The sequence below is a fragment of the Miniopterus natalensis genome, chromosome 17 (genome assembly GCF_054644295.1).
Source record: "Miniopterus natalensis isolate mMinNat1 chromosome 17, mMinNat1.hap1, whole genome shotgun sequence".
NCBI lineage: Eukaryota > Metazoa > Chordata > Mammalia > Chiroptera > Miniopteridae > Miniopterus > Miniopterus natalensis.
Window position 1 is genome coordinate 3,903,166 of NC_142097.1, and position 71,497 is coordinate 3,974,662.

General features: G+C 47.6%; 1 protein-coding gene across 1 annotated transcript; it reads left to right on the top strand.

Annotated features, from left to right (window-relative positions):
• The first annotated feature begins 17,789 nt into the window (after positions 1 to 17,789).
• Positions 17,790 to 45,289, top strand: CDRT4 (CMT1A duplicated region transcript 4). Its single transcript, XM_087826466.1, has 3 exons — positions 17,790 to 18,093; positions 18,378 to 18,440; positions 44,398 to 45,289. Exons 1-3 carry the CDS (start codon positions 17,790 to 17,792, stop codon positions 44,919 to 44,921), a joined length of 891 nt encoding a protein of 296 aa, XP_087682592.1. The 3' UTR covers positions 44,922 to 45,289.
• Positions 45,290 to 71,497: the final 26,208 nt, after the last annotated feature.

Consider the following 71,497-nt stretch of genomic DNA (forward strand, 5'->3'; position numbering starts at 1 on the left):
AATTTTTTGACTTTGGCAGTTGCTTGAGAGACCTGTTGTAAGCAAATGGTTCTAGTTGTTCTATTGGCTACTGTCCTGCCACAAGAGTCCCACCGAGGGACCAGATGGTACTGGAGCAGGTGGCCAAGCCACTCCAGCACCGACAAGGGACAAACTGACCTGATGGGTCACCAATGCTGTCCACAGGTTTTGACTGAAAAGGGGAGATGTTAATGCCGAGAAAGAAGATACCTACCAAGAAGGGCTCCCTGTGGCTAGCTGGGCTCAGATTTAAAAGTAGACCCTAGCAGCCATTTCTACACAAGGGCAGGCCTCTTGTGCAAAACTACTTAAGAGAGAAGCCTGCACAAAGCTTCCTTACTCCGGCACTGAATTGCCTACTGACACTGTGTTCCTGCCATCTGAGCCAGCCCTAATAAAGGAGTTCCAGAAATCCTATTCCAACCAATAGGACTGAGACTTTCCTTGTCCAGGCAGAACTGTGGAGCTAGATCCTCATTAGGATTTTCACTGACTCATCAAAGCAACTCTATTCTGACCAATCAGGACAGTTTTTTTGGATCAATCAAACTTTGAGAATTTGGAGTCTTCATTTGCATGATGATGGCCCAATAAGTGACCAGGGTTGGGCACTTATCTGTTTATAATTTAGCTCCCTTCTGCATCAGAGAGTACATTTTCCTTTTCTACCAAAGACTGAAGACTGTTTTCCCAGCAGGAGCTGAAATATCAAAGATGTCTCACTGGAGTAGACCAGAGCAGAGCAGAGCAGAGCAGAGCTGTCTAGCTGGAGAGGGGCCTCACCCAAGGGCCACCTCACCCCTGGGCTGCCTTGCAGTCATGCTGTTCTCACAGCTGTGCTGCATCACAGTTGAGCCGTTTGGGCTGAATAAAGTTTTCTTCTTCACCACACCCCAAGCTGGTATTACATTGCACCCAACATGGTGCTCCGAAGTGATGGCCCTATTGTTTGATGTTGCCCTGAAATCAACATACCTGGTGCCTGCAGGACCCCCTTGCACTTGAGTTGTCTTCCTGGCAGTGCCTGAGGGTATCCGAATACAACTTTCACTAAACCTAAAAATTTCAAGGTTTATCCACATAGTAGCTATTTTTCTTGAGAAAAACTTGTGGGTCAGGTGAGGCAATAAAAATGACTCGCTGCTATTGCCTTTATGGAAGTAGGGAAGCAAACTCTATATGTTGTAGTTGCCCAATAAAGTACTGTTAAACTAATTTTGCTTTATTTAAACTAAGGTCCAGCACTGAAACTCCCAGTTGGACTGGGACATAAGTTCTGTCTTCCAAAATAAAGTTCTTGTTAAGAAGGTAGATTCTGTAGCCACATTGCCTGGGTTCAAATCCTAGCTCTTCCCACTTCCTCCTTTACTAGATATATGAACTTAATCAGGTATTCAACATCTCTTAGACTCAGTTACCTCATCTGAAAAATGGAAATTAAAAATTGTACACAACTTCTAGGGTGGCTATTACGACCAACTGAGGTCTTGGCATATTGCCTGGTTCCTAGTAAGCCCTTAATAAAGGCTGGCAATGATTTTTATTCTTTTTTCAAGAGCTATAGTTCTATAGGCACAAGAAAAATTATAGTACAATACAAGTGCATTGAAAGATGTATAATCAAAGGGCCATGGGAGACAATGAAGAAGACAATCGATTCTCAGTGGGGTGGGTAGCAGGGGAAGGCAGGCTTTTTTTCTTTTCTTTCAGGATTGCTCCCTGGAGCCAGGATCCAGACCTGGTCTACGCATATGTATTTTGGGGTTGCTGTTGTGTTTTAAAGGTTTTCAAATTAAACAGCTTTAGGCAGGCATTCACACTTCCCACTCCTTAATGATGGTCCTTGACCTAGACCTTAAAGTTTGCTATGAATTAGTCAGACAGGAAGCAGAAGGGGGCAGGCTGAGGGTGCTGGGGATTACTTATATACTTACTTAAACTATATGAATTTACCACATGATTAGTGTCACTCTTACATTTCCTTTTAAAAATTAGTTTTTCTGTAATGAATAAGTGATAAGGGTATATGTTAAAACAAACCAGACAAGAGGAAAAGGAAATCTGCCCTCTCTGGCCTGTGCTCTTCCTTTCCTTCCTCAGTTGCAGTTGGAATTTCAGAATGCTGTAGCATTCCAGAGACCAATCTTCTAAGCATTTCAAATTTAAATGCATACGTATCTCCTTTTATCCCTTTTGTTTTTTCACAAGGACAGCCTTTGAAAATATTTTTAATAAAACATGAAAACAAATACCATAAAAAATTAAAGCAAGGCTCAGAACCAAGGGGATTTGTTTTTGTTTTCATTTTAATTATAGAATTTTATAAATGTACACGTGAATAGAGAGACAAGTACAATGAACCCTCATATACCCATCACCCAGCTTCAACAGTTATCTACTTTTGCCCATATTTTTCATTTATAACCTACTTTAGTTTTTTTTTTGTTTTTTTTGGTTTCTCTTAGGTTATAGTATTTTAAAGGTCTTGTTATTTTTGCTTAAATATTTATGGTGATCACTGATTACTGTATATATTATGGTATATATAGATTTGCCTCATTTATTTAAATAGAGAGATAGAATTTCCATTATGAACAACATTTGCATCATAGGAGTACCAGAAAGAGAAGAGAGAGAACAAAGGATTGAAAAATTATTTGAAAAATAATGATTGAAAACTTCCCTAACCTTGCAAAGGAAATAGACATACAAATCCAGGAAGTACAATGAGTCCCAAAGAAGATAAACCCAAGAAGGCCCACATCAAGACACATAACTAAAGTGCCAAAAGTTAAAGACAAAAAGAATCTTAAAAGGAGCAAGAGAAAGGCAATTAGTTACCTACAAGGGAGCTCCCATAAGGCTGTCAGTTTATTTCTCGACAGAAACTTTGCAGGCCAAAGGGATTGGCATGAAATATTCAAAGTGATGAAAAGCAAGAACCTACAGCCAAGATTATGCTATCCAGCAAGGCTATCATTTAGAATCGAAGGAAAGATGAATTTCCCAGATAATAAAAAGCTAAAGGAGCTCATCACCCAAACCAGGATTATAAGAAATATTAAAGAAACTTATTTAAAAGCTTATTTATAAATATAAATAATAAAATGGCAAAAACTACATACTTATCAATAATAACTTTAAGTGTAAATGGGTTAAATGCTTCAATCAAAAGACATAGGTGGATGAATGGATAAGAAAACAAGACCCATATATATGCTGCTTATAAGAGATCCACTTCAGTTAGAAAGACACACACAGATGGAAAGAATGGGATGGAAAAGATATTTCATGCAAATGGAAAAAAATAAAATCAGGGGTAGCAATACTTATATCAGAAAAAAACTTTAAAACAAAGGCTATAACAAGAGACAAAGAAAGACACTTTATAATGGTAAAAGAAATTGATCTAAAAAGAGGGTATAACCCTTGTAAACATTTATGTACCCAACATAGACACACCTAAATATATAAAGTAAATATTGATGGACATAAAGGGAGAAAAGTAATACAGTCATAGTAGGGGACTTTAACACTCTATTAACATCTATAGATAGACCATCCAGAAAGAATATAAACAAGAAAACAATGACCTTAAATGACACATCAGACCAGATGTATTTAATTGATATTTTTAGAACATTTTACCCCAAAGCAGCAGAACATGCATTCTTTTCAAGTGCACACGGAACATTTTCCAGGATAAACCACAACTTAGGTCACAAAACAAGTCTCAATAAATTTAAGAAGATTGAAATCATATCAAACTTCTTCTTCCATCACATTGGGATGAAACTAGAAATCAATTATAAGAAGAAAACTGAAAAAACACAAACATGTGGAAGCTAAATAACATGTCACTAAACAATAAGATCAAGGAGGAAATCAAGAGATACCCTGAGACAAATAAAAAATGAAAATGCAATGACCCCAAAACTTATGGTACATGGCCAATGCAAGTCTAAAAGGGAAATTCATGGCAATACACGCTTACCTCAGGAAACAAGAAAAATCTAATCTTACACCTCAATGACCTAGAAAATGAAGAACAAACAAAAACCAAGTGAGTAGAAGGAAGGAAATAATAAAGATCAGAGCAGAAATAAATGACATAGAGTGTAAAATATACCTCACAAAAGATCAATAAAACCAAGAGCTGGTTCTTTAAAAAGATAAACAAAATTGATAAACCTTTAACCAGACTCACTAATAAGAAAAGAGAGCCCCAAATATATAAAATTGGAAATGAAAGAAGAGAAATGACAACTGACATCACAGAATTCCAAAGGAGTATAAGAACATTTATAAACAGTTGCACGCCAACAAATTGAACAACCTAGAAGAAATGTATAAATTCCTAGAAACATACAATCTTCCAAGACTGAATCAAAAAGAAAGAGAAAATCTGGTCAGACCAATAATTACTAAAAAATCAAATCAGTAATAAGAAAACTCCCAACAAGCTAAAGCCCTGGATGGTTTCACAGGTGAATTTTACCAAATATTCAAAGGAGAATTAACACCTATGCTTCTAAAACTATTCCAAAAAATTTAAGAGAAAGGAAGAATCCCAAGCTCATTTTATAAGGTCAGTATTATCTTGATTCCAAAACCAGGTGAAGACATTATAGAAAAAAATAAATATTATAGGCCAATATTCCTGATGAACATAGATGCTAAAATCCTCAACAGAATATTAGCAAACCAGATCCAGCAATACATTAAAAAGATCATACACCATGATCAAGTGGAATTTATTCCAGGGATGCAAGGTTGGTACAATATTTGCAAATCAATAAAGGTGATACATCACATAAACAAAATGATGGATATAAATCATATAATCATATCAATAGATGAAGAAAAAACATTTGAGAAAGTCCAGCATCTACTTATGATAAAAACTCTCAGCAAAATGGAAATAGAGAAAACACCTCAAGATAATAAAGGCCATGTATGACAAACACAGCTAACATCATACTCAAAGGTGAAAAGCTACAAGTGTGTCCCTTAAGATCAGGAACAAGACAGGGATGTCCATTTTCACTACTCTTATTCAACATAGTGCTACTGGAAGTCCTAGCCTCAGCGATTAGAGAATAAAAAGAGAAAAAGTTACCCAAATTGGAAAGGGAGAAGTAAAACTGTCATTATTTGCAATGGCATGATGCAGAGAACGCTAAAGAGTCCACCAAAAAACTATTAGAACTGATAAATGATTTCAGTAAAGTAACACAATACAAAATTAATATTCAGAAATCAGTTGCATTTTTATGCACCATTGACAAATTATCATAAAGAGAAATTAAGAAAACAATCCTATTTACAATTGCATAAAAAATACCTAGAAATAAATTAATCGAGGAGGCAAAATACCTGTATTAGAAAATTATGACATTGAAGAAAGAAATTAAAGAAACTACCAATAAATGGAAGAATATATCATGCTCATGGATTGGAAAAATTAACATAGATAAAATGCTCATAACTATCCAAAGTAACCTATAGATTCCGTGCAATTCCTATCACAATACCAAAGGAATTTTTCACAAAACTAGAACAAAAAAAAAATCCTAAAATGTATATGGAACCACAAAATACCTCAAATAGCCAAAGCAATCTTGAGAAAGAAGAACAAAGTTGGAGGTGTCATGCTACCTGATATCAAATGACAAGACTATAGTGGTCAAAGCGGTGTGGTACTGGCATAAAAACAGACACATAGATCAATGGAACAGAATAGAGAGCCCAGAAATAAACCCACGCTCATATGGTCAGTCTCTGAGAAAGGAGGCAAGAACATACAATGGGGTAAAGACAGTCTCTTCAATAAATGGTGTTGGGAAAACTGGACAGACACATGCAAAAAAAATAAACTAGATCATTTTCTTATACCATATACAAGAATAAACTAAAAATGAATTAAAGACTTAAATGAGGCTTGAAACCATAAAACTTTTAGAACACATAGGCAGTAAACTCTTTGACATTGTTCTTAGTAATATATTTTTTGGATATGTCTCCGCAGGCAAAGGGAACAAAAGGAAAAGTAAACAAATGGGACCACATCAAACTAAAATGTTTTTGCACAGCAAAGGAAACCATCAACAAGGTTAAAAGACAATTTTCTGAAAAGTAGAAGATATTCACCAATGGCACCTCTGATAAAGGGTTAATATTCAAAATTTATTTAAAAATTAATAGAATTTAACACACAAAAAACCCAAAAAACAAAAAACAATTTGATTAAAAAATGGACAGAGGACCTAAATGGACGTTTCTCCAAAGAGGACATACAGATGGACAATAGACAAATGAAAAGTTACTCAACATCACTAATCATCAGAGAAATGCAAATTAAAACCACAATGAGATATCACCTCACAGCTGTCAGAATGGCTCCATCAACAAATCAACAAACAACAAATGTCGGTGAGGCTGTGGAGAAAAGGAGCCCTTGCACTGTTGGTGGGATTGGAATTGGTGCAGCCACTGAGGAAAACAGTATGGAGTCTCCTCAAAAAACTAAAGTAGAACTACCACATGATCCAGCAATCCCACTTTTGGGTATTTACTTAAAAAAATCCAAAACACTAATTTGAAAAGATGTATGCATCTCTGTGTTCACTGCGGCTTATTTAGAATAGCCAAGATACACAATTGGATAGGAAAGATGTGGTACTTACATACCATGGAGTATTAGTCATAAAACAGAATGAAATCTTACCATTGCGACAACATGGATGAAACTCGAGGGTATTATGCTGTCAATTAATCTCTGAGAAAGGCAAGTAATCTCTCAGAAGGACAAGTACCGTATGATCGCACTTATATGTGGAATCTGAAAAACAATGAGCAACCAAAACAGAAACAAACTCATCATAGACACAGGGAACAAACTGATAGTTGCCAGATGGGAGGGTGGTTGGTGGGCTGGGTGAAAATGGTGAAGGAATTAAGAGGTGTGAATTGGTAATTACAAAATAGTCATCGAGATATAAGATACAGCACAGGGAATATAATCGATAATATTGTAATAATTGTGTATGGTATCAGGTGGATACTAGACTTATCAGGTGGGTCACTTTGTAAGTAATATAAATGTCTAACCACTATGCTGTTCACCTGAAACCAACATAATATTGAATGTCAACTCTAAATGAAAAATTTTTGAAAAATTAAAAAATAATTTTCATTATGTGGATACTCCATATTTTAATTAGTCTCCTTTTGACCAGCATTTAGTTTGTTTCAAGACTTTTGGCATTATAAGCAATGCCACTAGATGCATCCAGTTTGAAGCCATTATATTACTATTTGACGTACCCTTCTCCTGCCTGGGGAGTAGAATACAAATTTCAGAATTAGTATTTCCCACCAATAGCTACAAGTTCTGCACTTATTTCAGTGGAGAAGAACATTGCTTTGCATCCCCACCCCCAACCCAGCTCCACATGTGTTTATCCGCTAGGATTAGGTTCAACTGTGAGTGGCAGGAAATCCCAAACAGTGGCTTAAACCAGTAGAAGCTCATTTTTCCCTCCTGTAAACACCTGGATATAGGAGGTGCAGAGGTGAGAGTGCCCTTCACTGTAGCAAAGGACCTGAGCTCTTTGTCTTGCTACTCAGCTGTGTGGGGCTTCTATTCCCAGTCATCACAGGATACAAGACAGCTGAGGCAGCAGCCATCATGCCTATGTTCCAGGCAGCAAGAAGAGGAAAGGAAAGGACACAGGCACACTCTCTCTTTTCAGGGACCTTTCCTGAAAATTGCACTTACCACTTACATTTCCAACTCATGGGTCAGAACTCCATCTCATGGCCATCTAGTGGCCAGGAGGGTTGGGAAATACCATCTTTACTTGGGATGCATGTGGACTTGGCTACAAGTCAGATGCAAGAACTTCACTGCTAGTGTGAACAAGGTGCTGTGGGAGCTAACAATGTGCCTGCAACAGAGGTCAGGGAAGGAAGGCTTCCTAGAGGAGATGATACTGGCGCTCTCCCGAGACGGGCAAGGTTTGCTTTTTATGAGATTTACAAAAGATAACCTGGGAATTAAAGGTAAATTCAGTTAAAATTGATATTGTTTCCAAACCTTTCTGATTTTCTCAGAAAATCTGTATAAAGTCCTTAGCAAGAGTTACTGGCCTGACTCAGGAATTATTTGCTGCATCGATGAATGAATGAGTCAAGAAGTGCTGTGGGAATGACCGCCAGGGCCACAATAGCTCCTACCACACACGCTCTTCTACAAGTTTTCCTTGTCATTCCTCTCCCAGAATGTGAACTCTGTTTCACCACCTTCTTGAATCTGGGAAATGCTGTGACTCTGACCAATAGAATGTGGCTGAAGTGACACTGTGCTGTTCTAGGAGTAGCCCTTAGCTGGCCTTATGGTCCACTTCTTGCCTTTCAGAGGCTAGAATCCATGTGAAAATGTGACTACTCTGAGATCACTCTGCCGGTGAGAAGTCCAGACCACATGGAGAGGCTTTGAGGATGAGATACCATGGGAGAGAGAGAGGAAAAAAAGGGGGGGAGGAGACAAAGAGACAAAGAGACCAAGATGCCAGGCATGTAATGGAGAAGTCATCTTGGAAATGGATTCTCCAGCCCAGCTGCCCTGGCTGATTCCCTATGGATCAGAGATGAACTGCCCAGCTGAGCCCTCCCTGAATTCCAGGCCCACGCTTAAGGGACATAACCTTGGTTTTAGTGCAGTAATGAATCTCTGGAAATCTACCTTGAAAAGCTATGTTATGAAGTGTGCAGGCTGTTCCTGGGAGGGGCTCTGCATGAAGGTCCTGTGGAGAGCATCTGAGGAGGGGCAAGGATGTGGCCAGAGAGAGCTGTGGGGTGTCTCTGTGAAGCCTGCTATACCCAACCATTCCTCACCAAAGGAAGAAAAGTTCTTTATCTCATGTTCTAGGTGAACACAGAGAGCTTATCAGAAAAACAGCAAGGAAGCTATCAGAGACTTCTAGGGTTATGTCAAAAAGACTCAGGTTCTGACTGGCTAGAGAAGGAGCAACTTGAGCATTCATAAGAATACAAGCTGCAGAGGATCGAATCACTCCAAAACTACTTAAATCACAAGTTCATTACAAAACCAGTAACTTTGGTCACTTTTGGAGCATGCAAAGTATCCAGTTTATCATTTTGAAAACTAACAATGAAGGGGGAAAATTCAGAATTTGTCTTGCCTTCTCCATAAACTGCACCTCAGTGTAACCAAAGACCTGACAAGAAGTGTCTCCTTATAGAAGCATTCTGGATTAAAAACAATGAAGAAATGATGTAATTAGAATATGGCCAATTTGAAGTGTCTAAGGCAGCGGTGGGGAACGTCTGACCCTCAAGCCATATACAGTCCACAGAATCACTGGGTCTGGCCCTGCCAAGGAGGGGCTCGAAATTCAATAAATCTAGGAGCTGTTTTCATAGCTAATTTTTAAGTTTATAATTTTGTATGGCCTGTGAATGATGTTATAAATATCCAAGTGGCCCTTGGCAGAAAAAGGTTTCCATCCCTGTTAATACCTTTTCCAGTCGACATTCATCAACAGCTGCTGACATTATTAATGAGAAACAATTGGGCATCGCATCCTTACTGATACAAGCCATCTTGGAAAAGCAAAACTGGCCTGGTTAAGGCTCTTGATCTTCTGGCCAATTTATAGGGAACATAGACATAGCTAAAGGACACCATGGAGATGAGACCATCACAATCTGGACTGCAGAAAACTCAGTTTCTTCTACAAATAAGGAAACAAAATGAGAGAGGGAAGGGGAAGTTGTAACCTGTGGGCCTCCTCTGTGTTGCCATGACCCTCGTGGCCCTCCTGCTGCTCAGGGAATCCTCTCAGCTTCGGCTCCTGCTGCCAAGTGCCAGTTCTTTCTTTACCTCCTATTTGTGTTCCCGAGAGAACTGGAGGGGCCTCGGCCCTGTTTTTGCTCCAGGTCATGCCACAGGTCAAAGACCAGGTAGTGTGATAACATGTCCATCTCTGACCTACTCAGCTGAAGGTGCAGGGCCATGCGGGGCCCTGCTAGGATGGGATGGTGTGTGATGTTGTTTAACACCCTGGAAGGCAACCTGGGGACTCAGAGGGAGAGTTGACAAACTTCTGACCTAAAGCATTGATTTTACCCTGACTTTCTTTTGTTTTCATAGAAAATCTGAGTGTGCAGGCCAAAGAGATATGTCTGAATCCATTTAGCCAGTGCCTTGGGGAGGGGCTAGGGAAAGAATAGAGCATGCTGGGGGGTCTGAGCTGGGGGCCTGGGCAGGCTCGCCATGGACCTCCAGTGGGCTCTCCCACTGGGTGGATGCAGAGCCACCTGGGCTTCCTCTTTTCAGTGGCTCATGTTCTGGAGTTTGCACATCTGATTATTCCACCTGTGACTGTGTTCGTGGGCAAGCCACTCAACTTCTCTGTGCCTCCAGTTTCTTCATTTGTAAAATGGGGACTAAAACAGTAGAACCTACGCAACCAGTCTATGGAGAAGACTGAACACTGGGTGAGTGAAACGCGTGACAAATTGAGGACAGTATCTGGCATTGGGTGAATGCACGCGTGACCCAGAGCCAGCTCTGGAACCTGAGGGCGCTGTAACTCACCTGCCCTGGATGAAGGGACAGGCATGCTCAGTCCCTGCCTGTTTGGAGGTCCCAAGGAGTGCCAGTGATGGGGCTGTGAGGTACACTGAGAGACCCTGAGAGACCCTGAGTGTCTCGAGGCTGGTCAGCGCTACAGAGGCACAGAGGCCCACATTGCACCCTTGGGCAACCCATCCCTCTTACAGCCCATGAAAGCTACTGGGTGAGCCCAGATCACATGCTGACTCATGGGAATTGCTGCCCCCAGAGAAGGGAAAATGCACCTCCCTAGAGCCAGCAAGGCCAGCAAGCCCTGTGGGAGGAGAGTAACTTGGGCCGTAGATTTCCTTTTCAGGGCTTGGAGTCTCTCCATGAACAACACAGACACAGACATGCTTAGCGGTGTGGCCTCTCAGAGCACCATCTGTGTGCTGGCAGGTGACAGGGCTGATGTCACCCCAAATGTCCCTCTGGCTCTCTAAACAGTGGGTCCAGGGGTCTGGCTCCCAGCTGGGGCCCTGTGCACCGCAGCGCTAGACCTACAAGCAGCTCCCAGTCACTTCCAGCCACACAGGGCTTTATGGCTGCAGCTTCGAAGGTGGTTGTGAAACCCTGGGGTAGGTCAGCTGCCATCCCCACACTTCAGATCTCCTTGCCCCTGGCCTATGCGCACAAAGACGTCCACAATTTTCTCTACACTTGCCTGGAGAGAACACAGACCCTTGCCAGACCTCGCCTCCTGCCCTGGCCATGCATGCGCTCCCGCATCTCCAAAGCGTCCGGCCAAGTGTGCTCCGTCCTTGCTTGGAGTGTCTTTCATGGTGCCCGAGGAGACCAGAGGCTCGGCCCCACTGGCAGGCAGAGGGGTTAGAGAGAGAGATTCGAAGGGAGTGTGGCACTGAACTGGGAATGGACAGGACTGGAGGGAAGAAGCACAGTGGCGAGGAGGGTCTGAGGGCTCTGGCTCACCAGGCACTCAGGGAAGGTGGATTCGTGTTGGGGAACATTTGGGGTGCATTTTCTTACCACTATGTGATAACAGTACCAGAAAGAGACAGATCTTCTGCCTTCCGGTCCTGGGCCTTTCCCGGTGATCACCTCTCTCCAGGTTCCAGAGAACCCTGAAGCAGAGGAGACGACCGGGAGCTGCTGGAACGTCGGGAGGATAAGTGCTGGCTTTGGCGGCAGAGAGGCCAGGGCGCTTCAGATTCCTAGTGGGCAGGCTACGAGCAGGGACTAGCTGGTGAGCGGCACCAAGACAATGGTCACGGAGAGATATTTCAGAGGAGTTACCAGCCGGGTGCGATGACTCTAGTGGAGAAATCCTGCCTGGCTCCCAGATGCCGTCCCGAGTCGACACCGGCCATGATTAGGCCACACTCCCGGCCTGCTCTGCCCAGGCCTCCTCGAGTCCTGGAGGAGTTTTCAGAGCTGGGGCTGCAGGTGAGGTTGGCGCACATGAGCCCCATTGCAAACTAGGCCAGGCCAGGGAAGGGAGGGGCTGCTTCCAAACAGCTTTATGGTGACAGCGATTCTCTCATCTGCTCATGCAAAGAGCATCTTGCTTCAGGAGGGTGCTGAGAGCAGCCTGTAGGAAGACAAATTCCTGAGCTGCACCCCCGGTCTACAGAGTCAGAAATTCTGCGGTGGGTCCCTGCACACGGGGTCTTAACCGGCCCGAGGTGATTCCTGCACTGAATGGCCACCGGTCTCAGGCATCTCTGTACCTGGGCGGGTCTGACACAGATAAATGTTTGTTAAAATGAAGTAACCTCAATGATCTCACTTCCTCCTTTGGTGTTAGAGATGTCCAATGAGGTCACGCCCGTGCAGCGCCTGGTCTAAAGCCCAGCACTTAACGGCGATCACTTTGGTGGCAGCAGGGGTGGTCCCAGCACCAGGCTCTGAGGACTGCGTCCTCGGGTCAGGCTGGGCTCAGAGGAAGAGAACAGGGCAGAAGATTCAAGGTGAGGGGTGCATGGCAACTGCTGATGTCACAATGCCCCCATTTACCCCTGACTCAGGCTCCTGGACCACCTGCAGTGGCAGAGAGAGGATGGCTGGCATCAGCAGAGAAAGGACAAACGGGGAAGTGGGGTCGAGGACACTGGGACATTTCCAGGCAAAACATAAGCACCGGGCAGTAGAACCACCAAGGTACTGAAGGAAGCATGGAGGAGAACCTCAGATATCTCTCAGGTAACGGGGCTGGGTGGGATGCTTTTCACACACGGGAGTGCCCGGCATCCCCATGAGGAGAGTCCAGGGCGAAGGTAAAAATGCAGGGACCCCTGGCAGGAGGCCACGCCCTTCACAGAGCCCTCTGCTTGTATAGGATCCCAGAGTCCGGCACTTCCTTCCATGGTTCTGATTCTGCTTGAGGCATCCTGCTGCCAGGCTTCAGCTCCCCAAATCTTTATTTTGTTTTATTTTTATTTATTCCTCCTCTAAATCTCTTCCTTTCTTTTTTTTTTTTTTTTTTAAATTATCTTGATTGTTGAAAGTATTACAGATGTCCCCCTCTTCCCCCCATTGGTCCCCTCCACCCAGCATCTGCTGCCCCTAGGCTTTCTCCACACTATTGCTTATGTCCATGGGTTTGTGTATATATGCATATAAGGTCTAAGGTTAATCTCTCCCCACCCACCCACCAACCCCCGCCTTCCCTCTGAGATTCGTCAGTCTGTTCCATGCTTCTATGTCTCTGGATCTGAGTGAGATCCTGTAATCCTCTATGTGTTTGAAAGTTTTTGAGTGTTTTACTGTAGTTGATTTCTAATTTCATGCCATTGTGATCCGAGAAGATGCTTGATATAATTTCAATCTTCTTGAACTTGTAGAGACTTGTTTTGTGTCCTAACATGTGGTCTGTCTTTGAGAATGTCCCGAGTGCACTTGAGAGGAATGTGTATTCTGCAGCTTTGGGGTGAAATGTTCTGTAAATGACACTTAAATTCATCTGATCTAGCGTGTCATTAAGAGTCAGGTTCCTTGTTGGTATTTTGTCTGGAATATCTATCCAGTGAAGTCAGGGGGTTGTTAAAGTCCACAACTATGACTGTATTGCAGTCCATCTCTCCCTTAAAGTCCTTCAAAAGTTTTTTATATATCTTTAGGTGCTCCTATATTAGGTGCATATATGTTTACCAGGGTTTCTGATGAGAAATCAGCTGACAGCCTTATGGGAATTCCTTTGTAGGTAACAGATTGCTTTTCTCTAGCTGCCTTTAAGATTCTCTCTTTGTCTTTATTTTTGGCATTGTAATTATGATGTGTCTGGGCTTGGGCCTCTTTGGGTTCTTCTTTCTTGGGACTCCCTGTTCCTCCTGAACTTGTGTGACTTTTTCCTTGATCAGGTTAGGGAAATTTTCTGCCATTATTTCTTCAAGTATGTTCTCTATCCATTGTTCACTTTCTTTATCTTCTGGTACTCCTATGATGTGATATTGTTATGTTTCATGTTGTCCCATAGCTTCCTTAAGCTGTCCTCCTGTTTTCCTGTTTTTGTTTTCTTTTAAATATATTGTTATTGATTTCAGAGAGAGGAAAGGAGAGGGAGAGAAAGAGATAGAAACATCAATGATGAGAGAATCATTGATCAGCTGCCTCCTGCATGCCACTGGGGATTGAGCCCACAACCCAGGCATGTGCCCTCACTGAGAACCAAACCTCTATCTCCTGGATCATAGGCTGATGCTCAACCACTGAGCCATGCTGGCTGAGCTGTTCTCCTGTGTTTTTTTTTTATTGTTTTTTTTTTTATTTTTGGTTTTCTGGTTGAGTGATTTTTTTTCTCCCGTTTTCTAATTTGCCGATCTGATCCTCAGCTTCCTGTAACCTGCTGTTTATTCTTTCCAATGTATTCTTTATTTCTGCTATGGCATTCTTAATTTATTTCCTAATTTTCACATATTTTCTCATGCTGTTGAGCATCCTTATAATCATTATTCTGAACTCTATATCTGACAGGTTGCTTATCTCCATTTCATTTATTTCTTCTGGAGAATTCTCTTTTTCTTTCATTGGGGCTTGTTTTTTTGGTCTCCCCATTTTGGCTGCCTGTTTGGGTTTGTTTCTATGTATTAGGTATATCTGCTAGGACTCACAGTCTTTTTGGATGGTCTCTGGTGCAGGTTAATGTCAGATGCTGTTTGTGACTGGCCTTGAGTACTTGTTTGGAGCTCTCAGTGATCCAAAGCTTGTGGCTCCCTCTGTTGGGTTGGGTGCATTTGGAAAGGACCAAGATGCACAACAATGTCTGCTTTTCCAAGCCCTCAGTCCAGAAGCAGATCAGGCAAAGACTCAAAGCACCCAGTGATCCGCCTTTGCCTGCAGGCTGTTAGTTTCTTTATGAACCTCAGACTATAGACCACAACAAGGCATAAACTCCACAGGGTGGGGTGAGAGGTTTTCCAATAGGGTGGGAGAGCAAAATCTGCCTTGATGGTAAAGGTCTGCCTGAAAAAGATGTCCATTGTAGTATTGGGGAATGACTCAGCACAGGAATCTGAGCTCTATCCCCAGAACCTTTAACCCTGGATTCTCCTCACACAGCACTTGTCCACTCTGCCCTCCCTCTGCTGGAGCCTAAGGTGAATGGCTGCACCTGAAAATTTTGTGTATTGGCCCTTTAGGAGGGTGCCTGCATTTCTAACTGTCTCTTCCTGGCAGACAGAAACCCTGCTGTTTTTCACAGCGAGATGTTATATGGGCACCTCTCTCAGTTCTGGTGCTCTGGGTTGGGCAGCCCAGCTTGTGGTTTAGATCCCAGAGTTTTCAGTGGGAACCCCCACAGCTGAGGTATCCCTCTAGACCTTCAGCTACTGGCTATGGGAGCCCAGCCAGCCCTCTCGTGCCTCTGGACTTCCTACCAGTCTCCATGTGGTCTCCACTTTTCCTCCTTGGTTATGAGGGTGCTCTTTAGCTCGTCTTCAGTTGCAGTTGATTATTCAAAATGGCTTTTCTATATTTTAGTTGTAATTCCAGTTTGGTCCTGGGAGAGTGTCAGTGTAGCTTCCACTTAATCTGCTGCCATTTTGGAATCTTTCCCCAATTCTGATGAACTATCTGCAGAGGGCTTGTTTTTTAGAAACAGTCAGGTGATCCTACAGTGCAGTCAGAGGGACAACTCTACTTAAATAGGAAAACAAACCAACACACACACGTGTAATATACCCACACTTCTTCCTGGATGGTGGGGGCAAGGGGTCAGATTGAGTTTCCCCCAAGATGCCTGGTGTCTGGACAGAGCTTAGCACCAAGGAAGTATTGAGCTAGCACTGGTAAGTGCCTTTTATATTAAGCAACTATAGGAACATCTAGGGAAGTTGATCAACAGCCACATGAACAGTAGATTTTTAAAAAAGTAATAATGAAATTCAAGTTGCTTCTTTCAAATTAAGAACAGGGAATAAAAAGTGTCAGTAAATAAGAACAGTTCATAAACTGTATGATCAATGAAGGCACTGCAGTGTAGATGGGGAGAGGAGAGGAGAGGTAACTCTGTTTTATGGGTCAGGAGGTGTTCCCTTTCTCCCCATCTCTACCCTAGGGTGGTGTTTCTAGCATTCAGAGACCCCAGAGGCCACTCTGTGCTGGCAGCTCTAGTTTGGCACTTGTTTGGGCTTCATCAAGTCAGCATGAGAGAAATAGAAAGGCGAGGAAGGGCAGGAACATGGGAAGCCAGAGTTCTGGGTTCAGATTCAGATCTGCTCCATATCTGGAAGGGGGTCACTGGCTGTGGAGAGAGCTGGCTCCTGTTTCTGTGTATTTGTGCTTCTGTGCATGGGTGTGTGCATGCATGTGTGTGTGTCTTGTGTTGACCTTCTGGGTGCTGGAGTCATAGTCTTCCTCCAGGCCTCCTGACAAGCATTTCCCTCTCTCAGTGTCTTCCAAGTGCTTACAGCTGGGACTTGAGCAGGTGCAAAAATGGGCTCCTCTCTGGATGTGAGATTTTTGGGCCCCATAAACCTGGATCTGCTGTACATGTGGCATTTCTAGCATCCCCACTTTGTTCTCCTGGGGCTGCCACCATCAGAGATCTGGAGTCCTCAAACTGAGCAGTGGGTGGTCTGCAGCTTCCTCCTTGTCTCCTCTAATCAAACCAAGAGCCCTCTGGTTGCCATATTGGATGGGTTAGTGTGTGTGTCTGTGCGTGTTTCTGATGTGTCTGTGTGTGCTTGTGTTTGTGTGTCAGTGTTTCTGCATGTGTTTGTGTGTGTCTCTGTGTGTATATGTGATTGTGTTTGTGTGTGTATTTCCATGTGTGCACTTGTATGTGCATGTTCATGTGCACATATGTACATGTGCTTCTGTGTGTGCATGTTTTCGTGTGTATGTTCTTATGTGTATTTGTGTGTTTCTGTGTGTGCCTGAGTGTATATGTGTGTTTGTGCTTATTTGTGTTTCTGTGTGTATCTGTGTATGTCTTTCTGTGTGTCTCTGTGTGTGCCTGCGTGCCTGTGTGGCAGTGTCTCTGTGCATGTGTGTCTGTTTGTGTGTGTGTACACATGTGTTTATGTGTGTGTCTCCGTATGTGTGTGCCTGCACACCCACTCTCTAGAGGCCCTTGAGCACTGTGCCCTCTGCTCCCTCCTGCCTAGTGACTGTCAGAGTTCTGAGGATGGACACCAGGCTGCCAGGCAGTGGGGAGTGTGGAAAGAGCAGCAGCTGGTCCAGGCCACTCTTTGGGGAATTTTGGTAGAGAAAAGGAGAAAAATAGAAGTCAGGAAGCTTGGGGTCAAGGGAAGAATTTTTCAGAGGAGCAAGAGACTTGGGAATATTTGAAAGCAGAAAGGGAGGGGACAGAGGAGAGGGACACTTGGCAATGCTGGATAGGAGGAGGGAGTGAGGCTGTGTGGGAGAGGCTGGAGGAGTGTGGGGTAAGGAGCAGAAAATGGATATTAGCACAACTGCTCTCCATCCCAGGATGGTTACCAAGCTTGGAGCTAGCAAAGACCCCCAGCATCAGTGCTGTCACTGTCGAGAATGAACTCTACCAGCAAAGGAGCAGGCAGAGTAAGCAAGTTTTGAGAAGGCAGAGACACTCTTGTGAGGCTAACATCATTACTCATGCACACGAGTATGTTCATTTCCTCATGTGACTCATGCCAGGGATCCACTGGGACATAGATGTATCAGTCACACTCAAAAGCTTGCCTAACCCATGGGTTTCATCCCTGCCTATGCCGATGTCCCTGCCCGTCCTTGTTCCCAAACCCATCTCCTCACCCTGCCCATGCCCATCCCCATGCCCATCTCCATCTCCATCCCCATGCCCATGCGCATGTCCATGCCCATCCCCATCCCCATATCCATCCCCATGCCCATCCCCATGCCCATCCCCATCCCCATGCCCATCCCTATGTCCATGCCCATCCCCTTGCCCATGCCAACCCCCATGCTCATGCTTATCCTCATGCCCATCCAATCCCTACTTTACCAGAGAAAAATGAGGTCAAGAGAAGTCAGTAACTAGCCCAAAGTTACACAGGTGGCAAATTCCAGAGCTGGGACTTGAATCCAGCACCATCTGATACCAAGGTCCAAGCTTGAACTCCCATGCCATATTCCTAGATGGTTCCTGACCCTGTCTGACCCCTGACTTTGCTGTGTGTCTGACCTTCTATATTGATTTGTCTGCTCCTGACTTGGCCCTTCACTGTTCAAACTTCGGTCAGCTTCTGCATCTCAGTTCAGACTTCTCCACCAGCTACTGGCCCCCTGCTTGACCTTCATGCTATTTCTTCCCCAGGACTTCAGCGACTTCCCCAGTCCCAGTTTTCCTCAGGCCACCACATCTCTGATGACAGGAGAGGTAGGCAGGCTCCAAGGGAGGTGCTGAGAAGGAGGTACTTTAAGTGGAATAGGCCAACCTCATGTCTGTGACCTGCAGTATGTGACAGGGTGGGGAGGGAATCCAAAGCTCCCCAAGGGGAAGCTGTGCGGAATGTGCCAGGAAATCAGCGCGAAAGGAAGAGAGGTTTGCCAGGTTACAGTGAGTTGAAACCAGACACTAGGAATGTGTAGCCAGGAGGTCAGCCTTGCTGCCTGGGAAATACTTGGCCTACTTTGATTTTCAATATTCATTGTTTATTTCTAAAATAAATGTTCCTTTTACCTTTGTAATTCTTAATGTTTTTAGGAACATGGGAAAGAATGATTTTATTCTGGCCTTAGACACTTTTGGCCTTCGAGAGACCGGGCCAGTTTGCTAATTACAGCCTCAAGCCTGGCTGATGGCCAGGTCTTTGGTAGGTGCAGGCTGCCTGCAGTGCATCCGCACACACTGTGTTCCCCAGCCTGGCCCTACGGCCCATTAGGTCACTCGCACTCAAAGGCTGGAACCCTCCCCACCCCGTTGCCCCTTGTTTTCCCACCACACCCGATCTTTTGTCTCCTCTTCTTCCCCTACCCTCAGTCCAAGTCTCCTCACTGATGCTAAAGAGAATCTCTCACATACACCCTCCCCACCTAAACACACATACACACACTCATTCACACCTACATACATTCGCCCAACACCCACACACTCACACCCACACCCAATTCACCAATACATACTCACATACCCACCCACAGAACCACTCGCACACATACACCCCTCCCACCCCCCTCACGCATTCCATGCGTACCCACACCCTCTCACATACACACATACATACCCCCATAACCTCACACACAGACACCCACACTCACACATACACATGCACACACCACACTCACACCCCTTCCTGTCCACACTCACCACACTCACACCCCTTCCTGTAATGGTTGGGTTACAAGTAACAACCAACAACTCTTCTACACAATCTTCCATTTCCACCCTTTGAGCAGCTTTTACTTTAATTCTTCCCACGCTTTCCACTCCCTTTCCCAGCCCTACCATCCTTATATCTTAGATGTTTTCAATGTGAAATTATATCAAGTGCACAAAGGCATAGAGCTTACATCTTTGTGATTTATCAAAAGTGGACACCTAGTAGTAATCCCTCATGTCAGAAAGTGGGGCACTGCTAGCCCCCGACCTTCTCCCATCTCCCCCCGTTGCTTACCTCTTCTCTAATCCTCAGACTTAACTACTCTCCTAAATTTGTGATGATCATCCCTCGATTTACACTGAGGAAATATACCCTAAACACTATAGTTTGCCTGACTTCTTTCACTCAATATGATGTTTGTGAGATTCACCGTGGTTGCACATAGGGCTCACTTTCTATTTTCATTGCTATATAGTGTTCCACTGAATGGATATACCACTGTGCATTCTGCTCCATCCCACTGTCCATTTCATCTGTGTAGATGCTGGGTTATTTCCTGTGTGGGGCTATTACAAGTAATGCAGTTATAAACATTCTTGGCCATGCATTTCCACGACACACATATCTGAAGCTGGGTGTGGCGTTGCCTTTCACAGAGTGGGCATGTTTTCTTTGGTTGATGATGTCAGACTTTCCAGTTTATGTTCCTACTCGCAGTCTCATGGGCATTCTCATTGCTGTATATCTTATCTTCACTTGGTATTGTTAGTTTAAAAAATTTAGCCATTCTTGTGGGGGTATAGTGTTCTCTCACTGTGGTTTTAATGCTAATTCCCTAGAGGTTGAGTATCTTTTCATTTGTTTATTTTGTCATTTGGATAGCATCTTTTGTGATGAGTCTATTCAAGTCTCGGCCAATTTTCTATTTTTTGGTCTTTTAAAAACTGATTGTAGGGTTTAAAAAATTTTAAAATGTATTCTGTATACAAGTCCTTTTTGGTTAATAGACTGCAAAAGTCTTCCATGCCGAGGCTTGCCTTTTCATTTTCTTAATGGTATCTTTCAGTGACTGAAATTCTTAACTTTAAGAAATCTTTTACTACCTTGATAACATGAAGATATTTTCCTATGTTATCTTCTAGAAGCTTTATTGTTTAGTTCTAACATTACAAACATTTATAAGTACAACCCACCTGGACTTGATTTTTTGGATCTTGTGAGAAGGTAGGAGTTAAATGTAATTGCTTTTCCATATGGATATTCAAGTGGTCTAGCACCATTTATTGAAAATACTGTCCTTCACTCACTGTTCTGCTGAGCCATAGGGAAACTTTTCTGAGCTTTCTGGTCTATGCTATTTGTTTATCTATTGTTACACCAATTCTACACTGTTTTAATTACTTGGGGTTTATAAGTTTTGAAATCTAACATAATATGTTCAAGTTTGTTCATCTTCAAGATCACCTTCTCTATCCTTAGCTCTTTTTACATCCATATAAAATTTAAAATCAGCTTGTCAGTTTCTACTGACAATCCTGTTGGAATTCAATTAAGATTATATTGACTCTATGGCTCAATTTTAGAAGAATTGACATTTTTACAATAAACATGGTATATTTATTTAGATTTTAAAGATATTATTACAATAATGTATAATGTATAATTCTCTGTAGGGCAAATTTGTACATCTTTTGTTAGATTCATTCTCAACTTTGATATTTTTGAAGCAATTGTACACAGTATCATTTTAGACATTTTATTTTATGTCTATGTCTGATATTTAGAAATGGAAATGATTCTGGTATGCTATTCTCACATCAGCACCTTGCTATACTCATGAATTCTTATGGTTTACTTGTGTATTTCTTTGGGTTTCCATGTATATGATCACAGTGTACCAGTGAAACTTGATGATTTTAGAATCAGACTGACTTGGTTTTGAATTCTAACCTTACCACCTGATAAATGTAGGACTTTCAAAAAGCTGCTTGATTTTCTGAGGCTCATTTCTCTCTCTACAGAAGGGTGGCACTCTTAGGTTCACAGTGAGGAATAAGTGAGATGAGGTGCCTGCCCCCTGGCAGGGCTGGCAGGCAGGCCAACACTGACTGTTGCTACAACCATCGCCTTCATTTCTTCCTCCCCACCATCTCCGCGGCTCTCCAAGTGCTGGTGCTCACCCTCTCATTTAATGGAATTCCTCTCCTAGATGGTGTCAACTCCAATGGGTTCATCTAGTTCTTGGGTTTCTTGACATTTCTGTGATCCCTGACACATCCGTTTCTGTGATGTCGTTTTTCTAACACCAAATGTGTGAGGTTTTCCACACCAACTGATTCTCTGATTCTCAAACACCAATGGGGTGTCCTATAATTCAGCTCAACTCCGATACTAGCAGTGCAAGGTCAGTGTAGACCCCATGGGTTGAAGGCTCAGTCCCACAAGTCTGTCCCACTTCAGACACTAGTTTCAGGTACAGAGGCCACCTATCCTTCAACCTGGCTGTGAGTTCACGGGCTTCCACAACCCCTTCCTCTAGCTTGATCATTTGCTAGAATGACTCACAGAACTCAGGGAAGTGCTTTCCTTACGTCTACCACTTTATTATAAAGGCTGCAAGGCAGGAACAGCCACATGGAAGAGTCAGGGGTGGCACAGAGCTCCCACGCCCCTTTCAGGTGTGCCACCTTCCCAGCACATCCATGTGTTCACACCAGGAGGCTCCCTGAACCCCGATTTACAGGGAGAGACAGAGGAGAGAACGAGAGGTCTGAGAGGTGGACAGAGGCAGCCAGCGTACGAGTTTGGATTTCACTCTAAGGACTATGTGGAAACCACTGAGGGAGATATTTAAGTTGGGGAGTGACTGAGCACTGGTTCATGTTTTGGAAAGGCCACTCTGGCTGTTGGGCATATACCATAAATTGTCCAATAAGTCCTAACCGCCATTGGTAGGGTCTGTGACTTTAAGCTAATGATGTGTGTAATGAAATTAGTTTTAGGCTAATGGATATAAACAAGAATTACATTCCTGGAACTACATTATAGTGAAATGACATTGAGCAAAAACGGTGTTATCGAGGACCTACTGTGTGGAGACCAGAGTGGAAGTGGGGAGGCCAGCTCAGAGGCCACAGAGCACCCGGTAGGTACGAGGCAGCCTGGACAGCACAGTGTCTAGTCACATGGGTCCTGGTGCCAGCTGCCCACCGCCAGCCCTGGCTCCACCATAAGAGATGTATGACTTTGAGCAAGTCACTGGTCCTCGCTTTGCCTCAGTTTCACCCTCTGTAGGGGGGGCTTAAAGTAGCTCTTAACTCATAGGTTTGTTGGGAAGGCTCAATAAGTTACTGCATGTAAAACATGGGCACCCACGCCATCAGCCCTTATTATTATTATTAGTAGTAGTAGTAACAGTTGTCATCCTGGGTGAATGTAGATAAAACAATAGATTCAAGATGCTGTATTTCTGAGGCTGAGTTGATGTGGTTTGGCAGTAAATTAGATGCTGAGGATGAAGGAAAGTGGAAAAAGGCTCCTATTTCTTTTGGCAAATGGTTTGTTAGTTGTGCTGTTTAATAAAATGTGGAAGACCAATGAAGGAGCAGGTGGTGTGTGTGTGTGTGTGTGTGTGTGGAATAGGATAGTTGTAAACATCCAAGGAGAGCTATCCTGCCAGGGATTCGCTCTACAGGCCTGGAATTCAGGGACGAGTTCGAGGCTGCAGGCGTGTGGGAGTGTGGCACAGTGACGGGTCACCCTGAGAGCGTGTGCGCATGGGGAGGACATGGGCACCCAGGACAGAGCCGAGGAGCAGGGTCCAGCAAAGAGCCTGAAAGAGCAGGCAGGGCGGTGCTGGAGCCCGGAGGCCGTGGGGTGACGGAGCCGAGAGCAGAGTTTCGAGAGTGGCCAGCTGGTTCCATTGCCACCGTGGCTCAGGCAAGCTACGTGGTAAATACAAAGTAGGTAACTGAGTTTGGTAGCATGGACATTTGCTGAATGGACAAATGAGATTTTACTTCATTGGTTGGTACTTTCATTTAAAAATCAGCTCAGTTAGAAAGCCCGGTTGTACGCTCTCCTGATGCCACCAAGAATTAGGTGAGGGGTGCCCCAAGGACAGCAGTCTTCTCAGAGCAGCCTTCAGACGAAGCTGCGATGTGCAGGTTAAAAGAGGTCCCCCTTGTGTGATGGCTCCTGAGTGGAGAAATGGCTCCCGCCTCTTCTTCAGGTAGAGTTTAGGAGCCTCCAGTGAAGGGGGGGCCAGTGTGAAAAAGTGCTTCCGAAGCTGGGATCGGCATCTCCAGGGACACCGCAGTTGGGCACAGCTGTTCTGAACCTGGGAGCAAGTTAATGCACCATCTCTACAGCTTCCCTGAAGCAAACCGTTAACCTTTCAGCTTCTCTGTTACCTAGTGAGGAGGAGACATTAGGTTGGGTGACTCTTAAACTTTCTTCCCAAGCTTTCGTAGGCATCAGCACCACCGAGAGGGCTTGTTAAAATACAGCTCCCTGGGCCCCGCCCCAGAGTTTCTGATTTAGGCCAGGGTGGGACCAGAGAACAGGAATTTCTAACCAGCTGCCAGGTGAGGCTGCTGCTGCTCCTGAGACCACCCTGATGACCCCTGTCTAGATCCTATGCTCCCTGAGAGGAGGGCCCACATCCCTCTGGCTTCCCTGGTTCTTCGGAGGCCCTTAATAAGTCTGCCTCCTGATTAAATGAGTGAAATAAATACACCTCTGTGGACCCCTCATCTCTGAGGTGTGGGGTGAGTGCTGTGCTGAGAGTCTGAGGGACAGGCTGTCCCCAGATTTGCATTGCTGCCCCACGCTCCCCCACAGCCCCCCCGGAGGGCTCTTCTCAGAGCCCCACGTGGCAGAGTGGCCATCTGTGGACCCCGAGCTCTCCTGGAACCCTTCCTAACTTGCAGGGTTTGGTTTTCACATTTTGACTGTCAGCACCCTTTGGCAGTTCAGTTCGTGCCTGCATCCTTGTGGGTGGGGTCAGGCAGAGGGACAGTGCCACAGGTTCTTTAACGGGTAGTTTTTTCTGGGACCCTCTGTGCAGCCCCCAGTGAATCAGCGATGCTCTCGGCTCTCCAGGGCAGAGGAAACGGGGCAGGGCCTGGCTCCTGGCCTCTGAGGGGTGGAATTAGTTAGGGCTCCGTCAAGGCGCCAAGGCTGCTGGTGGCCACAGCCCGTGGAGTACTCGGCTTCTGGGGGAGGCCCTGCACCCCCCACGCACACAGAGCCCCTTTCTTCCTCAGGGAAAAGTGCCCCTTTCACGGCCCACCGCAGGCACAGGAAATGGAAAGTCCCAGGGCGTCCTGAGCCCTGCTCAGCTCCACCAAGGACTGTGCTCCAGCTTTTCCCAGAGGCAGGGACAAGGCCAGGCCTTTGCACACAGGCGGGTCCTGTGGGCAGCTGTGAGTGTTGCAGCTGGAGGCCTCGGCAGCACTGCCCTCCGCGAAGAAGCCCCATGTGCTGGCCTCCCAGCCTTGACCGTGGCTCAGGAGAAAGCAGCTCTGGAGCCCCAGGCCCCCCAGGGTGCAGCCCAGGCAGAGCCTGGAGCCAGGCTTTGCTGAGACGTTGCAATGGCACCCCTGCTGGCTGCACATTCCTGGGTGATGAGGAGGGATTCCAGTGTTTACTCTGAACAATGTTTTCCTGTGTCTGACCACTGGGGTGTTAAATTCTTCCAGATTCCTGGCTCCAGCTGCAGTTGCAGCGGGACAGACCCAGGCCAATGGCAGCTGGCAGGGCGATGGAAGCCAGGTCCGCTGGGCACCTTCGGTCTGGAATTTCCATGCGGTGGATGGAAAGACAGCGCGCCCGGCTCTCTGGGCTCCGTGCCCGGAGGGGTCTGTTGTGGTCTCCACTCGGAACTCTCACTGTGCCTTCTGCCGTTCCCACCCTCCAGAGCAAAAGTCAGCTTTTCTGGTTTGAAATGCGCTGGGGAGTGAAGGCCAGGCAGGGAGTGGAGGGCGTGAAAGCCAGCGAGTTCTGAGTTCTGGAGGTCGGGCTTGTGTGTTTTCCCTGTTAGTATAACCCACAAGTGGAGCTCAGGAGGAATTCGTCTGGTGGGGTGCTGGAAACGAGTGCATTCGGGTTTCTGGGGCTGCTGTGCCAGGAAGTTTTAGCTGCCAGGAGGTAAGAGCTGGATGGGAGCTGAGAATCCTTATTTCTACCCAGGAGGAAACTGAGGCACAGGGAGGTCTAATGACAGGAGGGATAGAACATCAGGCTGGAAGACCTGCCCCAGCACAGCTGGCTAGAGCTCTCAGAACTGTGGGCGGGGGCCTGTAACTATTGCTGCGATTTATTGCTGAGCAAGGCGACCAATGACACAGCCTTGGGGAGACTTTCTTCCCTGTGAGTGTTGATACATCGGTGTCTTTAAAGACACAGCCGAGGGCTTCAGGAAACCAATAGAATCCTTTTGAAGATAAAGGTGCTCTCTGCTTCCACTGCTCGTAATAGCTTCTTCACCCTGTCCTGGCTGATGACCGTTCAGGGGAAACTCACGGGATCCACAAGGACCTGTGCTCTGCAGAGCTTTTGGTGAAGCTCCACCTCTGGGCAGGTGCCTTCAGTCTCTTTTTTAAATCCTCACCCAAGGACCTGTTTTTATCGATTTTAGAGAGAGGAAGGGAGAGGGAGAGGGAAACACTGATGTGAGAGAGATATATCAGTTGGTTGCCTTCTGGTACGCGCCCCAACCTGGGAATGAACCTGAAACCTAGGTATGTGTCCTGACCCAGAATTGAACCCTAGACTGACTTTTCAGTGTACAGGACCCTGCTCCAACCACTGAGCCACCTGATCAGGGCCCTTCAGCCTCTTGAATCAAAACAGCCCAAGTTGGAGTGTGGCGCGGGGCAGATCAAGGCCTTGAAATTCGCATCGTTCTAGACCCTGTACGCCCAGACCCTGGGAACCTACTCCTGAACCCCTCTTACGGTGCACGTGTGTGCCTGTGTGCCCCTGAGTGTGCATGTGTGTGCACGCGTGCGTGTGTGCAGGCACAAGCAGGAAGGGGAGATGGGTGGCAATCCTGCCCTCAGGACCTAGGTGGAGTCCATGCAGTGTTTACATAGTGAGATTACATAAAATAGTCCCCTGATGGAACTTGTCATTCTGAGCTGGCTGCTTTCACAAAGCCATTTTGATGCCAAGGATATTTTTACTTGGTTTTAAAAACAAACCACTAAGATTTCAGCTTTCTATACCCCTCAAATAGTGTGGGAAGCAAGCACCTAGCATCACCTCTGAGTCCCCTTCACACTGTCCCCCCCTCCCTCCAACCCGAGCCTTCTGCCTAATCAGCATGTTTGCTGCCTCAAAGTGGCCTTTTCAGAATTGACTGTTACATGGTGGCCCCATGTTTTTATATTTTGCAGCCATTAATTCTTTATTTATGTAGGTTCTCTTCTTCAAGTAGCAGTGCTATTGCTCTCGAGAGATGGGAGTGCAGTGAGAGGAGTAGTTGCTCAGTGGAGTGGCTCCCACTGCTGGCAGGTGCAAAGCCTCCTCTGCCCAGGCTCATGGCTGGAGCTTCCTCTGAGTGTCCGGGGAGGGCCTGTGTCAGTTCCCTCTTGCTGTGTAACAAATTACCCCAAACTCAGTTGTTTGAAGCAAACGTTCTAATTCCCATGTGCCAGGAATCTGGGTGTGACTTGCTGCATCTCTGCAGGAGGGACAGTCGTGGTTCTGGCTGGGGCTGTGAGCCCATCTGGAGGCTCAACTGCAGGAGGATCCACTGCCACACTCACATAACGATTGGCAAGAGTAAGACCTCACAGCCTGTTACGCGAAGGGCCTTAGATCCTGGCTGGCTGTTGGCTGGAAACCTCCCCAGTTCCCTGACACCTGGGCTTCTCCATAGGGCAGCTCATCGTATAGTAGCCGGCTTCCCGCAGAACAAATGTGTTGGGGAGAGAGAGGGTTCAAGATGGAACTCCACACGTTTTGCAACTTAACCCCTGAAGTAGCATCCTGCTGCTTTTTCCGTATTCGACTTGTTAGAAGTGAGCTGCTAGATGCAGCCCAGGCGCAAGGGGAGGGTTTCACAAGACTGTGAGCGCTAGGAGGGGGGGCCAGTGGGGCGTCTCAGAGGCTGCCTCCCTCCGGCTGTGACGGACAGAGGGACTGAGTTCCATGTTCACTCCCTGGAGCTTTGTTGTCATAGCATCCTGAAGACTTCTAAGAGAGACATCGATCGGTTGCCATCAAACCCACAGCCTCGGTATGTGCCCTGACCCGGAATCGAACCCACAACCTTTTGGTGCATGGGACGTTGCTCCAACCCACTGAGCCCCCAGCCAGGGCGGTCATGAAGTACTTTTATCTGAATTAATGGATCATCATAACATCTTTTGAGGCAGGATGTTTCTCATCCCACATACGAGGAAACTGAGGTTCAAAAACACTAAGTAATTCGCTTCAGATTAGACAAAAAGGTGAAGCTGACTTTCAAAGCAGTTCTCTTGACTCCAAGTCCTGTGCTCCTCCCTACACCCCCTTTCACACTCCTTGCAAACCTAAGCTTCCAGATTATTCCCAGGAGGAATTTGGCGAGACTTCTTGGCCCAATTTCACACATTAAATCATTTAGACCAGGCTGCAGTGACCTGAGAAGAGAAATAGAGCTCAGCTGGGACAGGTGTCGAAGCTGGAGGCTTCACAGAAGACCCGGCTGTTGACTCTGAGAGTTAGTTACACAGGGTGTGTGTGTGTGTGTGTGTGTGTGTGTGTGTGTGTGTGTGTGCGCGTGCACGCACATGTCCATGCACGCTGAGAGTGTGCTTCATAGACTTGCAGGGAATATTCATATGTCCCGCTCAGGGCTCTGTGTGCATATGAACATGTGTCTGCAAGTGAACACAGATGCCTCAGGCTGCTCAAGGTCAAGGATGTTCTGCAGAGGGTCTCCTTTTGGTGAGCGGAGGAGGGTCCAGTGGTACAAACAGGGCTATTGGGATCTGAAAAGTGGGGTGGGTGGGGTGGGTGGGGTGGGGTGGTGAGCCGTGGGGGCAGCAGCGTGGCAGCATTTGTGTTGCAGGGCCCCCTGAGCCCATCTTTACTCTTTCCCGATCTTCAACTTATTGATCTGTTTTTGGTGAGATGCATTTTGCTACTAATTTCTCCAGCCGGAAAGTCAGACATGCTGTTTGGCGCCCTGGAGGCTATCACAGTCCCAGACAGCAGTGTCGATAACACTCGGCCAGTGGGCTCTCACCACACGCCTAGGCCCTGTGCTCCATGCTTTATGTGAATTATCTCATGACAAAAATCCTCACAGCAGCCCACGGGTAGTTCCTATTATTGTTCCTACTTCACAGATGGGAGCAATAAGACTTAGGAAGTTTAAGTATCTCATTTCCGCTCACACAGCTAAGCGGCAGTTGGCCTGTACTGAACACATGCTCTTAATTTTACGCTACACTTTACTCCAAACAATTGTTGAATTGGCAGCTTTCCCTTGTTAGGAACTTTGGCTAGTTCTCTTACTAGTTGCCCTCTCGAGATGTTGAACTACATATGTAATAACATCACAGAAACACAAGAGCAGCAAGGAGTGAGCTGGTTTTCTGCAGCGAGGCACGAAGGTGGACCTTGTAGGCCAGGCCCTGCCAGGGAGAGGACGCCCCACGACAAAGACTCGCTGCATCTCGCCGCTGTGCCAGCGAGACGCACCACAGCCCGCCTTGTTTAATTTGACTTCTGACTCAACAGAAACTCTTTTGTCAGGACTTTAACCCCCTGGCATGTTAGCAACACATATTTTCTGCGTGGCTGGTAGTTATGTTTCATTGTACGCTACTCGCTACTCGCTACTCGTGTGTATTTGTGCCTAGAAAGATTCATTTGAAACCAGTAACTAAATATCTCTTCTCAATTTCAAAAGACCTCTTTCTTGACCTCTGGGGAATTGATAATTACTATTTTCTCTTTTAACCATAGGCAACAGTTTCCTATATATTTAACTGTCTATTTCCCCCAAAACTATCTATAAGTTATATTTTGCCAGTTTACCTTCCTCATTCTATTTTTCTCAGAAACATAGTGAAATAAGCTTCACCAGGGACCTACAAAAGCTTCCATACAGAAGAGAGCCCGAGAGGAGATCAGAGCGAGGTAAGTCTGGCCTTGGGTTTGGACTATAATTAGTTCTCAAAGTAGACAACTTGTGGGCTAAGAGTTGACTGGAATTTAATTATCTTGCTCTGAGCCTTAAGAAACAGTTTCAGGGGGCAGGGGAGAGGGAGACCAAGCAAGAAACATAATAACACAATGGGATAGACGGTCCCATGGATAAGCCGACCTGGAGGCTGGCCGGCCTTCCCAAAGGCTTGTCAGAGATCATCGGAGCAGCTCTGGAAGGAGAGATAAAGGGACTAGAGGGCAGAGGCCACACATCTAAATTTAGAGTCATTCAGAGGGAAGAAAACACACATGTGAAGAGGCAGTGACGTCCACTAACAAGTGGAAGATGCTCAGTGCTGCCTCCGGTGGGGCAGGACCTGGCCCTGTCTGGTGGGAGTGGTGCACGTACTGGACCAGTGGGATGGACATGGAGGCCCAGAGGAAAAGTGGAGTTTGAATCCAGTTCATTTAAGCCCCAGGGACTTTTCGTATCAGACAGGGTGCCCTTCACCTACGATGAAGCCTGAAGCCTGGACTGTTGTGGCTCTAAGTTGCTGCCCTCTTGCTCTTCCGGCCACTTCACATGCAGAGTCTCATAAATTATTCAATCTTCACAATCATCCTGCAAAGGAGGCATGTCATTCCCATGTTACAGATGGGGAAAGTTACAGCTGACGGGGGGGGGGGGGGGCGGAGAAGAAGGGAAAGGGAGGAAGTGATTTGCCCACTTAAAAGTGGTAAGTGACAGTGCCAGGACTGAACCCAGGCCACTCCATTAGTTATATTTATTTTTCATGTTTATTAGGAGAATGCCCACCTTCTGCCAGTTGACCTTCATCACTAGGGCTACTGTCAGTCAGCTAGTCCGTGGTTTCCGTGTCCCACACAGTGTGTGGCTGCCTGAAGCCGGGTCCCCAGACTCCTTGGCAGCTCCAGGGGCGGTGCTGTGGCAATTGCAGCAACATCGGTTCATCTGCTGGTTCTGATCCACGGGCCTGGGGTCAGGGCAGCAAATGGGATCAGTGAGATGCCTGTTCTTAGGTAACTTAACTTCTAGTTGGTTAAGAGAAAATAAACAAATGAGAAAATCGTGAGAAGTGCCAGTTGAAAATAGTTCTATGCAGAGAACTACGATAGTGACTGGCAGCTCCGTCAGGCAGTGGTGAGAGGCCTCCTTGAAGAACCCACATTCAGGCTACTTATAAGATGGCCCATCCCTATGGAGATTAGGGAAAGGTGCATCTAGGCAGAGCGACGTGCTGGAGACGGTCCCTGCCATGGGGACAAGCCTGGTGTGTGTGGGATGACAAAGCCCAAGGTGGCTGATGTGGGGAGTGGTGGGAGTGTCACCAGCTAAGGCTACAAGGACAGGCCAGAGCTAGTCAAGCAGAGCTTTGTAGGCCAAGTAAGGAATTTGCAATGTATCTTAAATGGAATGGGAAGCTTTCGGAGTCTTGGTAGAAGAATGATTTGATTTATGTGGAGAAGGAATGGAAAGGGAAAGGGTGGAAGCAAGGCGGCCACCTGGCAGGTATTTGGTAGGCCAAGGAGAGCTGTTGATGTCTTGGATGAGAATGGAGATGCAGAGGGTGGTGGGGGACGATGGACTGGCTACCTGAAGTGAGGATGCAAGAGGGAGCAAAGACAATTTAGATTTTTGAATGAGGCAGTTTGCTGAAGGATAGTGTCTCTCTCTGAGATGGGAAAGACCGGGGAGCAACATATTAGGGGGTAAGGTCATTAGTTCTGTTTAAACCATGAGAAGTTTGACATCCTACTAGATACTATACAAATGAAGATGCACGGATCACGGTTGGATATATAAATTTGGACTTTGGGGAAGGGATCAGGCTAGAATTAAGATTTGGCAAATAGATGGGATGTAAAGCCACCGAACTGACTGATGTCACCCTGGGGGCTGGTGGAGATAAAAAAAAAAAAAGGAAGGGAGTTGGGAAATCACCAATAAAGACTGAGAAGAAGGGTGGTAAGTAACGTGGGAGGAACATAGGTGCCTGCGGTGTCATGGAAACCAAGTAGAAACGCGTTTGAAGAACATGAGGGTGGCCGGCTCTGTCCAGGGCCACTGCTTCTCGGAAGGTGAGAGGGGAGGGGTGTGAGCTGCGAGGGAGAGGTGTCTTTGATAAGAACAGGGACAGCTCCTCCAGCAGGGGGGAGGGAGGGCAGGGTGGTGGTGGGGAGAGAAGGGGGTTCCTGATGGATTCTTGGGTGTCCCCCAAGGTAGGTGAGGCAAGGACTTCAGGGTCGAGGGAGAGGGAGAAGGGGTCACGAGGTGGTTTGAAATAGTTGTTTGGGGAGCAGGAAAGTGAAAAGTCTTGGAAAAGGGGGTAGTGGGTGGGCTAGTCATGTCGACCGACTGAGATAGAGGAGCAAGAGCGTGGAACATGAAACTAAAGGATTCTGCAGCTGGACAGCCTGAGGGAAAATCTCGGGGCACCTTGGACGCGCTGTGGACCGTCCCTGCGGGCTTTAGTTTCCTTTCTCGTGAACCGGGGGTCATACGGCGTCTAATGCGTATGGGTCTGGTGCGGATTAAATCAGCACAGGTGAGGTGCTCAGGCTGCACCCGTGGGTAGCATGTCCGCAGAAGCTGGCTCCTCTCACCTCGAGCCCGCCGGCGGGCGCTCTGTCCCCGCTGCCCTCTCAGGGGAGCCCGTCAGCCGGTGTCACGCGTCCCGGGCTTGGTCACGCGGGGCTGGGATGAGGCTCCAGGGCCTTAGGAGAGATGATAAGGGGAGGCCGTGGAATTGAAACAGAAGGCGGGAAGTGAGGGCAGGAAGGGTGACAGGGAGGAAGGGAGAGTGGGCGGGCTGACGGGGACTGCGGCGGGGCCTGCTGGGGGAGGGAGCGGGGAGGGTGGGCTGGGGCGGAATGGGGTGCCCACAGGTGGGACTGTGGGTGCAGTGCCGTATTGGCAATGATGAGAAGAGTGGACGGACCACCGGAGCGAGCGGTGGAGACTGAGAGGAAGGCCCGTGTTAGGCGCTGTGTTACCCCATCTTAAAGGAGGCGGGTAGGTCAAGGAAGGCGGGGCCAAGGATTTGCGTGGGTCATTTACGACATGAGGAAAAAAATCACTGATGATGATGGGAATAAAACTGCAAAGAAGCCAGTGTCCAGCGGGTGAAACTGTTAGTGACCGAGGGGCAGAGCCCAAGGGCCGGGAGCTGGCAGCAACCAGGTGGATGAGGGGGTGACATGAGCTTCAAGGCAGGAAGGAAAATGGTTTGAGAACGGCAGTGGGGGACAAGGGGGACGCGTGCCTACCTCCAGGTCCAGAACCTCTGGGCTGTGAGGGGACAAACCACTCCCCCGAGAGACCTGTAGGGGACCGGAGGGAGGGACGTCCTTTGATGGTCTGACAGTGCTCTTGGCAGAGGGCCTCAGGGATGTTTGCAGGTCGTGGTGTCTCCAAATGGCAGCTTTTTACCCTCAGCTTTCAGATTTTACACACAGTTTAACAGTTTACTGAAGACTCTGAGCAAATCCCACATTTCTTGTTCCCTGACGATTTTCTCAACGTGATGTGGCGAATGCTACGTATCACGGGGTCATTTTTGCCTTTCTCTGAGAGCACAGGGAAGAGCAGGCTCTTTTCGGGGGAGGGTTAGGAAGGGTTCCCAACTGGCTGAGCTGCACTCTGGGTTTGGGAGGACATGCCGTTCCTTAGAGGTTGGGAGTGGGAAGAGAATTCAGGACAGAGGCGACAGGACTTGCCAAGAAGTACAGGCATGAGAAGCTGGCGAGCGCCGGGCGAGGGGGTGTCAGGATTGCTGGGCTCTGGGGCGTGCATGTGTCTGTGTGTCTGTGTGTCTGTGTGTCTGTGTATGTGGAGGAGAGTGTGTGGTGGTAGCAGCCAAGGCTGGGAAGCTTTTCCAGGACTAAAATTTTGAAGAGTCTTGCTAAGGAATATGCATGTTATTTTACAGGCAATAGGGGGTAAGTTTGGGACAGAACTGTGATGTGATGAGATTTTTCTAGCTTGGTTTTCCCTGCTTAGGAGTCATGCCTGGCGTAGTACTTGGCACAGTATAAACAGTCAGTGAGTATTTGTTGACTAAATGGATGGCTCTATTTATAAATGATCATTCTTGCAGTAGCTGCAAGGGGATAAAGTCGGGGGAAAGAGAATAGAGAGGCTGTAAAACCTGTTTGGGGAATGGACCCTGACCTTAGGGTACGAGAGGGAAGCAGGAGCTGAGAGTCTACTTGGAGGGTCAGGAAGGACGGCAATGTCACTGACAGGCAGGCGTGGGGCAGAGGAGATGTCTGCGGAAGTGGGGTGACAGTCAGCACTGAGCTTTGTGTAGAACATTTAAATTTGATGAGAAGGCAACACTTGTTCAATAAGCATTTGAAAATAAGAATCTCCCAGAAGAGAGACGGTTCCTAGGAATATATTTTGGTTAATGTATCAAGGTCCCAGTGGTACCGAAGACATCGAGTGATAAGACTTTTAGGAAGTGATTTGAACACTCTCAAAGGGAAATGATTAATAATTTAGGATGCCAATGTAATCATTTATAATGGGACACACCCATGTATTTTTTGACATCAGTTTTCAGAAGACTGCTGCGTGAACAGGAGCAAAGGGGCCACTTTCAGCAAGTCGTACAGCCAGTGAGCCCCCGTTTTGCTCATTCGCTCCTCGGAGAACAAATGCTGGCAGCCCAAGCCCGTGGCAGCCCGGCCCCGCACAGTGCTGGAGGAAACGGGAGGAGGCCTTTGCCACGCTCTCCCTTTCTCAGTAGAAAACATGGGACACGCTTTGACAATTTCTTGGTGGCTCAGGGACGTCATTAAGAGCACCGATGATTTCTACTGGGAGCAGCGCTATTGAAAGGGCTTCATTTGAGTTGGGGCTGCATTGGGGAGCTGAGACTAGTGGCCCCTTCACTAAACGGCTCGTGCTCTCTGAACTTTCGTAGGAAATCGGTTTGCTCCTCACGGCTCTTCGGTTCCCCCAAGCGTCACGTCATGTGCGGACAACTGGCTGGGTTATTCTGCACCTGTTTGGGGAGGGCTGCTGGGTGGCTCCCACAGTGTGAGTTCCAGGCGCCACACCTTGAAGTTTAGAACGCAGTTTTCATTGATCCCATGGCTATTTCTTTGCCAGCATATACAATTCTAACAAAGCATCCAAGCGAGTGGGAGACTTTTGGGGCAATGTCCCTGTGCGTAGCTGGTTTTGGCCACAGGGAGCTGATTCCATTCACTTCTTCCCCGGTTCTCCTGTGACTCGGGTGGCACTAGGGGCTTGTTCTCCAGCTCTCCCGCCTGAAGTCAGCCTCACACTGGTGCTGGGAGCACTTGCCCAGACTCCCTTTTGGTTTCTGGCCTCATCGCTACGGGCTGTGCTCCCGTGAATGGCAGGCCTTGGAGCTGGCAGGAACCCTGGAGACCACTGCAGTCAATACCCTAACTGCTCTTTGTCCACGAAGATGGGAACACGAGGACAATCTTCACCTCTCAGGGTGGGAGGGGCAGTGGATTTGGCAATATTGAATTTTGAGGGAAACTAGCAACTTCAGTAGCCAACATTTTCTGAGCACCTTGCTATAGAGAGGTTTATAAAAAGGGAAAGAGTGTCTATGAGTTTTCATCTTAAAAGACACAATTTATTACTTACAATGGCTAAAATTGGAAACACTGTAAAATTCCTCAGTGGAGACACAATTAATGCTGAGTCTTCACTGGATAGATTATTAAGCAGATGGATTATTAATTATTTTTATTTCTAAAATAATTATGAGAAATCTTTAGGAACATGAAAAAATACAATGTAATGTTAGATTAAAAGTGATGGATTCAAAAGGATATGTGCATTTCATGACCACAGCCATATAAGAACTGGTGAGGGCACAGGTGATGATTGTGTGACACTTAATGGGATTATAGGATGAAAAAATAACATTTTCCAAGCTTTCTATAATGCTGATGTATAATTTCAGTTATGAGAACACATACAAATAAGTACAGCAAAATACAACTGGCCGTCGCCGACAAGGCACACATGTGAATTGCTCCTCTAGAAAGGAGGTGGCTTGTTGCGGCTCCCCCTGGTGATCCGTTAGTGACTGCGGGCTGGCCACACCCGGGGGGAGGATGGGGCTCTGCTCACAGGATAGAGGTGTCTGTGTACAGCGTTGAAATAACCTCCTTCACTCCATCTTCCATTTGAAAAGTGCCAAGTGCCATTTACAGAGCTTTTCCTGCTTCGCTTCATCCCCAAAAGCTGTGCTTTCTTTTTGTTTAATTTCCATTTTGTAAGTTGTTTTAGGACTAAAGTTATTGCTGAGTATGAATAAAGAGATTCAGGGTAAAGTACAGTCAAACTCTTGATTTTCAGGAGGCAATTTATTTGGATTGCGGTTCAACTCAGGAAAACTCAACTCCAACCATTGGGAGTTTTGATTTTATCATGATTTGAGGTTCTCTGTTACCCAAGAGTTGGGTGCAACGTGTGATGTGTGGATTTTCTCACATTTGGGCATGAACTGCGGCAACTGTGTGACGCTGAGGACAGGCTGTCAACAGGCTGGTGGAATGACTGAATCCTGTAGAAGGCAGCTACTATAGTTCTCTGCTTCTAGGCAAAGTCTCAAATGTAAGTCACCGTCTTCGAAACAGACACCTGCCTGGGTTGCTAGTGCTTTGAGCATTTTAAAGGAGGCGGTGGCCTGGCCCATGGGCTGAGGCAAGTCCTGGGAACACCTGTCTGTTTCCCAGTCTTCTCTGGGCCCACAGCACCCCACTGTCCCCGTGGAGCAGGACTTCCGTTTCCTGACTGATTAGACACTGCGAGCGACACACTTTCAGGGGCTCACTGCTCAGGAGCCAGCTGTCGGGCAGAGAAAGGGTCTCTGAGCACATGTTGCCTAACGTCACTCATGTCGTTCCCTGAGTGTGAGGTTGCAGGGCTATTTCTCGTTGCCTGACTCTCTGTATCTGTCTTACTTGTTTGCCTATTGGTGCAAAATGCCCACCCAAAACCGTCCACAGGAGGAAAGGCTGAGAGGCTCTCCTTTGATTGTGTCTATCCGGCTTGTTCTGAAGTTTTCATTGTAAAATTGGAGCTTGATCTATGGATCATATGGTCGGGCCACATATGCTTTGTGCCCACTGGGTCTTCATATTACAAAGTAGGATTAAAAATATATATATATCTTTATTGCTTTCAGAGGGGAAGAGAGAGGGAGAGAGAGAGAAACATCAATGATGAGAGAGTCATTGATCGGCTGCCTCCTGCACGCCCCCCACTGGGATCGAGTCCTCAACCCGGGCATGTGCCCTGACCGGGAATCGAACTGTGATCTCCTGGATCCTAGGTCGATGCTCAACCGCTGAGCCACGCCAACAGGGCTAAAGTGGGAATTTTTATATTTATGATCTAATATTCCTTGGATCAGTGTAAAATTGAATTCATAGTTGTACCTGGTAGGTAGACAATGCCCAGCGCTTTTTCCCGCAGTGAATTTGTAAAGCGTTTATTCAGCTCACTTACATTCTAGTTCAGAGCAGAGCACATACTATTTGGAAACAACCCGTGTAATCTGCGTACTAGACGCTGAGTAGAGGACTTCGCTCAAGATTTGAAAACACTGAGGTGGCATTTAAACAACACCCGCTGCCCTTCAAGGTTCAGCACAGCCACCTTCTCTTCTCGGACCTGTTTTCTGACCTCCCTCCCCACGCAGGCTCACCGAGGACGGTGACGGTCTGTCTCCTCATGGGGCTGAGCTCCTTGAACCGAGGCTCCGCCTCCTCCCGCTCCGGTCCCCAGCCCCTGCTGCAGGGCCCGGTACACGGGAACACTCAATAACCGTCTGCAGAGGGACTGAGGGACTTGTTCTGACCTATGCACAAGGACGTCTCTCTCTCTTTTTTTTTCTTCTGATGACAAAGATGATATGGATTATTCTTGAGTTGTTGTTGGCATGGGAAACAGACCTGCTTTGTGGATCTTTGACACTGAGAAGTGTAGACCCCAAAGCAAGATGTGAGTGTGGAGAATGCATGGCTTGTTTGGGGTGGGCACAGGACCCACAGCAACATAGACTTGCTGAATGCACGCATGGAGGAGCGCACTGATGCTGCATGGCCGTAGGTACTCGAACCCTCTTTCCACTGTTGTGTCTCTCAAGGCATATACATTCTCAGGTAAATGACACAGAGCACAGAGGCGTTTCCACAAGCAGAGTCTGCCCCTCCGCCCCCCACAGCGGTGAATCGACGAGGCCAGAGCTCTATAGGAAGATGGGCACCTCTGGCTGGACTCCCACCTCCTGCCCCAGATGTGGTTAGAGACCATTCCTTCCCCTAGAAAGAGGCGCCGTCTGGATTGGAACATGCTCCCCGCTCCCAAAGCTGCCCTTCATGCGCACTTGGCTTTTAGCAGAGTGAAGGAATGGGCTTGTAGCTCCTCTCCTTGGGGTGTGGGTGTGTTTGGGGAGGGGCAGCGGTGAGGAGGAGGAGGAGACCAGCATAAGGAAGGGCCAGAGGGCTCCTCCTCTTTCCTGGAAGACCAGCTTACCCCTCCCCCCATTTCCCTCTGTCTTACCAGTCCCAGGGTTCCCAGTGCTCCCAGCATCAGTGCTGCTAAAGGCACATCAAACCACTATCCGTGTGCACCCCAGAGCCTATCAGGTGGAGGTGAAACTGTGGCAAGAGGTTCCATCGCTTCCTTGGAATCGGGGGCAGGGTAAAGAGGTGGAGAGGACCGTGACGGCGGGGCTAGTGGGGAGTCTGTGGTGTGCACCTTGTTTCACCAGGTGAAACCAAGGGCTCAGCACATATGCTGGGCCTGTGAGGGGGGGGCACCCCGGATGGCGAGCGCCAGGCTGGTTCACACCCAGGAGCGTTGTTCCGCGTCGTAGAGAAAAACCTTCCAAGACTCTTCGGGCCTAAGTGGCAGCTTCCTCTTCAGCCAAAAATAAACAAGGAGCAACCAGAGGGCAGACGAAGGAACAGGGCAGGGAGGAAACGAGAGGCTGAGGACAGCATGCCGGGGTGAAACGGAACTGCATGGGCTTCCTGTTTCGGGTGCTGTGCTTGTCCTTCTGGCGCAAGACAAGACTCTTCGGTGCGGTGCAGGGAACAAAGTGAGAGCCGAGGCGCAGCAGGACAAGACGCCTGCAGACTGGGGCGGGGGAGAGGAGCGAGGCGGAACGGGAGGAAGCCTTGGTTTCCAGTGGAGCATGAGGCCCTCTCAGGCTGTTCTCCTGCGTATGGACGTGTTCGTGGGACAAACCTTCTGAGACTGATTTCAGAGGAGGTGAGCCATCGAAGACCCGCCCTTACCCTGAGCAAGTTCATCCTTCCATCCTCTTACGTCATGACATTTTCTGATGCTCACAGTTCCAAAACAGGGGCTAGAGAAAGATTTCAGGACCCACACAGGCGTTTTCCTGGTTACTTGTTTCCACGAGATGCCTTACCCAGTGACTGAATGCACGAATGACTGATGAACGATTCCATGGCCAAATGAGATTAGGGATGCTACATTTTAATCTGCTGCAAATCAATCTGTCCTTAGAGATTACAGAACAAGTTAGCATGGTACGAGCTCTGAGAAACCCCGAGCTAAAGGAATTTGTTTAACATGTCAGTATTTAAACTTACCTGACCCAGGCCAGGCCTTCTAAATTTATAGTCCACAACACCATAGACTATGCTAATAAGGCCCCCGGATTAAACAATGTGGTCATATAGGGTGACCCTACCCATGGACCGCTTTCCCCTTTACATAACACCTGTTAGCCTCTGGAGAGATTCCTGCATTCTATGGGTCACAGCTTAGGCGACACTGGGTTAAGAAAATGTCTTGCCCATCACGAGATTGCAAATGGCGCTACTTTCACACCATATTGGAGCTACACGTCTGAGTGGGATTGACCGGTGCCCGTGAATTCACCCCTCAGTCCTGCTTGGGACCCACAAGATCCTTTTGTAAGATGGTTTCCTGAGATAAAGATGCAGCCTGTGGCCACAGACAGAAGGTGAGATTAGCTTTGCATGAGAATATCATTCACGGCCACAGTTTTCTTAGCTCAGTGCTTTAAGGAAATGGCTTTTGATCTAAGTCAATTTTGATATATCTTTATTGATTTCAGAGAAAGGAAAGGAGAGGGAGAGAGAGAGATAGAAACATCAATGATGAGAGAGTCATTGATCGAGCGCTCAACCTGGGCATGTGCCCTGACTGGGAACCGAACCCCGATCGCCTAGGATCCCAGGTCGACCCTCAACTGCTGAGCCACGCCCGGCCGGGCCTAGGTCAATTTTGGAATAGGCAGAGGTGCAGCGCATGCTCCATGATCCTTTTAAATGTTGAAAGGTCACTGATAGGCAGCACCGAATATATACAATAAAGAATTCTCGAATGGAAATGTGTTTCGGAGCTGCCAAAGAGCTGGAATGATCCCTTGGCTGTTTCCTGCCTCTTGAGTAGCCAATATCCTGTAAATCTTCAGTGTTTTTTGGTTTAGATCCTAAAACAGGAATTCCCAAGTTTTGTCGCACATTAGAATCAAGCTTTTAATTCTTATGCCCGTGTTGCATCCCATACCAATGAAATCACAATGTTTTGGGTGGGAGTCAGGCATTTAAATTTTTAAAAGATCTCCAGTAATTCCAATGTGCAGCGAAGTTGGAGGATTGCAGGCTTAGAAGCACTTTTATTTCCAGACATTTAATTAAACCAGCAATGCTTCTGTGAGAGAAGCAGGACAGGAATTCACCGTCACCCTCATCTTGTTTGGTGACAGAAGTCTCAAGAAGTTAAGGATCTTGATCAAGGTCACACATTTGTGTTAGGCTCCAGACAAGTGTCACTCCTTTGAATTTCTTTAGGTCAAATCCAGCATTATCAGACTAGATTCTGGAAATGGTAGGATAAGAGACTGAGGTGGGAGTGGGAGGAACTGGGGTTGAAAACCCAGTGGGTAGAACGTGGGCCTTTGTGTCTGAAGGAGAAACGTGGAAACCATGCCTGTGCTGTGCCTCCCGCCCCTCCGTCAGTGCTGATTCTGTCTGCGGATGCTGGTTTCGTTTCGTTTATAGAGAGAATGGAATCTTTGTGCCAGAGTTGAAGGAGGCTGTCAAAGCCCACAGCTTGTCTTCGGACTTAATGTCAACTATTTGTCTCCTTATTTTCAAACAAACAAGTTCTCCCCATGAGTTTTGAGGCTGTCTCAAACATTTGCTCCCTTGGTTTTATACTTTCCTGGTTCCTGAGTCAGCAGTTATGAGAAAAACTTGCCATCTTCTAGAACTGGGCTATCAGCCAGAGGCTGTTGTAGGGGTCCAGTGACGTATGGTGAGGGATTTTAGGGCTGTTGTAGGGGTCCAGTGACTTGTGGTGAGGGGTTTTGAGCAAGGTGGTGACTTATACAATTGTAGGTTCATGTTGAAACAAACAATTTATTAATAACTGGACTTCTTTGAGGCTTCAGGATTCATTAACTAGAAACTTAGAGGCAAAGATAAAAGGAATTATCCAAAATTCCCCAAATACCACCAACTCAAGGCAGCTTTTTCACCACCTGGCATGATTGAGCAATCCTATTGTACATATGGGGTGAAGTACAAACACATTCCTACCGAATACAGAAGCTAAGTCAAGGATTTCCTTTCACTGTAGGCCGACAGGTGTGGGCGGGGACACTGGGCGACACATTCTATGTTGCTGGGAACTTGGAATGACCTGAAATTCTGGGACCTGATGGTAGGTCCTAGAAGAAGATGCTTCCACTTCCAAGTTTTAAAAATTATTATGTAAAACTCTCAAGGTTAGAGGACTATTTGAACATTATGTCTTCCCTAGCCTCAGAAAAATGACACTGAATTCTCCTAAGAATCTATTGTCAGGAAAGGTTGCCACTGGGACAATAGTATGGACTTTCTCTGTAAGGCCTGGATCAGAGGAGGTTTGACAACAGCTAGCCTTTATTTATTTATTTATGAGTATGAACGAATCTCTAAGATGCTATCTTTTGTTAGGTGTGTTATAATAAAATGCTAACATTTGTAATAATTTACTTTATAGAGATAGTGGGATTTAAGGCTGTCCCTGTCTACAGCACACTCACTTGTATTCCACAAAGTTCTCTCGATTAGAAGAAAAAAGGGAGGAAAACCTGTGAACTGCTTATTTCAGGGGAGTGTTTCACAGACGAATGAGTCAGTTGAAGAAAAGATTTAGAGCCATTATCAGTGTAAACTAAAGCTACTCAGTGTGGTCCTCAGACCAGCTGAGTTACCTGGGAGTGAGTTAGAAAAGCAAATTCTCAGACCCACAGAACAGACCTAATGAATCTGACCGACTGGGGTGAGCCCCAGCCCTCTGTGTTTTCACAGCTTTCCAGGTAATTCTAGTGCTCACTAAAGTTCGAGAAGCATTTTCCTAGAGTGATGGTTCTCACAGTGTGGTCTCCTGACCAACGCCATCAGCATCTCCTGGAACTTGGTGAAAGCCACCCGGGACTCATTCCCTGGGTCTCGGCAGGTAGGTCCTTGGCACCTTTAGGGGTCCATAGGCCACAGAAGTGGCAAAAGTGAGCATATAAACTAATGAGTTCTTAGATAAAAATTATCTGGACAGGAACTGAAAAGATCTCCTGGATCTGTTTCCCAACACTTGGTAATTAATAACAAAACCTTACAGATGCTCAATGGCTCCCTCCCACCTATGGTTTAGAGCACTGGCTGCTGAATCTGCAGCTCGGGTGGGGGTGGCGTGGCAGGGGGAGGCCCAAGACCTGTGTGTGTTGTAACAAGTCCCACAGGTAGATGGACCTTCTCAAGTTCAAGAGCCACGAGACTTTAGTTTCCATCAAATTGCCCGCTGCGTGGCCATGTAGAGATTGGCTTCCCTGTGTCAGCCTGGAGTCGGCTCCTGCCAGCTGCCCATCTCTGCCAATGCCAGGCTGAGACGTGCAGCCGGGAGGGAGGGAACTTGGCCCACTGCAGAACGTGACCACGCTGGGCTCCGGGGGAGATGGCGTGGCTTTGAAGTGGAGACCTTTCTTCACTCTTTCTGTGGTCCAACCTCCATGCAGGCCTGAAAGCTCAGAGCCCGGAAAGCAGAAAGCCTGAGCCTGCACGACCAGTGCGCTGGGCTCGCCGAGCCCGTCTCCTGCTCCCTGGAAGGCACTTCCTCCTCTCCGAGGGGGTCATCAGCCTCATGCAGAGACCCTTGCCCTCGAGCCCAGGACGGCTGCCAACCACTTTCTTCTTAGGTCACTTTGGGGTGGCTCTAGGTAATGAGTATATTTTCCCAAAGGTATTTGGACCCACGATGTGACAAACCCTCTAAAATTGAACAAGAGAACTGATACAAGAAAGATGAAGGCTGATGAAGGTAGGGCTTGAGGCCTGGAGGGGGGCTTGTGCTGCAGGCTGGAGCCTGGCGGAGGATGTGGGGCAGGTGAGGGGGCCCCTCGCTGCATTGGTGGGGGGAACACAGCATGTTGGGGGATGAAAGGGCTGCTGCCCATTTCATCCTGGACAGTTTTAGTTTCCCCTCTGCCAGATATTAGCAAATGTCCTAACCTTCGGGCTCTGTGGCTTGTGCACTTGCTCCGAGGAGACAGTGGCGAGCAGTCCAGCCTGTGCCTAGAAGCTGGGACGTGCATTCTCCAATGAGAGGTGACCCCGCACACCTCGCCTTCCTGGGACAGAATAGTACTCTTGCAGAAACATGGGACCTTTCACCGCATGCTCTCTCCTGACGGATGTGTTCCCAGAGGAGCTCCAGCTCCTGACCACCCCGGGGGCGGCTGGAAGGAACCGTGTAACCTCATCTTCTCTTGATTACCCCCATTCACAGTGCTTGTCACTGAGTTCAGGCTGGAGGTGGAAAGATGAACATTTTAATCCCACCGCCTCTCAGACTCTTATTGAAATGACCAAAGAAATAGAAAATCAAGAGAAGTGTGCACCCCTTGAGAAAAGAGAGGGATGCACAAGCCGAGGGAGAGAAATTCTGAGGCGTTTTCTGCTAGCCTGAGTAAAGCTGCAAAGGGAAGAAGGAAGGACTGCCCCTGATTTAGTATCTACATAGAATCAGCTGCTTGATAAACTAATGGGTAGAATTCCTAGTAATGCCCCCCAACCACCAAACATCCCAAATTTCTGGCCAGCAGCTACAGTAAAAACTTATGAATGTTTGAGCCCATTAGACTTGAGATCAAACCTACCATTTGCTAGTTGTGCAAATGAGCCAGCCTTAGTCTTATCCTCTGTTAAATGGAGCTAATACTCATGCTAAGGTATAACAAGGATTAGATAAAATAGTGCAGGCAAGGAGACATAGCCAAAATTCTCATGGTTACCGTTTATTGATTACTATATACCAGGCACTGTGCTGAGGCTTTACAGACATAAATTTCCTTTAATCCACAAGGAAGCCCTGGTAAGTTGATCTTACTTTAAGGACTACTTTACACATGAGGCAACTGAATGAGGTCTAGAAGTGTTAAGACACTTGTTCGAGGTTCACAGCTGCTAAGGCCAGAGAAGGATTTGAACTCAAGCAGTCTAAGTGCAAAGTCTGTGTGTTCAAACCCTGAGCTATGCTGTTCCAAGCCCTTAACATATATCACTTCATTTAATCCTTACAGTAGCCTTATGGTGACCATTTTTATGGGTGAAAATGTGAGTTCAGAGCTAAACAATTTGATGTTTATATAAGATCTGAAACCCAGCCTGCGTGACTCCAAGTTCCCTGCTCTTTACTATCACACTGTTCTTTAATTGATATACTCAGTGGAATGTGATTGTGTTTCCCAATTTTGCATTAGATTTTATTCCCCTTGAACAGAGGGGATTGAGAGAGTCAAAATGTAGTTCCAACACTCCCCTTCTTTGAATTATTGTGTGCAAGAGCCTCTAAATCGCCTAATTTCTCCTTGTTGGTAGAACTCACGGAAAACATTGGGCTTCCCCTGGAACTGCTTGAAGAACATGAGCCTTGGCCAGCCTACGTCACATACACCTCCCCGACGGTGCAAAGACTCATCGAGAAGAGCAAAGCTAGAGAACTGGAGTGCATGCAAGCTCTCGAGGAAAGCCGGTGGACTCTGAGGCAGAGTAAGCCTTCCAGCATCATCCAGATGAAAAGGAAAAAGTCATCCAAGACCTCTGCCAAAGCGATGCTCATGGACACGAAGTCTGAGGCCATGATGTCGGTGTGGAGCACTTTCTCGCTATTGGCTGCAGCTTCCACGCCAGAACCCACACAGTTTCATACGGATTCCAGAGAAAGTCCCACTGCAAACTATAACAAGATCATCTTCTCTCGAAAACCTCTGATGAGGATGCTTCCATACAGCTCACTTCTGGCCAGCAAGGAAAAACATTTAAATGTTTAGCAAGGAGTCCCTGCCACCATCCCCCAAGATTGTACAGCAATTAAGCTTCATTTGCCACAAATTTCACTATGTCCTTTAAGGCTGAACTTGCCCCTGCTCGTACAGAGGTTGGCTGAGATAAATCAGATCAGATGTGAGCTGGGGGTGGGTGGGTGGATGGGCATACCCCCTCCAGCATCACAGTCGGATGGGGCTGGGAAGTCCCAAGCTCTAGTCCACACTATTGATGCTTAGGACCTAATTGTGGGTAAATCAGCCTGGGCCCAGACAGGAGACAGGCGTCACACCAGCTATGTTATTAAAGATAATTTAATGTAAAGAATTATTAACCAGGTAACTGAAGAGACAGGAGGAGAACATAAAGTTATCGGTGGAGGTAGTACATGCAGGAGGCAGTTATCACCTCCAGGGCGGGGGTGGGTGGAACAAAGGGAAGATGTTGGACCTAAAAGTGAGACAGTTGGAGAAGGGGCATGTGGGCTGAATCTCAGGTTCCCGAGGTAGGGGAGTGGGGTGCTGCTTAGCTGGCACTGGTGTCTGAGCTCAGAGGAGGACCCCTATGGGGATGGCACCCCTGCCTCTGAGGAGGGGTGCTGCTGAGGCTGAGGTTGATTCTGCGAGTGTTGGGAAAACCAAAAAAACTGAACTCAAATGCTTCTAGAAGGAATCTGCACTACCTGAGCGAACAAGAAGCATTGCTAGGGGAAACAGACAGGGACAGGAAGCCAGCAGAGATAAATAGGAAGTAAACCAAAAACGAGTTCCTTCCTCCTGCTCTAACCTTGTAGGCCCCCTCTAGCGCCCACTGTGGGCACAGCCTATAGGGAGGAAAGCAGGAATGTGGTTTGCAGAATCCCAAACCCAGCGTCTCAAAGAACAGTGTGAAACGATGGACTTGAAGCAAAGGGAAAACGAGCTCGGACCAGCTCGGTGGGGTTCCTGGTGACCCCTCCTTGCTGCTCCACTTGGCACCAGACCCTGGTATTGAGATGCTTGTTCCTTGGAGAGTTTACAAAGTGGCAGCAGGGACTTGGCTGTCCCCTGCTAAGAACGGAGAGTTTTCTGTAAGGCTTGCCTTGCCAAGCAGAGCTGGTGGGGAGAAGTCCGTGGCTGGACCCCAGCTGTTACTTGTCAGACCTCAGCCAGGACTGGCCCACTCACGCTCTGAGCTGTTCAGCGGGTGCGAGAGCAGGCTGCTGAACAAGTCAGTGTCGAAGCGCACAGGCTTGGTCTTCACACGTGAGGGACCTGGTTATGCTGGCAGCCCTGCTGGCCTCAGATGTGGGGTTTATCTTCTGGGCACAGCTGCAGGGGGGCTTTTCTTTCCTTTGACCCCACCTGAGTTTCTGTGTGTTTATTTCTAATGTGGTGGGAAGCACCTCACGCTTCCCTCGCCGAGATGCAGAGGACGAGGTGCGCTGGTTGCTGTAAATGCCACTTGAAAAAGTTGACTTTGCCCTAAAGTGTGTGCTGGCCATCCCAGGGTCTGTGGACACTGCTGCTCGGCTCTGGCCGCTGCGAGCTGTGCTGGGCCAGCCGCCCGGGGAGGCCCGGAGCGCCCTGCGGGCTCAGCTCTGGCCGGAATAAGCTCAGGAGGGACACAGTGGCTGCAGCTAACCCGAGCGGCTGCGTTTGTGTGCATGGAGCACTCAGACCTGGAGCCGTGGATAAACTCCAAGACACTTCTCCCTGCCTTTCACGGGAGGTTATCGCCAGAGGAGATTTAGGAAGCTGTGGTGACAGCGACCCGCTGAGAGAGAGCGTTTTTAGGAATTTGGAATAATTTCTTCCCATCCCTTTGAGCGCAGAGCAGTCACTGTTCTCTTTTAAATAAAACTTCTAGGTGTTTCATAGCTTTTATGAAAATACATACTCCACATTTAAATGAATGTTCTATGAGTAGCGTTTCGATTAATTTAATTCTCAGCGTATTGTAACGACCCTCACGTGGCGATGAGGCCTGGCCGCACCTGCCACGCAGTCCCGACGGTCTGTCCCCTGAGGCAGTTTTAACAGAGAAAACGTCGAAAGAGGGACTCGCTGGAGCCCAAGCTGGGGTGCAGGGCAGGGCCACCCCTGCGCGAGGCCCGAGGCTGCGGGAAACCAGCCTGCGGGGCAGGCGGCGGGCGGCGCGGGGAGGGCTGGCCTGAGGCTCCTGGGGGCCGGGCTGGGGCTCCCCCGCCCAGGCGCCCCCGGCTCCCCGGCGGGCCGTGAGTCCAGCTCCTACAGGCTCCTTTGCTAAGCCCTGGGAGGCGCCGCGGTGCGGGCAGAGCTGGGAAGGGAGCTCCGGGTGTCCGGGCGCACAGCGGGCAGCCCCGCCCCGGGCGCGGAACGCGGCGGTCGGCAGAGCGCGGCGGACACGCGGCGGCAGCAGCTTTGTTCCTGGGAACCCGCGGGCGTCCCGGGCGCTCCGGAGCCCTTCCCGCCGGACGCGGGGCCAGCGCGCGGGCGGCGGCGCGGCTGGAATGCGGACCGTTCCCAGCGTGACCTCGTCTGCGGGGCGGGGGCGCGAGGCGGGCAGCTCGGGTTACTCTGAGCGCGCTGGGCTCCCACCCCGGGGCCGCCTTCTCCGAGGCCCACGGCGCGGCCCCCGCTGTGCGTCTCGGCGGCTGCAGTTTCTGCTTGGACCAGGGCGCTGCTGCTGCTCGCCCTGCGGGGCAGGTTGACGCCGCAGCCCGATTCTGGGTTGGCCGGCTGTGGGGCCCTGTGACTGAGGCCCCGTCCTGATTGGCCGGCTGTGGGGCTCTGTGACTAAGGCCCCGTTCTGATTGGCCTGCTGTGGGGCCCTGTGACTGAGGCCCCGTTCTGATTGGCCTGCTGTGGGGCTCTGTGACTGAGGCCCCATTCTGATTGGCCTGCTGTGGGGCTCTGTGACTGAGGCCCCGTTCTGATTGGCCTGCTGGGTGGATCTGTGACTGAGGCTCCGTTCTGATTGGCCTGCTGGGTGGCTCTGTGACCGAGGCTCCGTTCTGATTGGCCTGCTGTGTGGCTCTGTGACCGAGGCCCCGTTCTGATTGGCCTGCTGTGTAGCTCTGTGACCGAGGCCCCGTTCTGATTGGCCTGCTGGGTGGCTCTGTGACCGAGGCCCCGTTCTGATTGGCCTGCTGTGTGGCTCTGTGACCGAGGCCCCGTTCTGATTGGCCTGCTGTGTGGCTCTGTGACCGAGGCCCCGTTCTGATTGGCCTGCTGGGTGGCTCTGTGACTGAGGCCCCATTCTGATTGGCCTGCTGGGTGGCTCTGTGACCGAGGCTCCGTTCTGATTGGCGTGCTGTGGGTTTCTGTAACTAAGGCCCCGCTCTGATTGGCGTGCTGTGGGGCTCTGTGACCGAGGCCCCGTTCTGATTGGCCTGCTGTGGGGCTCTGTGACCGAGGCCCTGTTCTGATTGGCGTGTTGTGGGGCTTTGTGACTAAGGCCCCGCTCTGATTGGCGTGCTGTGGGGCTCTGTGACCGAGGCCCCGTTCTGATTGGCCTGCTGTGTGGCTCTGTGACCGAGGCCCCGTTCTGATTGGCGTGCTGTGGGTTTCTGTAACTAAGGCCCCGCTCTGATTGGCGTGCTGTGGGGCTCTGTGACCGAGGCCCTGTTCTGATTGGCGTGTTGTGGGGCTTTGTGACTAAGGCCCCGCTCTGATTGGCGTGCTGTGGGGCTCTGTGACCGAGGCCCCGTTCTGATTGGCCTGCTGTGGGGCTCTGTGACCGAGGCCCTGTTCTGATTGGCCTGCTGTGGGGCTCTGTGACCGACGCCCTGTTCTGATTGGCGTGTTGTGGGGCTTTGTGACTGGGGCCCCGCTCTGATTGGCCTGCTGTGGGTTTCTATAACTAAGGCCCCGCTCTGATTGGCGTGCTGTGGGGCTTTGTGACTAAGGCCCGGCTCTGATTGGCGTGCTGTGGGTTTCTATAACTAAGGCCCCGCTCTGATTGGCCTGCTGTGTGGCTCTGTGACCGAGGCCCCGTTCTGATTGGCGTGCTGTGGGTTTCTATAACTAAGGCCCCGCTCTGATTGGCCTGCTGTGTGGCTCTGTGACCGAGGCCCCGTTCTGATTGGCGTGCTGTGGGTTTCTATAACTAAGGCCCCGCTCTGATTGGCGTGCTGTGGGCTCCGTAACTAAGGCCCCGCTCTGATTGGCGTGCTGTGGGCTCGGTAACTAAGGCCCCGCTCTGACCCAGATTCCCTGGCGCCGGTGCACAGGCTGGAATTTGCCCATTTGCAGATTCCACAGCGGGCGTTGAAGTCGCTGCTGTTTAACCTCAGCGCCGTGACTGAGCCTGCTGGTCATTTTTGCTCCGGGGGGCCGTCAGTTCCACATTCTGCTGGTCCCAGCAGGAGCACCTCTTGAAGGAGATAAGGCTGCTTGACAGATAAGGGGCTGCAGGAAAGTCTTCAAGGACATAACCGCATAAACAAAGGTGCTGGCGCAGTGTGTGCGAGCCAGCTTCTTGGGTGCCCTGGGTGCCCCTACCTGGAATGGGAGGCTGGGGTGGCACCTAAACGGAGGGGCCTGAGAGCCGGACTTTATCAGCAGCGCCGGCGAGCAGTGCAGCGTGGCCAGCGAGCCCTGGTCTTCCTCTGGTTGGCCCAGGTCCTCATGTGGGAAGCAGAATGCCTTACAGACCCTCAGTGTTTTTCTTCAGGACAGGGAGGACAATATGGTCTCCTGAGGTGGGGATTTTGACCCTTGGGCCTGACGGGAGTCCTCAGAGGTGGCCGAGAAATCTCAAGGAACAGGGGATGCTGCACAGGACTCCCAGGCAGGGCCTGAGGGTGTGTCCATGGAGACAAAACCATGCGCAGGAGGCCCAGTGCTGTGTCAGAGGTGGTGAGAGGCCTAGAGGCCTTTGGGAGATGCGTGGGGGCAAATGTTCGCACCTGCACAGCAGGTTCCTTTCAGCGAGGCTGCCTCATTCACTCCTAGAGCTCAGGAATCCCCACCCTCTCCAGTGATGGGCACGCTGCAGAGCCTGTACTTGATCAGTGCCAGATAAGACAGAGTGACAGACTGGGGAGGGAAGTAAATGGGGACCTGAGATTTATTGACCCAATGTCCGCAGCCCCAGAATGAAGCTCAGACCTGGGCTTATGTTTGTAGAGTAATCAGGAAATTCTCACTCTTCCAAAGCTTCAGCCAGCTACCTGGGTACTTGGAAATCCCACTACAACATCCTAACCATGTAGGGCAAGGCTGGGCTGGGCTGTCCCTGGCACTGGGCAGTATGTGGGCTTCCTCGGGGCATCGGGGGTGAAGGGGCAGGCAGGGCTACAGGGGATGCAGGAACACCTCAAGTGTAGGCGGGGTCCACTGCCACTCCATATTCTGTACCTTGATCCTGACCATGATCTGGTTACCCTATGGGATAGGGCAGGATAAACAGTCATGAAAGGACATTGGACTTGGTGTAAATATCTCTGTCTCTTCTCTCGGGCTATACACCTCAGGGCAAATAGAACTACTCCCCTCCTCCAAACCTTCCTAGGCAACGTCGCTGGAGCCCAGCCAGGCTCAGCACCAGGTCACCTGCTCTCCAGATTCAGTTGCTCAGCTACCCAGAACAGTCCATTATTTTTGGTGGGCAAGTGATATGAGAAGCTACAAATGTGAAGCCCACCTCTGTGGAACCATTTCTGCGTGTCTGCCTGCGGGGGGCTTTTGGGGAGAGCAAAACTAGTACCAGAGAGAGTTGCAGCTGTGAGGAAGCTCACCCTGGGGACACCATGCCCATGTCAGAGCCCTTGGGCTTACATCCTGGCTTCCCTGGTGGACTTGTCAACACTGAGATGAGCGAGCCCCTTGGCTCTGGAACCAGGCTCTCCACTCCAAGGCCAGGTTGCTCACCTGCACCCAGGACCCTCCTCCTTCGAGGTTTCAGCAGTGGAACCCTTCTGTGTGTCCTTGAGTCGGCCAGGTGTGTTCAGCTCATGGCCTCTGACCCACAGGCTCAGCTTTGGTGCCTTTGGTTTTGCAATCGTTTTATTAGCCATCTCCCCTTGGGGAGTACAGTAACCCATGTGCTGCTGTGCCAGCAGAGCAAGGATGGTGACTTTGAAAGTGCCAGGAGATCTAGCCAAGGTCAGTCGTGTTCACTGCCATGCTCCCAGAGCCCTGTCCATCCATAATCTGGCACATAGTTGGTGCTAAACTATTTATTGAGAAGATTATTAACAGCAGTAAGTCCTATCCTTTAAAATGGGTCGGGAAGGGGTGGTTTCTTTCCTAATAACCAGGGGCTGGAAAAGCCATGTGTCCAGGTTTGTAGGAAGTGTGAAGCACTTGGTAGGCACCTTTGCTATAAAGTTCCTTCTAGTCCTGACAGTGGGATTCAAATAATGGGTCAGTAGGTGCCTTTGATGGGCCTTTCCTTAGAGGGTGCTGGAGGGACAGAAGAAACAGGAGTTCGTCTTTTAAAATTAACATCTAGTTCTTTTGTTCCTTTAAACCACCAATCAATCCATGCCTATCTGATGAAATTCCACGTTGGTTATATTTTTTCCTCTGGCCTTTACCAGGCAGGACATAAGTTCACAGACTCAACATGTTCTCTCATCCCCATGTTTACAGCCATGCCAATGGGCACCCGGCAAATAGGCACTAAGTGCTTGCTGGTGCCTGGCACCGTGCCTGGGACCCAGTGCGAACATGGCAGGCACCCTGAGGCTTAGCGCTGCGATGGAGACATCAGACAACCACATTATCCCATTGCAGCTGCGATGCAGGTTACAAAGAAGCACAGGGTTCTGTGAGAGGGTATTTGCTTTGGGCTCATGACACGTTCTCCCCAGTCTCATGAAAAAAGGATTATGAAGGAGGCAGGATTAGTATCGGGACAGCTGCTCATAAAAAGGAGTGAGGTCACGGTGACTTTTTGGCCAAGTTGAATTTTAGTGGCCTGGTAAGTTTTTCAAACTTTGCAAAGCTGCCTTCAGTTTATACTTGGCCCTGACTTTCATGTTTGTTTCTGCAGCACCATGGAGCTGTCACCTCGCTCAGCCGTGCTTTAGAGAAGGGCCTCCCCCTCCTGACCCCTTGCATAACACAGAGGCAGGACACTTGCTTTCTGCTGCCTTTCTGTTCTGGAGGAGTGGGCTGGACTGATCACAGGAGGCTGCAGGCCCCTCTACTGTTCCTACCAGGCTTTGGGCAAGGGCCAGTCCAAGCCTTCAGCATTGGGCCTGGCCCACTGAGCCTCACAACTTGCCCAGGTCTCCAGAGCAGAAAGACTACTTGTGGTTTTCCATTTCCTGTCTATGACAGAGGTCCCTGCTTCCTGCCAGCCTCTCCAGGCATTTGTAGGCCCCTCTGCAGGCAGGCATGGGGTGCATTTCAACCCCGGGAGAAAGCATTGCGTCCTTTCATGACCTCTGGCTTGAGGTTGCCCTTGCTCCATCTCCTTCCTCCATCTGATTATAATCATAGAGCTCCTCCCTCTCCCATCCCTCTTTTCTCCCTCTTTCCCTTCTTCCTTTCCTTTTCACCTTTATTGGTATTTATTTGTGTCATTGTGAAATTAAATGATGCTTTTCAAAAGACTCGGGCTCCCTAAAGTATAAGAGACTAGGATGACCCTGATCTCACAAACTTGAGGAGAAGCCCATCCCTCTAATGCTTAGATACCAGGAGTCTGAGCCTCTATTCTGAAGACAATGGAAGTTTCCAGGAGCTTTCTAGAAAGCTCTGAGGGATGCTTGCATATTCCACAAAACCATCCTCCTGGTCATCTGTCAACCCTGCCATCATCTCACTCCAAAAACAGTTGCTTCAAGGCCCCAGGTCATTGCTGCCTCACTTCTCAACCTAGCCACTGGGTGCCCCTGAAGCTTCCCAGAGTGAGCTTTGCCAGTGTGGTGACAGTCAAGTCTGTCCCGAAGGCATGGGAGTAGTAGAAGCACAACAGAGTAAATTACAGTTGCTACCAGAAGTGTCTGCTTTGGGAGGCCTGCAGCCTCAATCTGAAGTCTGTTCCCCGGTGATGGCCAGCTCCACCTCCAACACGAATCTGAGTGCATCTCCATGAACTCAGAATCCAGGTCCAATTCCCCCTTAATCCTGGAGATACTGGAGCCACACCTCTGCCTTGCTTTCCCCTGTAAATAACCTCCCTCTTTTCTTTATCACGGGCAAAATTACCACTGCCTCATCCGTGTAATGTGGTGTAGTTCTCCTGGCCTGGGAAAGATAATCACAGTATTCAACATAGTGTACTTGGGGCATCAGGAAAGTTCAGAAGAGCCGAGAGCTTTTGTCTCCTTCTCTTTAGGGTCCCACTACCAAAATGTGGAGGAAATTATGCCTTCTGATGTTCAAGAGTGGCTGGCCACCTTCACCTCCTCCATCTGGAACTCCATCATTACCACTGACACCATCACCATGACCACACTATCTGCAGCCCCATCATTACCACTGACACCATTGCCATGGCCACACCGTCACCTTCACCTCCTCTGTCTGCAACTCCATTACTATCACCATCACCACCATATCTCTACTGAACAAATTTACGAAAGTGCAGTCTATTTATTGAAAAATTATTCTCTAAGTCAGCAAAAGCACAATCTCAAAAAAAGACCAGTTTTATAAGCCAGACAGAGAAAGACAATTACTATATAATCTCACTCATATGTGGAATCTAAAAAAGACAAACTCAGAGAAACAGAATAGAGTGATGGTTGCCAGGGGCTGGAGGTTAGGGGAAATGGGGAGATGTTGGTTGAAGCTACAAACTTCCTGCTGTGATTAACAAGTTTGGAAATCTAATGTACAGCATGGTGATTATAGCTAATAATAGTGTATCATATTCTTGAAAGTTGCTAAGAGAGTAGATCTTAAACATTCTCACCACAAATAAGAAATGGTAATTATGTGACATGATGCAGATGATCGCTCATGCTAGGGTGGTGATCAATTTGTAATTCATAAATACATCCAAACTTACAGAATGTTGCGTGTCAGTTACGTCTCAATAAATCTGGAAGAAAGGCCTATTTTATATTTTACATCGGTAACAGAACATTTAACATCTCTGTCAAAGGCATCTGCATTTGCGTTATTTCACTGACTGGACACCCTGAGAACCCCCACATCTCTCTGCACACGTAAACTCTCCAGAGCACGCCCTCACAGAACGAAAGGAGGGTGTAATCAGGAGACTGGTGCTGACTTTCCAGAAGGCGTAACCATCAGGGTTCTTAACCTGAGTTCCATCGACCTGCAAGGGGTCCACATATAGAAATCAGGAATCCACGAACTTGGATTGTAGAAAATTTACATCTTTGTTTTCACTAACCTCTCACTGAACTTTAGTATTTCCCTCAGTGAAGTGTTTCAGCACCTATGACTTTGTCACCAGTGGAAGTCACAGGTATTTTCGTGCCACATGATGCTTGTGGGTACCCTGGAATACTGTTCATTGCCTCTTTGAAATTCTGGTAGTCGTTAGGCTAGCAGCTGCATCTTGTTATTTAATGCACTAAAAAATCCACAGTATAATTAGCAAACTTCTCTTGTAAAAATACTTTGATTATTTAGTTTCAAAATAATTGGTTTCCTTTTTTGTCCCACGTATTTTATTTTAAAAATGTCAGGAACTCCTGGCCTAAGATCAGTTTTCAGGACCACAACCCCTTTCATATCCCGCTTCTACTGAGCATCTAAAGTGAACAGCAGAAGCCGCTGTCCCTGGACATCTGCGCAGGATGTAAGCACTGTTCCCAGCTTGCAGTATTTCCTCTCAGACCTGCTTTTCCCCAATGCAAATGCAGGCGTATTTAATGGATGTATACGCACAGTACATACATACAGATCATGTACACGTTATTTTTAATGGGATACATATTCTGCAACTTGCTTTTGTCACATAGCATCTCTCCCCGCAGATGTGTCTGAATCGCCTTTCTTTTGGGTTGCTGTGAGGGGCCGTTGCTCCCTGGTGGACATTCAGGTTGCACTCAGTTTTTCCTTTTTATAACTTTCACTGCATGAACCTATGTCATTTGTGAGGGGCTCCTCCCTTCACGCCTGTCGGCCACTTCCTGAGGCTTGCTCCCGAGGACATCGAGGTGAGCAGGCTGTGACACGTGGGGTGGGAGCCCATATTTGAGCTTGTCATCTCTGGAGAAACCTGTGTGCCCCGGTGGTGGGAATACTTAATAGGGTGGTGAGAGATTCTGGTGCACGGGGGCCTCAAAACGGTAATTATGAAGCAAAGCAAGGGGCGTGCCTGCCTCCCCCGTCTTATGTCTCCAGTCCCTGCCCAGGTCATAGCATAGGGTCCTTGTGCAGTCAGTCACACATGCTGACAACCGCACAGCTTCAGGGTGATGGAGGTGGGATGTGATTTCACGTAGGTTATAGTGGAAATAAAACCCCCTGGAGTGATGCAACATGACAACCTGGCCTCACGGGTATAAATGGCTAAATAAGTGTTTTCTTTATTTAAAAAATCATTGTTGTAACAAATATGAGATCTTAAAAAATACATTTCTTTTGCTTTTCTCACTTACAATACATGGATGTCCATGACACCGACAGGTGAGCTCTAACTCCCTCTTTTGAGTAGCCTGGTAACAGCCCGCAGCAGTCATTTCTGATGTGGTTTCAGCAGTGAGCTGTGGAGGGCCTCTCGTCCTGCCCTGCCTCCGGGCTTGGCGTGGTGTGATAACGCCTGATATCTGTAGGGAGTGTGTAACTTTTCAGTGTTCACTTACCTTACTTAATGCTCTGGCCGCTCTGCGGTGGGGAAGACCCAGGCGGGAAATCATTTCACTTCAAAAAAACTGTGTTTGTAAAGGTGTTGAGGTAGCGGAGTGTTCTTAAAAATATGTCCCAAAATTCCCTGATACTCCTTCCCTCAAAAAGTGGAGCTTGCTTTCCCTCCTCTCGGTACTGACCCACTTCTGATGCGTGAACTACAGCAGAAGTGATGGCGTGTCACCTCCAAGGCTGGGTTACGGAAAGACTGTGACTTTAGTCTCAGGGCCCACCCTCTCTGCCTCAGGCTGCTTGCCCTGGGGAGGAGCTGCCATAACCCCGAGCAGCCTGTGTCCCCCCTGCCAGCAGCCTCACCCGTGAGCTGGACAGCGGGTTCTCCGGCCCAGGCCAGCACCCCTGAAACTTCATGAGAGACCTTGAGCCAGATCTGCCTAGCTCTGGCTCCCGAATTTCTAACTACCGGAAACACTATGAATTTTGTTGCTTTCAGCTGCTCTGTTTGAGTGACTTGTTGCACAGCAGCAGATAGCTGCTAATTCAAGCGGGAGGGGCTGAGCTCATCAGGACATCAGAAGGTCAGGTGGCCCAGCCGAAGCCACGCTTTCCTGACTTCGGACTTCGCCTCCTGTGTGTGCGAAACTCCTCACATTCAGAGAGCAGGATTCAGCAGGTCTGATCTTTTAAACAAGCGCCTTTGATCATTCCGTGGCGGGTGGCCTGCCATGCTCACTCGAGAGGCTGGTGTGGGGCAGGAGCTGGGCTGTGATCCAAGCTGAGTGTGGTGAGACAGGTAGAGAGTGAATCTGAGTCACCTCAGAAAACAAAGACAAAAGGCACATCTTTTTCCTAAGAACAATGGGCAACCAGTGCAAGGACTTAAGCAGAGCAACAGCTAAATCTGTAAACAGAGGCCAAAATCTATTTTTTCCCTCTCTCACTGACCTGGCTTATCAACAACCCAAGCAGAACCTTACATATGGGGAGAGAGGGAAAGTGGGGTTGCAGGCCTGCCTTTGAGGAACTCACAGGAGACTTTAAAATGTATGCACAGGAACTCCCATGCTCCAGTGAGCGCAGCCCCCTTAACCTCGTCAGTGTCAAAGGTTATGCCCTCATTCCAGCAAAACTGGGGTGCTCGGAGCCTTTTAGATAAGAGCTTCATTTTTGACAATTGTTTTCCGAGTCAGTTCAAGGGCTATCTCAGAACCTAGTTGCTCCAGGCTATAGAATGATAGAGTGACTGGAAGGGTTGCTGAGATCATTTTATAGAGACCCGTTACTCTCACCCAGGGAGTAAGGAAATAGAGGGTCAGAGAGGCTGGTGGCTTGGCGGAGTATTTGAATTCAATACATCAAGTCTCCCAGGTCCACCGCAGATGTCTGTCTCGGACCAGGGAGGGGCCTGGTGGCCCAGTGCTCAGCATCTCCTGGCAGGCGGAATTCCTCAGGGAGGGCTCCCGAAAGAGGTGAGCATTTTAGAGCTGGGCGTGAAGGAGGGTGACGTGAATGGGTGTGAGGAGAGAGTGGGGTATGCTAAGTATATCCAAAAATAGAGTGCTCAGAGAGACAAGTGCCGTGGGTTTCGTTTATGTGTGGAATCCAAAGAGCAAAATAAACAAACAAAGTGGGAACAGACTCATAAACACAGAACATTTTGACAGTAGCCAGATGGGAGGGGGTGGAGGGACTGGGCGAGAAAGGTGAAGGGAGTAAGAAGTCCAATGGTAGTTACAAAACAGTCATGGGTGTCAGGTAAGCATAGGGCCCATAGTCAGTAATATTGTAAGTGTGTATGGTGCCAGGTGGGTAGTGGAAATATCGGGGGCATCACTTTGGAAAGTGTATGATTGTCTAACCACCATGCTGTACACCTGAAACTAATACAAATATTGAGTGTAAACTGTAATTGAAAAGAAAATTTACATTAAAAACAAACAAAAATAAACTGTAATCTACAATTTCTTTTCTTTAAAAAAAATTGGTAAACCATAGGTTCTTCCCGAAGATATTTTTTTAAAAACTTTTTTCCCACCAGGGCACTACCTAGATGGTGTTTGCACCCACCCACACTCTGCTCAGGGCGCCCTTGTTTCTCAGGAGAGATGAGGGTTTTGTGAAACTCTCCTAGCTCACCCCCTTCCTTTGATTTATTCAGTTTTCATGTGAAACGAATTAAAGAGCAGTGTCTATTGTGGAAGGTAGGCTGAATAGAACGTGTATTTTTAAAAAGGCAAAATGTGCCCGGCCAGCGTGGCTCAGTGGTTGACCGTCAACCTATGAACCTCGACGAGGTCACAGATTGATCTCCAGGCAGAGCACATGCCGGGGTTGGGGGCTCCATCCCCAGCAGGGGGTGTGCAGGAGGCAGCCGATCAGCGACTCTCTCTCATCACTGGTGTTTCTGTCTCTCTCTCCCCTCCTTTCTCTGAAATCAATAAAAACATATTAAAAAGTAATAAAAAAAGGCAAAATGTGTTCTGTAGCAGATAGCCCTTGTGCCTCCCATCACTGCCCATAGCTTTGGTATCCCGCTCCAGGCAGCTCTCCTGGGCCCTTGCTCTCCTGGGAGGGGCCAGGGAGTTAAGGTCCCAGAGCCCCCTCAGTAACGGCCAACAGAAGCTGCAGGTCAAATAGCCCAGCTTCCTTGGCCCTAAGCGGGGTAATTAAGTCTGAGGCTTCAGAGTTCCCAGCAGGGTGGGGCCTCTGTGGCCTGAGCAGCAATGGGGTCAAGGACACACCTTGCACCGCCTCCTCCCTCCTGTCTCCCTCTTCCATTCCTCTACAAGTCCCCTGGTTCACGTCCCCAACGGGCTCCTTGGTTCTGAATCGTCCTCTCAGAGTCCGCTTTTGGCGAACCCAGCCCGAGACATCATGTAGGCAACCCCTGGTCCTCCAGCCGCCAGGGATCCAGGGGCCCTTTCGGGGAGAGGCTCTTCACTGTGGATGTCACACCAGGAAAAGGGGATCTTTTAAGATTTGAAGAAAGCAGTATGCGCATGCTAAACAGAGAAACAAAACAGCCTGGACTATAATACAAATTCTCCCCCACCACATGGCTGCCAGCCCCCCACCATTCCCCCCTCACTTGAGGTGACCAACCATTAAAGGGTTGATGGGCATCCCTTGGAAATTTTCTGTCTGTTCTTAAAACCTGAAGTCAGATCACGTCACATCTCTCTGCAAAAAGCCAGAGTCCCTCAAACCGCCCAGCAGGCCTCTGAGCGTCCTTTCCTGGGCCTCGCCTCCCCCCTCTCCCTGCTCCGGTCTCTCTGGCTTGCTGGCTGTCCCTCACTGTCCCTCCATCATGCCAGCAGCTGCCACCTTGGGCTCTCACATCTCCCTCCCGCCTCCTCGGCAAAGCCTTTCTCCCAGAACCTTGCCGAAAGGTGCAGCCCTCCCCCTCCTCGAAGGCCTCTCCCCCTTCCTCTTCTTCACCTCCCTCCCCCCGTCCCTCCCTCCCCCTTCTCCCCCTATTCCCCCCTCCTTCTTTAAAACAACCTTTATTATTTAGAAGAAACTTAAATTCGTGTTCTACTTGGTTAGCAAGCGTCAGTCGCAAATCTGGGGGAGATACCATTTTCTCTTTCTTGTTCTTTCTTTCTCTAACGCGTCTTTAGAAGGATATTCCTTACGGAACCTGGGACCCGTTAAACCCCCACAGTTCCTGATGACCACAGGCAGGTCCTGCTGGGCTGGGAGTCAGCATAGCCCCAGCCTGGCAGGGCAGCTGCTTCTTTTTTTGTGTGTTTTAATTTTTAAGAAATATTTATTGTTGAAAATATTACAGATGTCCCTTTTTTCCCCATTGATCCCCTCCACCCTGCACCCCCCCCTCCCTCCCCAGGCCTCACTGCATCATTGTCTGTGTCCTTGGGTCATGCATATGTGCACATAAATTCTTTGGTAAATGTCTCCCCACCCACCCCACCCCACCTTTCCTCTGAGATCCCTCAGTCTGTTCCATGCTTCTATGTCTCTGGCTCTATTTTGTTCATCAGTTTATTATGTTCTTTAGATTCCACATAAAAGTGAGGTCATGTGACATTTGTCTTTCTCTGACTGGCTTATTTCACTTAGCATAATACTCTCCAGGTCCATCCATGCTGTCCCAAAGGGTAAGGGATCCTTTTTCTTTACAGCTGCGTAGTATTCCATGGTGTAAATGCAGGACATCTTCTTCAAGTCATGTCCAAGGACACACAGGTAACCTTTAGGTTGAGCCTGGGAACATTTGTGAGGGTCATTGACTGGTCACAGACTCTACACAGCTGCTGAGTAATGTTAACAAGAGTGTAAAAACTGAGGTAATAATATTGAGTGTGTTCCTATAAATTTCTGTTGTAACCTCTGTTTTTTAGATTTTTAAATATATATTTATACTATAAGCAGATTGTACTATTCTTTTTGATAGAGGTACAGATATATATTTGGATATAGGCTAAGGAATGTTCTTAAAACAGTCTTTTTAAAAAGATCAAGGTAACCACTCAAATATTTTCGGATAAGAGGTTAAATATCAGAAATTGTACTACGTGATTTAAACTTTAAGAGGTTGGAAGAAAGAAGACCTAGTTTAGACTGAGGAAAAATTAAGAGAGTTAATATACTCTAAAATATGTTATTGTTTTATATATATTGTTTTTCAAAGTTCTAGAAAGCAGTTACCCAGTGGATTTTTTTTTTAATTTAAAGATTTTTAATTGATTTTTATAAAGAGAGAGAGGGAGAGAGAGAAACATTGACGTGAGGGCCATACATCGATTGGCTGCCTCCTGCAGGAACTGAGCCCCCACCAGGGACTGAACCTGCAACATGGGCATGTGCCCTGACTGGGAATTGAACTGGCAACCTTTTGGTGCATAGGACGACACCCAACCAACTGAGCCATATGAGCCAGGGCTACCCAGTGGATTTTTAAAAACTTGGTTTTGGAGCATAACATACATTTAGAAAAGCATACACTTTATTAAGTATATCACTTGATGGATTAATACAAATTGAAAATACTCATATAAGCATCACCCAGATCAGAAAAGGGAACATTATCAGCAACCCAGAAGTCCCCCTCAGGCTCTTTTCCAATTATTACCTCTACCTTCTCCCCCCAAAAGTAGCCACTCTATTTTTGAACACTTTTATAAAGCCAGATAAATTTATTGTATAGCTTAATCTATTTTATTAGTCAATTTTAGCTTTCACTTAACTTGGGCAAGAACCTCTCCTTACCTTAACTTTGGGGCTGGTATATGGGAGACACAACTTAGCAAAATCATTTTTTGGGTTTCAACTAAATAGACTATCAGGCTCTTAGATGCCATGTAATTGGCATTTGTTGTTATTGCTGCTGTTAGTAAATACATTTTTACATTGATATCTGCAATTATTGTACAAGGTCAAGTTCAGTGAGGACCAAAATCATTCTTTTATATGTCTGTTATTGAGTTATTGTATTAAAGTTTAATTGTATTATAGTTTAATCATAGTCAACAACCAGTTATTAAGAGTTACTTCATTCTATACTAAGGATATACCAATAAGATACAGTCTTTTCCACCCAGAAGCTCATTCTGTTAAAACAGGGATCAGATTGTTAATATGTTAGGATTTGTGGGCCATGTGGCCTCTGTTGAAATGATTCAGCTCCCCACCATAGCATGAATGCAGCCCCAAACATCACGTATTGATCAAGTGAGGCTGTATTCCTATGATATCTTATACATGGTTGTGAAATTTGGCTTTCATATAACTTTTAAAATTTAAATCATTTTTTATTTTTTAATTACAGTTGACATATAATATTATATTAGTTTCAGCTGTACACCCCAGTGATTAGACATTATGTAACTTACTAAGTGATCATCCTGAAAAATCTCGTACCCGTCTGACACCATACATAGTTATTAGAATATTATTGACTACATTCCCTCTGCTGTACTTTAACCTCCATGACTATTCTGTAGCTTGTACTTGTACTATTCTCTAATTTGTACTTCTTAATCCCTTCACCTTTTTCACCCATCCTTGCAAGACCCCTCCCATCTGGCAACCATCAAAATGTTCTCTAGTATCTATGAGTCTGTTTCTATTCTGCTTGTTCATTTATTTTATTTTTTAGATGCAATTATTGATAGATATGTATTTATTGCCATTTTATTGTTCATCTTTTTTATCTTTTTTATTGCTCCTTCTTCTTAAAGAAGACCCTTTAACATTTCTTATAATATTGGTTTAGTTGTGATGAATTCCTTCACCTTTTTTGGGGTGTGTGTGGAGGTTGGGAAGCTCTTTATCTGTTGTTTGATTCTAGATAATAGCTTTGCAGGATAGAGTAGTCTTGGTTGTAGGTCCTTGCTTTTCAACACTTTGAATATTTCTTGCCACTCCCTTTTGGCCTGCAAAGTTTCTGTTGAGAAATCAGCTGATAGTCTTATGGGAGCTCTCTTGTAGGTAACTAACTGCTTTTCTCTTGATGCTTTTAAAGTTCTCTCTGTCTTTACCCTTTGGCATTTTAATTATGATGTGTCTTGCTGTGGGCCTCTTTGGGTTCCTCTTGTTTGGGACTCTCTGTGCTTCCTGGACTTCTGTGTTTATTTCCTTCACCAGGTTAGGGAAGTTTTCTGTTATTATTATTTCAAATAGGTTTACAATGTCTTGCTCTCTCTCTCTTCTCTTTCTAGAACCTGTATGAGGCAAATGTTGGTATGCTTGAAGTTGTCCCAGAGGCTCCTTACACTATCCTCATTTTTTAAATTCTTTTTTATTTTTGTTGTTCTGATTGGATGTTTTTGCTTCCTTATCTTCCAGATTGCTGTTTTGATTCTCTGCTTCATCAACTCTACTATTGGTTCCCTATAAATTATCCTTTATTTCAGTTAGTGTATTTTTCATTTCTGACTGGTTCTTTTTTATATGCTGTTGAGGTCCTCACTAAGTTCATTGAGCATCCTTATAACCAGTGTTTTGAACTCTACATCTAGTAGATTGTTTGTCTCCATTTTGTTTAGGTTTTTTTTTTTTTTTTTCTGGAGTTTTGTTCTGTTCTTTCATTTGGGACATGTTTCTTTGTCTCCTCATTTCGGCAACCTCTCTGTGTTTGTTTCCATGTATTAGGTGGAGCAGCTACATCTCTTGGGCTTGGTAGAGTGGCCTTATGTAGTACGTGTCCTGTAGGGCCCAGTGGCACAGCCTCCCCCTGATCCCCTAACCTGGATACTCCCATGCTCTCCCTGTGTGGGCCATATGCACCCTTCTGTTGTTGATCCTTATTGCTGTTGGCACATCAGTAGGAGGAATTTACCCCCAGGCTGATCTGCTTTAAGGACTGGCTGTGACCACCATGGATGGTCAGCTATGCAGGGCCCAGCCCACAGAGCAGGACTTACTTCACCAGGGCTCTGGTGCCTGCTGAGTCTGACCTTTGAGTGTGTCACTTGTGGAGGTGGTTGGGTGATGCTTTGATGTGGTCTGATGCAGCCTAGCAGTTTTGCTGTCTCTGGGGCTTCCCGGGAGATGCCTGTGTTCTTCCCAGGGCCACCCAGAATGAGCTACAAAACGATGTGCAGATGGCTCTTTCTTGTGCTGGGCTGGAGATGCCCAGGTAAGGCCAAGCTGTGAACCAAGGCAGGCTTCTGCTAGTGCTAGGTCTGGGACCACTTAGTGATAGGCATGGGGCTTGCAGAGGCTAGATGCTGCTTGTTTGAGAGATTTTAGAAAAGTCTGAAGCATGAGCCACGATAGACCATTCATATGGGAATGCCACTAAACAGTGTGGGTGGGCCTACAAATTGGGTGGGACAGGGTCTTCGGGAATCATCAGGGTGGGTTGAAGACTGTGAGCCAGGTTGATGGAGATTCAGATATGGGGTCCACCTGCAGGGGGAGGGCTGGAAAAAGGAGCAATGGCTTCTGCCAACACTTCTGTCTGGGAGAAAGCTGCCAGCTCTCACCCTGATACTTCAGTTCCTCCCTGTTTGTGCCTGGTGCCTTTCAAGCTGCTGCCCCATTGCTGGAGCTCTGAGGGAGAGAGTCTGAGTAAGTCCATGTGCAGATCCTTTATAAAAGGAACTGCCTGGGACTCCAGCAGCCTCTGTGTCACTCAGCCATAATCCCTGATGGTTTTTACAGCCAGAAGTTATGGGGACTTCTCTTCCTGGCACTGGAATGCTAGGCTGGGGGGCCTGGTATTGAAGTGGGACCCCTCTCTCCTTAGGGGGTCTTCCACAGCCAAGATATCCCTCCTCTTAATTTTTATCCACCCCTATGGGGATGTGGGACCAGCCCATTCCGCTTTTCTGTCCCTCCTACCAGTCTTGATGTGGCTTCTTTAAACCCCTAATTGTAGGACTTCCATGCAGCTAGATTTCAGGTGGTTCTGAATGCTGGTTGTTCTGTAGTTTAGTTTTAATTTTGATGTGGTTGTGGGAGGATGTGAATGCCGCATTTCCTTTTGCTACCATGTTGCCATCTTGACCCAAAGTCCACAAGTCTCTCTCTCTCTCTTTTTTTTTTAATTCTCACCTGAGGATATGTTTTTATTGATTTTAGAGAGAGAGGGATGGGGAGAGAAATACTGATGTGAGAAACATTGATTGGTTGACTCTCATACGCTTCCTAATTGGAGATCAAACCTGCAATCTTTTGATGTACAGGATAATGCTCCAACCAACCGAGCTACCCAGCCAGGGCCAAGTCTTTTCCTTTTAAAATTTTTTTAAAAAACATATAAGTATGTAAAAAACATATACGTTGGTATCCAATATTATATGAGTTTCAGGTGTACAATATAGTGATTTGACATTTATATACCTTACAATGTTGTCACCCCACTAATTCTAGTAACTATCTGTCACCTTGCAAACTTACTGCAATATTATTGACTATACTTCCCTTAACCTTTTTCACCCATCCCCCTTCTCCATTTTTCTTCTTATCACTTTCCACTATGTGGCAGTGAAAGCTGAGAAAGAAGATACCTACTAAGAAGGACTTCTGGTGGCTAACTGGGCTCAAATTAAAAAACACACACAGCCTAGCAGCCATTTCTGCACAGGGGCCTCTCTTGCAAGCTGCAATTTGGAGAGAAACCTGCACTGAACTGCCTGCCTGCACTGTGTTTTTCCCAGCTGAGCCAGTCCTTATAAAGGAGTTCCTGGAATCGTATTTCAACCAATAGGACTGGGGCTTTTCTTGTCTAATCAGAGTTGCACATTCCAATCAGAGCAGCTCTATGCTGACCAATCAGGACAGCACTTTTTGGACCAATCAAACTGAGGATTTGGAGTCCTCGTTTGCAGGATGATGGACCAGTTAGGGACCCAGGAAGGGACTCCTGCCCCTATAAGTCAGCTCCCCTCTCACTGGGAGAGCACACTTTCCTATTCCACCAAGAGTGAAGACTGTATCTCCTTGGCTGAGCTGAAACACTGAAGATGTCTCGACAGAGCAGAACGGAGCAGACCAGTGAGGACAGAACAGAGCTTTCTAGCTAGAGAGGGATCTGGCCCCAGGGCGCCTCACAGTCATGCTGTTTCCACAGCTGTGCTGTATCACAGTTGAGCTGCTTTGCACTGAATAACATTTTCTTCTTCACCACACCCAAAATTGGGGATTCCTGTTGGCGTTGAATTGGCCCCAGTGCCATCGGTTGACGTGGCCCACTATTGCTTACTGTTTTTCTCCTATGAGAACATAAGCTCATGAAGGCAGAGTTTTTGTCTGTTTTGTTTGCTGCTGTGTCCCCAGGTCTTAGAACTGTTCCTGGCACATAGCTGCTCAGTACAGCTTTGTTGAATGAATGTACAAGTGTGTGCGTGTGCACACACACGCATACACACACACACATGCACACACACATGTTGTATGACACACACGTTGTTCTGCTCCTGTTTTTTCCACTTAGCAGTCTTGGAGACATTCCTCTTAGAACAATATAGTAGGCTATTGTGCGCGTGTTCATGTGTTTGCCAGTCTCCTCTTGGTTTCTGTGGCTTCCAGGCTCGGTCGTTGCACAGTCCTGCAGTGGGATGTCTTTGCCTCTACGAGGCAGCGCACTTGCAAGTGAGCTCCTGGAAGTGCAGTTCTACATGTGCATTCTTGTTTGGACAGGTACTGCCATCTGCCCTCGGGAAAGGTCACATCTACTTATGTTTCCCACTTCTTAACACCAGGTGCAATCAAACTTTTTAATCTTTATCAACCTAACTGGTAATACATTTAATAGATTTCAATTTTTTCTTTGCATTTTATGTACCATTTTTATTTATTTTTCTTGCTCTCTCTCTTGCTCTCTGGCTCTTTTCTCTTTGTGAACTACTTGTTTATATGTTTTGCTCATGAAAAAAATTGAGTTGTTGGCCTTTTACTTGTGGTTCACAAGTTCTATTTTTATATTAAGCCCTATTTTTATATATTAGTACTTTGTCCATAACCTGTCTTTCATATATTTCCCCCACCTTTTCACTTGTATTTCAACATCATTTTAGTATATTTGGTGTGGATGACATTTTAAATATTTATATAGTCAACCTCAATATTTTTATTTATGGCTTCTGTGTTTTCTCTTAATTAGAAAAGCTTTCTCCTTTCCTAAGAGTATATTAAAATATTACCTCATGTTCCTTTCTGGTACTTTTGTAGCTTTTCTCTTTTTTAAATATATTTTTTACTTGTAATTAATTTATAAGGACATGAAGGAGAATTCTGTTTAACTTTTCCCCCTATGGTGAGCCAGTCTTCTCCTCAATGACTGGACATTTGCCTTTCTTATACATTAAACTATTGTTTTCCAGTCTCTTTTGAGACTCTTTATTTTGGCTCATTGATCTGTCTGTCTACTTATGCGCCAGAATAAAATTGTTTTCATTAATGTAGCTTTAAACTCTCTTTTGCTATCTGATAAGTGTAAGCCCAGAGGGCCTCTCTGAAATTTTTCCTGATTGCCTCTGAACCTCTTGGCAAGAATGAAAGTGACATTTAGGTAGTAAGAGCACACTCTTTTCTCTTAGGGGATCAGAATGGCTAGTGGAATGGAGGCTACTCTTAAGGAATAAGCCTCATTTCCTGCCGAAAGGTCAAACATTATAACAAAGTGAGAGTGAGAGCAAAGCTGACTGTCTCCCTTCTCTTCCCCACAGGATAAGCCTGCCTGCAACCCTAACTGTTGAAACTGTGCTGTGACCTGAGTTACCTCTAGCAGGCGTGGGAGGAAGGGTAGAAGCTTGAATTTACCAGTGTAGCAGTCTGAAGGCCTTCTCTTTCTACTTAAACAAAAAATACCAAAATAGAAAGAAAATACAAGTCAGAAAAAATGTCCACCCTTGGAACCCTTGAAAATGACTGTGCAAACAATTCCATCAAATATTTAAGAAAACCCGAAGGCCTGGAGCCTGGGGCTAAGACGAGCAGCCAGAGCTAGAGTGGCATGGCCTTCTCCACCCCGCCTGACCCCCACCCGGGGGCGGCCGCAAGTCCCTGGACACTTTCTCCGTGGGAGTTCGGTATGAAGTTAATGTTTTGAGTGGGTGAGGCGTAGGAAGCAAAAACAGATATTTAGACATTTTTTTCTTCTCGGTCTCTTTCTCATGGAATATTTCTGGCTTCTACAGGAAAAGGCCCCCATTGTGCACCCTGGCCCTGGCAGCTTGGCAAGGGTGCTGTCTGCAGCTTCATTTTTCTTTGCATGTATGGGGAGCCCAGGTTCCAGAGCTCAGTTCCTCAGAGAAGTATAAGACACCCCAGGCTCACCCCAACAGCCCAACCCTGCCTGGAGGGAGCAATCACGAGTGCTCGCTGGATGCCTTCAGCTCCCCTTCTTCTGTTGTGGGCAGCAAAGGGCACTGGGTGTTAGTCCGGTGGGGCCAGACTGGACTTGGGTTCAGCAACCTCGGAACTTGGGTTCTGTCTAGGGAAGAAATCAGACAACACTCAAACTATAAGAGAACATTTATTTATAGAATCACAGAGGTAGGAGAAGCAATCATAGAAGAAATGGGCTTAGGAACAAGTTATAGAGGCAAAGAAAGGGCCCTTGTAAGCTAAAGCTAACAAGCCTGGCGGAGAGGGGAAGGGGAAGGGAAAGGTACGTGCTCCCAGGAGGGAGAGTGCTGGGCCCTCCATCCTAAGGGTTTTAAGGGTGGAGATTTTAGGGAAGGTCCCAGGGGAAGATCTCAATAGAATATTCTGCAGTTCTCCAGGTGTGTCCTTTCAGGGTCTAGGTCTCCACTGATGGATTGGTCAGCGCCAGGGCAGGGGCCATTCATTTTCCAGGTCAGCTGGTCCTGAGGTCAGCTGTGGCTGGTTTTGTTGCTGTTTTGTGCCTGGAGATGAAATACGACTGAGGCCTAGATGTTACCTCTAGGGAGCAAAGGTCAGGGGGTCCAAATCACTTGACCTGTGATCTGCTAGGGGAGGAAAGGTCACCCTGGGGATGAGGTCCCACCCTACAATTGTCCTTTGCTAGGCATCCAGGGCTTTCCACCCTGGTGACCTTCTGTACCTGACCCATCATCCTTGCTCTGCTCACATCTGTCTAACTGCCTGTCACACCTCAAGTGCCCATTGCTGCAGAGTCACTCAAACCTCACAAACAGGAATGAAGGTGCCCAGAACTTGGCACTTATAAGCCAAGGCAAGCCCAGTTCACCCTTACACACATGCCAAGGAGCACCATCTCGAGTCGGGCACCCTCTCCTCCCTCCCTCCCTCCAAGACCATGTTGATATGTGTCTGGAATGGACAGGGCCGGTGACGCTCCGATTTGGATGAGTAAGCTGTGAGTACCGGTCAGGTGAGGAGGTCACCTGCTTTCAGCACAACCTCAGAGCGCTCCTGGGCTGTTCAGTGTCCAGTTCACCTGGTAGGTGTTTTGCAGAACCTGCCCAGTGGTGGGGCACACGGTGGGCCAATGCACCTGTAAGTGGCTTGACTTGTGGGATGTCCTCATGGATGCTGGTGCTAAAGTCACCCTGCAGGCTCCAGCCGGCTATCTAGTTGGCTCTGGCTAGCTATCTGAGGCTACTTCTGCCTAGTTCTCTTGCTCAGTTTGTTCTTTTCAGTTAAAATGCTCTTCTCTTGCAAAAGTTCCCCGTGTGTGCCTCTTCTCTTTTCCCAGAGTTCCCTGCTTCGTCGTTGTATTAGTTAGCGTTTCCAGAGGAACAGAACCAGGAGGGATATATGGAGATATATCAGAGGCTATTTATTATAGGAATTGCTCCTGCAGTTATGGCGACCAAGGAGACCCACTGTCTGTCCTCTGCAAGCTGAAGAACCGGGAAAGCTGGGGGTATAATTCAGATGAGAATCGGGATGGTATAAATCCTGGTCTGAGTCCAAAACCAGAAAACCAGGAGCACTAGTGTCCAAGGGCAGGAGAAGATACGCGTCTCAGCTCAAGCAGGGGTAGAATTAGCCCTGCCTCCGCCTGCCTTTCCATTCTATTCGGGCTCTTAATGTGTTAAAGAGGCCCACCCATGCTAGTGAAGGCATCTTCTCCATTCAGTCCCCGAATTCCATTCAAATGCTAATCTCTTCCAGAAACACCCTCACAGACACACCCAGAAAAATGTTTCACAAGTTATCTGGCCTCCCTTCGCCCAGTCAAGTTCACACACAAAGCTAGCCGTCACAGCCGTCCTCAGGGAGGTCTGGAAACTGGGAGCTGGAGTCACAGATGAGAGTGTGACATTGCCCTCCAGTAGACCAGTAGGTTTCACAGTGTTCTTAGCTCTAATCACACACTTGCCCACCAATCAGGGGCTCCTGTCAGCTGCCCAACGGACATCTGCGCCACTTGGCTGTTGAAAAGATAAAACAAGATAATGTATGTAGAGGTAACAACAGTTATGGTTCTGTTGTTTATTGAGTGTTTACTATGTGCCAGGCACTGCTTACTCCAAGTCATTTTGTATGTATTCATTCAATCCTCACAAAACCTGTGAGGAAAGTATTTCTATTATTTCTATCTTTAGAGGTAAATCAGAGCAAAGTGCTAGGATTTAGTGAGCCTAAAAAGGTGCGCACCTCATAGAAAAATCTTAGTAAATTTGGTGGCTACAGCTTCCACTTGTAGTAGCTTATTAGGAGCCAAGTGTGGCATCTCTTTCCAACACCATGTGAAACTGGCCACTTGCCAGCTCCATGGCATTATGTTGGCACCTTGAAACTGAGCATGGTGGAAGTATTTACACCACAGGAATCAGCAAACACTACAGATCAGGGTTTTTTTCTTTCCTGACGAGTCCATTTCACCAGCATGAATACTAACATTATACTCCTATTGACACAGAAATAATCTTAGAACTGGCGCCTACAAAAACCAATACACCTTAAAAATGAGGCCTCCCAGATTTCTTAAGTAGAGGAAACATCTTCACTAGAAAGATAATAAAATCTAATCAGGAAAGAGTTTAATTCCTATGGGCTTCCACCGTGGGAGTAGGAGAAACCTTACAAGAGGCTTGTGACCAGGGTGAATGGTTGGATGGTTGGAGTACCTCCAGGTCCAGGCTGGAAGGCAACGTTAGCAGCCACAGAGGCTTCATGATAAGTAACTTGCTGTCACTGGATAAGTTTCATCTCTTCATCTCGTGCTCCGCCACAGAATTTTTCTGAAAGCAAAGATGCTGATCATTTGAAAAGAGGTATAAAGAGAGGGTCACTCCAGGAGAGACTGAGGAAGGAGACGCAGCGGGCAGGTGGGTTTTGGCACGGGGTCACTTGCAGTTCCAGGCCCATGTTCACCTCCCTGCGGGAAAGTCACTTGCAATCTCTGATCTTTTCCGTAAAATCTGGGATTGAATCTAGAAGGAGCTGCAGCAGCCATCCAGCCCATCACTGGCACATGCAAACACTTTGCTCATGGAATTCTCTGAAGAGTATCAATCATTGCACCAGTGCAATCGCCATGATTTCATGATAACATTTCTCCCTACCTTAGTGCAAAACCAAGACAGTGTTGTAAGGAAAGAGAGCTGGCTTGGTGTTCAGGCGTAATGGCCAAGACGCAGGGAAAGAAGAAAACGACTGTGTGCATAGCTTGTTTATCAAGCAATCACAATTCCTGGGGACCCGAGGGTGTCAACTCCGGGCCACCTCCGTCTCCTGCACACACACCTGCTTGCTGGCGATGATTCCCAATCATTTCCTTGCCCCCTCTAGATTCTGAGATTTTTTTGAGGCAGGGCTCAAATTGTATTCATTTCTCCACTGAATTCTACTATGCGCTTCAAAGGAGATCAGAGGCAGAGGAGACGAAACTCTTCAGATGGGCGCTTTATGGGGGGAAGGCAGAGAGGAGAGCCGGGGACTAGCAGGAGGCGGGAGGCGGCGGAGTGTGCTCCCTGGTAAGGTGCAGGCGGAACGTGCCATTGAAGCTGAGAAAAGGTGGGTCCGTGGGGCAGGGGTTGAAAAGCACACTCAGGGTGACTTGCACCGAAGGTGACAGTAGTGTGGATAATGTGACTTTATTGGGAGAGCTCAGTAGAGACATGCTCCTAGGCACAGAACCTCTGGTGCGTTTGGAAATGTGAACCGGAACCCCGGGCTATGGCAGCAGTAAAAAGATGTGAGTGAGATTGGAACTCTCCAAAGAAGGCCAGCAGCCCAGGCTGAGCTGAGCCGCCCTGCCAGAGCCCCGCCAAGCTCAGGTCACCGCAGGCCCCACGACCGAGGGGGGACAGAGGGGAGGGTGCCATGTGCTTTGCCTGACCCTCTGGGGTGGGCTGGCTGCCCTGAGAGGCACACTCTGAGCTGGAGGAGCCTCATGCGTTTGGGTTACACCACTTGAAATGCAACCCGAGGCCCCAGAATCCCTGTGCGTGGGGCCCTGGGTCCGTGGAGCAACCAGACACACGAGCAACATCACCCCTCAGCCTTCACACTCC

What these genes read in the sequence shown, in the direction of transcription:
- CDRT4 (XM_087826466.1), top strand. Translation starts at nt 17,790, where the DNA reads ATGGGTTTCATCCCTGCCTATGCCGATGTCCCTGCCCGTCCTTGTTCC. An exon ending in AATGAGGTCAAGAGAAGTCA is followed by an intron (nt 18,094 to 18,377) that starts GTAACTAGCCCA and finishes TTTCTTCCCCAG; the next exon opens with GACTTCAGCGACTTCCCCAG. An exon ending in CATCTCTGATGACAGGAGAG is followed by an intron (nt 18,441 to 44,397) that starts GTAGGCAGGCTC and finishes GTCAAAATGTAG; the next exon opens with TTCCAACACTCCCCTTCTTT.